General features: G+C 45.4%; 3 protein-coding genes across 3 annotated transcripts; 1 reads left to right on the top strand and 2 right to left on the bottom strand.

Annotated features, from left to right (window-relative positions):
* Nucleotides 1-2,178: 2,178 nt before the first annotated feature.
* FGF22 (fibroblast growth factor 22) lies at nt 2,179-14,094 on the top strand. The gene is made up of 3 exons (XM_066636402.1): nt 2,179-2,356; nt 13,103-13,206; nt 13,900-14,094. The coding sequence occupies exons 1-3, from the start codon at nt 2,179-2,181 to the stop codon at nt 14,092-14,094; spliced, it is 477 nt and encodes a 158-aa protein (XP_066492499.1).
* A 9,870-nt stretch (nt 14,095-23,964) lies between these two features.
* RNF126 (ring finger protein 126) lies at nt 23,965-47,098 on the bottom strand. The gene is made up of 9 exons (XM_066635383.1): nt 46,924-47,098; nt 33,581-33,639; nt 32,219-32,282; nt 31,212-31,456; nt 29,496-29,564; nt 29,322-29,391; nt 27,132-27,225; nt 25,908-26,023; nt 23,965-24,926 (listed from the first exon to the last, which is right to left on the bottom strand). Exons 1-9 carry the CDS (start codon nt 46,996-46,998, stop codon nt 24,768-24,770), a joined length of 951 nt encoding a protein of 316 aa, XP_066491480.1. The 5' UTR covers nt 46,999-47,098; the 3' UTR covers nt 23,965-24,767.
* Nucleotides 47,099-57,600: 10,502 nt separating this feature from the next.
* FSTL3 (follistatin like 3) lies at nt 57,601-67,704 on the bottom strand. Its single transcript, XM_066636080.1, has 4 exons — nt 67,598-67,704; nt 61,117-61,332; nt 60,142-60,369; nt 57,601-58,861 (listed from the first exon to the last, which is right to left on the bottom strand). The coding sequence occupies exons 1-4, from the start codon at nt 67,680-67,682 to the stop codon at nt 58,809-58,811; spliced, it is 582 nt and encodes a 193-aa protein (XP_066492177.1). The 5' UTR covers nt 67,683-67,704; the 3' UTR covers nt 57,601-58,808.
* Between the last annotated feature and the right edge of the window lie 3,245 nt (nt 67,705-70,949).

The following is a 70,949-nucleotide window of genomic DNA, read 5'->3' as shown; positions in this document are numbered from 1 at the left end:
GTAAGCCCCATTGACTATAATGAGACTTACTTCCGTGTATACATGCATGGATTCTTACTCTAACGATCAAAAACTCCTATGAGACCAAAGAATCCACCAACAGCAGAGACTTCCAGGTGTGCCTCTGTCTGGTTTTGTCTCTAATGATCAGCCTGCCCTGAAGAAGTTCTGCTGCATCTTCACACTGGACAATGTATTTACTTCCATATACAGTATGTGTGACACTTTTTGTGCAGAGATGTGGCAGAATGACCCTGCCGTTGGAGGAGTCCACCCTTGCCCCCATTGTGTCCCTGCATCAGGCACAGCTGGACTCACACCTATGCCCCTAGGGCCTAGGCACATTTCTCAGTTTACCTCCTGCTGAACCTCCTGCTCCTCAACTCACGTCCTTTGGGAAAGAAAGTTTCAAAGGCAGACCCTGAGCACTCCTGCTGATGAACTTGTGCTGTAGGTACAGAGGTTCCCAAACTTTTCAGAGGCCCTAGAGGCTGCTGCCTGATTTATGAATGCCAAGGAGTGTAACTATGATGGTGACTGGGCAGCAGTGCTCACCCCCCCTGTAGCACCTTGTTTAACCCTTGATGCACCATGCCTAATCTGCCATGTCAGTTTCGTGAACCACCGTAAATTGTACCATGACCCATTGGTGGGTCCCAGACCCACAGTTTGAGAACCACTGCTGTAGGAGAAGGCCTGGTGCTGTGCTCCATCTCAGCTCCTTGAACGACACCCCTACGGGGCTGAGCATGACCAGCAGATATTGAGCATTTGATTTTTGTTATTTACACTGGCTATGCACTGTTGGAAACAGAACTCTGGGGTGGATGGTCCCTTGATCTCATTCAGCAGGGCTTTTCTTACAGAGCAGGGGTGCCCAAACCCTGGCCCAGGGGCCACTTGCAGCCCTCAGGGGCTCCCAATCAGACCCACGGGGAGACCTCAGTCTCCAATGAGCCTCTGGCCCTCCAAAGACTTGCTGGAGCCCATGCTGGCCCAATGCAACTGCTCTCAGTGTGAGGACGATTGCTCAACCTGTCACCTGAGCTGTGGGACAAGGGCTCCCTCCACTATTTGGTGTTTCATGTCTGTAATGCAGCAGTGGCAGCTGACCTTGCTTTGTGCAAGGCCTTTTATAGGCCTTGAGCTACTGCAAGACCTTCATTCATTCATATAAGTTCCATCTTTAACATTCATTTATGTAAATTTATTCAAATTTTAAATGTAAATTAATTCTTTTTTTCTCGGCCCAGACCCAGTGTCAGAGAGATGATGTGGCCCTCCTGCCAAAATGTTTGGACACCCCTGTTACAGAGAGAAAGGATCTCCTGATTTTTTAAATGCACTATTTTTCACAATCCCTAAGTGCAGTCCTAAACCTGTTCTTTGGAGAATGAATCTCATTGAATTTAGCAGGGCTTATTTCTGAGGAAACATGCAACTGATTATGTTGTACTTTGCTGAACCCTTCCTGTCAGACCCACCCCCTTTCATTCTTAAACCTGGACTCTGACTGCTCCAAAACAGATTTATGAATGAGGGAGGGGAAAAAAACACACCTAGCCCCGCCTTTAGAATTCCACCATTGGTTGTGAGGAAGGCTTAGCTAATCCCTCCCCTTCTTGGTAGCAGGAGAAAAAAAAATCTCAGTGTTGTTTCTTGTCAATGGTACAGTTGCTAAAGTTTAAGTGACGTTGACGCAGCTCTGCAGTAAAACCGGCAAGATCTCTTTGAGTTTTGGTGAAACTTCAAGTAGATCTTAAGGAGGAGGCAACAGAAGAAGCAACAAGAGGCTAGACCTCAAGAAATCCTCCCTGGCTCAGACAGAGGCAAGTGCTGAGACAGTTTTCACTTTGCTGGGATCCCCAACCAACACCTGCAAGATTTCATTGCTGATATTAAGTTTCCACACCATGGACTCACTGACAGAGCATCAATTGCACCCACCAGCAAAAAGAATGATGATGATTTGGGGCTCACCACTGTTAGTCAAAAATATTCTCCAGCTGGTACTTTGAAATATTTGCTTGTCCTCCTCGCCCCATTGGAATCTGGGCAAATTTTCTCTGTCCTACAGCCTGAACTGCTATGGGTTGGTGGAAGCCACTCAGTGGTGTAACTTTTTTGTGTCCTTTGGTATTCTTTATGCTTGGTGGTTTGGCTCAAGAGCACGGAGACATGGTCTTGGAGCTGGACAGCAAGCAGCGGTGGGCTGGGAGCGGCAGGCGCAGCCATACATATCACCACCTGGAGGGTGATGTGCGTTGGAGACAGCTCTATTCTTCAACACAGTTCTTCTTACGTATCAACAGCCATGGCAAAGTAGATGGGACACGGTGGAAAGAGTGTCCAGACAGTGAGTATTAACTGTATTTGACATATAGCAGTGAAGGAGTATAACTGTGAGCACCTTAGTCTTTGGCTCCTACCAGGAAATCTCACCATTGCTTCAACTAGAAGCGTGTTCTTAACTCTCTCTGTCACAAAACTGAAAATGGAATTACCAAGTGAGACAGCCAGTATGGTGCTGTAATTAGAACAGAGGTCCCCAAACCACTCAGTCTTGCTGCCTTGGTGGGCTTGAGATGGTCACGTGATGGTAAATAATGTAGAGCGCAATCCTAACCAACTTTCTAGCACTGACAAAGCTGCAGTAGTGGGGCATGTGCTGCATCCTGCAGTGGGGGGAGTGCAGTCATGGAGTCCTTCTCAAGGTAAGGTAATGTTTGCTCTCTTACCTAGGAGCTGCTTTGCCCTTATGTCAGTGCTGGAAAGTTGGGTTAGGATTGCGGCTGTAGACATTTTGCAGCGTTTGCAGCTATGGGACTCTCTCTCTCTCTCTCTGCTGGGCTGTCAGCAAAAGCAATCCAGCCTAGTAGTCACTTCATCCAGCAGGAAGAAGAAGGTGCATTGGGTGGGTGGGGGAGAAAGAGTGATCTCACCCAATCATAATGTAACTGGATTCAGTGGACTGGTCAACATGGATGGATGGATGTTCTGCAGACCATTGTTTGGGGGGCCCTGGGTTAGGGTGTTGGATTAACTGTGGTTACAAGCAGAGCTGAAGAGTCTAAAGCAGGGGTGCTCAAACTTTCAGCTTTAGGGATGCTGGACCTTTAACAAGTGTATAGAAGAGAGAATTTCAGCAGGTGCAACTTGTCATCCCACAGATGACAAGCTGCACCTGCTGAAATTATCTCTCCTACACAATTTTAAAGGTCCAGGATCCATAAAGTTGAAAGTTTGAGCACCCCTGGTCTAAAGCAATCCTGTTTATGACCAGGAGGTTTTAATATGGCACACCCACTGAGCCCAGATGGAGAGAAGAATATCTGGGCTGTGGTGATGGAGGTAATGGGATGAGTTTTATGAATGTTAGCAGAAATGTTGTGAGACATACAAAAGATGAAATGAGAGCTAATTTGAGGGTTTCTGCAACTAGAGATTGGGGCCACAGAATATTTCATAGCTAAAGCGATTGTTGGCAGGAAAAGAGATTTGAGAAGGAGGGCAGTCCTGGTTGCAGAAGATGTGGTACAGCAGGACGCATTGCCAGAGGATGCACAGCAGAAAAGCCTGGGGCTTTCAACAAGTAGCCTTCCCTGAGAACTGCTGAGCTCCAGCAAAAGAGAGGACAGCACAACCTGAACGAAGCATGCAGAAGAGCAGCCAGAAAACCAGGCTGCTGAGCATGTGAGAAAATGAAGCATCTCAAGTGCACCAAGGAAGGTCAAAGGTCTCCAACATGAGACAGATTGCATAGCAAAAACAAGGCACAGTTAGGAAGCACAAAGTACAGGCAGAATATGAAAAGCCAGGTGAGTGGCTTCAAACCCAGGTGAGTGGAAGGATTCGGAGGCTTTGGAGGAAGCAGCCAGAAATGGATAAGAAAACTAGAGATGAGCTTGTGACAGAAAGGGACAGGTGTTGGGTAAGAATGGACTCAAGGCTGCTGGGATCACTCAAGCACAGATAAGCCCTGTGGAGTTCAGTGAAAGGAGAGCCATGAAGAAGACATTTGGAGCTACAAAGATGGAACTCGGCAGCGGAGGAAAATTCTCTTCCAGCTGAAAAAGGAAAGAGGCGACTGCACTAATGAAGCTCCTGGGCTCACACAGAAGGTCCTTTATCCCAGAAGGGGACAGCAAAATGCTGGAAATGCAGTACCATCAAAGTGTGGAAGCAGTGGCATAGCTAAGGGGGTGCAGGGGGTAGCAATTGCTCTGGGCAACAAGCTTTAGGGGAGCAACCAGCTGAGCTTGACACTAGTGGCCAAAATTGTGAAAACCTTGAAATGTACAAATAACAACATCAAGTTATACCCCATTGGAAAGGTAATTTAATGCAGAATGCAATGAAACAAACCTCACTGGAATATCTGTATTCTATCAAACGTTATGACCAATGAACCAGAAAATGAAAACACAACTGCCTTATGGAACAAAAAGTGGATTTCTTTAACTCAAAACTGATGTATGGGACTGATTGTTTTGAGAGCCAATGAGATGTTATTATGATACAGAATGGGACCAATAAGGTATTAATATGAGTCAGCTCTCATTTCCATGTATCATAACACAGTTATGCCTGTTAACTGGGTAAAGAGGCACTTTTTCAAGTGGTGCTCAAGTGGTGCTTATATTTAGCAGGGGGAGAAGAACCATTCCTCATTATCGCAGCACAGTGTCTCTGTGCACACTTTTTATTTAATTAATTAATTCAATTTGATTTTGTCATGCAGGGGGAGCTACAAAATCTTCTTTGACCCCAGGTAGCAGATTAGATGCCTTAGTTATGCCACTGACTGGGGGAGGTGGCAGAGCAAGCGGGTGGTGAGCTGCTGGGGGGAGGAGGCAGGTTTTCCCCCAGTTTTCACTTTTTATAAAACCCAGGCGTGATGCCACTTTCGGTTGTGACATCACTTCTAGGGCATCATTTTGAATCCAGCACCAGGCTACATGACCAGAAGCTACATCATGGTGTGGAAGGCATTCAGTTGCCCGAGATGGAGATCAAGAAATGTCATCAAGAGAAGGCCATACTTGATACTTGAGTGGCATACTTGAGTGGCTAACTTGGAAGACCTTGGGTAGGAGACTGGCCATATGCAGAAAGAAGTCCTAAAGAAACAGGTCAGCTGTAGAGACTGGGAAGAAGAAATGGAGAACTCCACAAATGTAAAGTCCAGTAACCCAGGGATGGCCCACCTGGAAGTCACCTGAAGCAGTCACCTTAGGTAACATATTGCTAGGAGACCGCTCACCTCTGTTCTCCCACTTGGCTCCACTACTGCTCCTTCTTCTCCCACTCCCCTGATTGGAAAAGGAAGAGAGGGACAGAGCAGAAGTGCAGAGGAAATGAGAGTGGTGGACTAGAATGCTTAATGATCGGCAAGATGGAAGTGACTGAAAAAGTCTAGCTTCTCCTGGAGAGACATGTGTAGAACTGAACCACCTCTTTGTCCAATGACTTGTATCTGAATGGTTGTGACTGTTACAGGCATCCACACTCTCTGAACTGCAACATCCTCTGCTCAGAGCCACAAATAAGCTCAGAGAGTCTTCACAGGATGTGAAAGAAGTAGTAAAGGTACGCTCAGCAAAGCCTGACTCAGGAATGCCTGGTGACACTTCCTGGGGAATTCCTGGGGACGTTCTTGGGGAACGTCTAATGAATAATAATGTGTATATCATCATGTTTTGGAAAATGGCAATATATGGACAAAACATCTGGGGACTTCTATGGCTTAAAGAGGAAGAAGTTTGCAGTGTCTGCTTCTGCAAAGGCATACCATATTAGTTACAGAAAGGCAGGGGCAGGCAGTGTTGTGAGCGGAGCAGGAGGAGAGAAGTGACAATTGGTTGGGGAAGAGAAGCTGAAGGAAGAAACCAGAGTAAGGAAGGAAGGGAGACAGACCACAGAAGACTGGACAAGAGACACAGAGGAAGCCAACTTGGAGGAAGGGAATAATAATTGACTGAAGATGAGATGAGAAGTTGTGGAAAAGGAAGACAAAGGCCACTTTCATGGAAGTAAGTCCCATGGAATACCAAGGAACTTACTTCTGAGTAGGCACACTTAGGATTGTACTGTAAGAGCTGTTGGCTGAGAAGGAGCAGAGATGGAAAGAAAACAGCTAAGACAGAGGATTGAGGACAGAAACTGAACTCCAGCGCAATCCTATGCATGTCTACTCATTATAGTCAATACTACTCATTATAGTCAATACAGCCTACTCCTAGGTAAGTGTAGATAGGATTGCAGCCTTAACTATTGTGAAGGAGGGGTTGAGTTCTTGATTTGAAATTAACAAGAATATTTATTTGCTAAGAAAATAAAATATAGGAACTTTGCGTAAATACTAATTTGTGCCTGATGCTGGAGTGGTTGCAAGCTTGTTCTTTCTCATTCTTTTTATTATAGAACGGTGGTGTTCTTACATAGTTTGACCTACCTCATAGGGCAGCTGTGAGATCAAAAGTGGGGTGAGGGAAGAACCGTGTACACTTCTGGGAGGAAGGGCAAGATAAAACATAATCAGTAAAATCAGCCTTAGGACAAAACTTCTGCTGAGCCACAAATAAGCTCACAGAGTCACATGAGTTCTAAAGGATCCAACACAAATGTTCATCCCAAAGGGAAGGTTAATCTAATTTTGTTTGTTTGTTCAACCTTTATTTGGCATAAATATTTGGTAAATAAAGTCTCTGAACAGATACCATACCGAGAATAGAGACCTAAGCAACACACACACACACACACGTATGTATGTATGTATGTATGTATGTATGTATGTATGTATGTATGTATGTATGTATGTGTAAATGTGTAAATGTGTAAATGTAAATGTATACACAAATACATACATACATAACATTAAACATACATGCATATATTATTTAAAGAACGGAAAACAGCCAATTACAGACTTTGCCAGGATGTGATCTACTCAATGGTTACTTGGGACTCTAATTTAGTTGATATACCTGTATTAATCAGTGCAACCTTACTTGGTTAAGTAGTAGTGAATCAAATTTAATGAGGAAACTGCATTAGACCCAGGAGATATGGGGAGACTGAGTGTGGCTGTTTATTCCATGCTGAATAAATGCAGTCTGTATGACCTCAGAGGTCATCTTATCTTAATTGTTACCTTTCATGGTTCAGAGCAGAGACTTGCATCCCAAAGGGCTTTGCAGACTCTGATTAAGCCCCAAGTGTATTTATTTGAAGCCACCTCATTCTATTGCACTTTTCACAACTTGTTTTCATGGGACATTTCATGATGTCTTGAGAAACTAGAGGAAATCTGTTAAATCTTTATTTAAAAATCAGCAGTTTTCTAGTTCTCATGGATCCTTACAACAGCTGAGTCAGTTTTGAACCCCTGGACCCAACTCCCACATAGCCCGAGCTGTCCTTCTACCTTTCCTTCCAAAGTCAACAAGGTAGGCTGAAATGATCACCATCCTCTCATTCAATTCCTGCTTGTGGTTTTACTTTGCATGTGTGTAGGAGAATGAATGCCATGCCATCCTCCATATCCTCTCCTGCTAGTTGTGGTCAGTGTGGCTGTCACAGGTGAGCTAACCAAGAGCTGGTTGAAGAAGCTTCCTCAATCAGAGCATCTACCTTAGGAAGGCAGCAGGATGATAGATGTTGTTTCTGTTCAGAAATGGCCCTGGCAACATGAGAAAATAGGATCTTTTCAAATCTGGCATGGAACAGAACTAACAGGGGGCACAGCAGATGCAAACATGATCCAGGTTCAAACTGCACCAGCAATTTCACTAGGAGTTCACAGCTTTCTCGCTTATTCATTTTTCAGATTTTTATCCCATTCTTCCTCCAATAAGCTCAGGGTGGTGGATACGGTTCCTTCCCTCCTATATCCTCACAACAACCCTTCGAGGCAGGTTAGACTGAGATATAATGACTGGTCTGTGGTCACTCTTCCCCTATATGTTAAAAGGGGAGGGGGGAAGATAATACAGAATTACCCTAACAATTCTTGGGAGAGGTGACAGACCTTGTTGAGAACTGGGTCAGTTTGCACTATGAATTCCACAGGCCAAAGCGCATGTCAGTCACAAACTCTAGGTGCACTGAAGTACAAGAAAGGCTAAATGGTGGGATGCTTTTGAGTTAGACAACTGAGGTGATTAATAGGAGTCTAGCTAAACGGGGGGGGGGGGGGGGGAAATACAATCTCCAGCGTTGTTATGCAATTATCTATTGCCTTTGTTGTGTAAACAGACACACTAGCTGGCTACACAGGCTACTGTAGATAGGTTGTCTCCTTTCATTAAGAGCCTCTCTGTTGTATAAACAGACACTCTCAGATACTCTGCTGCAGGCTATGGGAGATGCAATTGCCTCATTAAGAGCATCTTTATTGTGCTTTGACCACCATTATATATGTGGTCCATTGTTAAGTGAACTGTTGTTAAGTGGCACATGCCTGTATTAGAACTTGGAGTCAGCCAATAAAATAGATTGGCATGAGATTTGGGGCAGACAAAAGAAAGCACTTCTTCATGCAATACAAAATTGACTTCTGGAACCCACTGCCACAGGATGTGATGATGTCCACCAGCATAAATGGCTTTAAATGGGATTTTGAACACTTCAGAGAGGAAACGGGTCTATCAACAGCCATAATAACTGACTGGAACCTCCATGCTCAGTCCTGCTCTGATCCAGTAGGGTTATTCTTAAATTCATACATTTGCTCATTTGAATAAACAGTTCTTTGAGCAGTTGAAATTCATCACAGAATAAATGCTATGTTTGTTAGGGTTGAAGAATAGTCAATGGTTGCACCAGGCAAATTTAGAAATTGGCAAGTCGTACAAAATTCACCATCCTTCAAAATCTTTTCTTTCTTTCTGCAAGTTTCCAGTCCTTATGACTGTGGAGACAAACTTGAATGATTGATGGTTGACATTTCAGAACAGGGGGCTGAGGCAGGATTTCCAGCAGTCGGGGGAAGGGGGGCTTAGTGATAAGTACTGTAGAAGCTTTCTGTGTTTCCCTTGGTTAAATCCATATGGAAAAGAATGACACAAATAAGACATCAGATCAATGCAAGATGCAAAGAAAGAACCCCAGGGAGAAGAAACCCTTACTTGAATAATAAAGGCTGCAGCACTTGTCTTGATTTGGGTCACCAAGGAAGGAACAAATGGAACTTCCATGCACAGGGCAGTATATCTGTGAATACCAAATGCCAGGGCAAGTAACAAGAGAAGACCATCATCTTCCTTGCTTACATATGCTTTGTTCAGTGGCTGCTGGTGTAATATAAACAGAACATTTGACTATGGATTCTGAGTCTGATTCAACAGTTCTTAATCTGGATCACAAACAGACCAGTTCATTATCAGAACTGAGCCACAGAGAAGCCCATGAGGCATTCAGCCTTGCCTGGTTCAGTTAATTGCAATTGAAGGTGGGGTGGACGCACGCGGCCTCTGCTGGGCTCAGAAGACCCTCTGGAGGCACGCGACGCATGGACTGAACCACTGTGCTACAGCCCCTCCTTTATCATCCCCAAACCATATGGGAGCATTCTGGTGTGCTGTGGGAATACATGAAACCATTAAAAGTCCCAATGAGCCTAAAGCAGGGCTGGCCCACCCATGATGCAAATGATGAGGCTTGCATTGGCAGGTAAGCAGCAGATGCAGGGGGCTCGGTCACTTTGCATCTGCCGCCACCTCCCTCTAGCCCGCTACAGACTGGCTGCATCAGTCTGCTTCCCACTTAAGGAAGGAGCAAGATGAAGGAAGCAGACTACCACTGCTCACAACCAAAAAACCCACAAGGTCAATGGTGATCTGCTTCCCAATCCATTCAACTCTCTCCTCCCTTGCAGCCCTTAAATAAAACAGAATGTGCAGGACACAATGGGAGTTCCCATGATGACCTCCACTTCCTGTTTTGTCAAATTCAGGAACAGGGCCAGCCTTAGGAGATGCAGAGCCCAATTAGAAACAATTTTTGAAGGGGCGGCAGGTTCACGGCCAAGGTCTGAAGAATCTTAGATATGCAGATATGCAAAATAAAATTCATGATAGACTTTATCTCTCTATGATAGAATGGAAAGCAATTAAAATGTGCACTTAAAAAGTGCATGTGAGTTAATGGACCAAATGGATCTAAGCACACTTCAGTATAAAATTGCATACCTGTAAGCCTATAAGTAAACAAACACAATGTGTAGATTACCTTTGAAAAGTAAATACAAGGGGGGCCCATATCCGCGGATCCCATATCTGCGGTTTCTCTTACTGAGGATCAGGTATCCACGATCCCCCATGTGCAAAAATAGCGAAAAATGTCACTTACGGTTTTTTCTGCAAAACCAGAAGCAACATTTTTATGCCTTTAAAAGGCAGTATGAGGGCCAGGGAAGACTTTGGAAGTCCAGAAGTGATGCTTTTCACTATTTTTAGTCATTCTGAGCCCAGCAGAGGCCGCGGGTGGATACGCACAGCCTCTGCTGGGCTTAGAAGACCCTCTGGAAGCATGGGAAGTAGAGCTCCCCTCACCTCCAGAGATGGGGGGAGGTGTCCCCTGTACCCACAGATTCAAGTGTCTGTGGATTCACATATCTGTGGGGGGTTCCAGAATGGATAACCCCACATGGATATGGGGGCATGCTTGTAGTTACAAGGCCAGTTGTTTTAGCAACTGTGAAATGATTTAGTAACAATATGTATTTTTGTTTAGAAAAAAATTTCAAAATGTCAGTTGCAACGTATTGTGTGTATTTGACAAGACTAGAGTAGATTACTCTAGCATGTGGGGCCCCTTCGGTGCAGACCCAATTGGGAGCTCAATTGGCTTAAAGACAGCCTTCGCAAGAAGGGGTGAGATAAATGGCTATGGTTTTTTTTGTTTGTGGGTTTTTTAGGGGGCACATGGCAAGGCCTATGAGAGGAATTTTAGCAATGGGTACAAAGTTTCTTCTGGGCCCCTTTCCAAAGGGTAAGGGGGCAATGGGGACAAGCAGAGCAGGGAGGGGGAAATAGGATGGGGGAGGGTGCTGACAGCCACAGTAGTCTTTGGAGCTCAGGTCTACTAGGCTTCTTGATGCAGAGTCCAGGTCTACCCAACCATGCAGCATTAGCAGCTAGATAAAGTAATATGGAAAACCAAACACCCTCCTAAATCTCTAAAATTTTTGAAATATAGAAAATGCATTGCAGAAAATTAGCATTATTGTATTTAGGCTCACACTAGAATGGATCAAAATGAACTTCTGCAGCAGCTGTAGCCCCACAGCTGGGTCCCTGAGCTTCTATACTCTCCTTCATGGTAATGGAATCCACAAGCCAAAGAGTTACTGTAGTAGCCCAGTTTCCTCCCAGATTTGACACTGTGTTAAGGAGGGTCACGGATGCTTTCCTGGGCCTGATGTGTATGGCTTGCAGCAGCAGTTAACACTGTATGCACATGGTTGTGCCCCAACATTATGTGCTGGCAGTGAGTTCAGGTAAGATAGGAAAATGTCAGGTCCCAGGAACTTTCTGGGCCCCCTCCTTTGGCTCCTGGGCCCCCTTTCTGACCCTGGGCCTGGGTACAAATTATCCCCTTTACCTCCCTCTCCTAGGCCCTGGGGCATGGGGGTGAGAGTAGTGGTGGATCTAGCTAGGTCATTATTGGCTTATAGCATTGACCTACCGAGGAAGATATCCACAGTAACTCGGCCCAATTTTCTGATCTGGCCATGCCTCCTTCCAATAAGTCTTTGCTGAAGAGGGAGGGGATCTGGATTATATATTGCCTCTGAATATGCTCTCTTGGATCAGACCAGAGGTTAATTACATGCTCCTATTTTATAGGTAAAGAATACTGAGGCTGTGAGCCAAGTGATTATCAGAAAGCTAGACAGGGCAGATACTTTTAAAAAAAATGCATTTACTTCATACTTTCTCCCTGCCCCAGCTTTACATTATGTCACAGGAACCTTTGTTTTCCCCCTAAGATAAAGATTGCAGGGAAGACATTTTCATGGATGCTTATCTCTCTAGGCTCAAAAAAAGATCAGAGATGGTTTAAATCAAAGCCATGACCACTCCAAATCATGACCACTCCAAAGCTCAGGGCAGAATGAGGGCATGGTTCCCCCTCCCAATCTCAAAGAGGCAATTAATGTTAGCTCTTCAAAAAAAAAATGTAGAGGGGGAGTGCACATCAGTAGTTAGGAAACAAAATCTTGCAACTTCTATTAATCTTAGTTTTCTAAGGGCCCAATCTTATCCAGCTTTCCAACACCAATGCAGCCCTGAGGAGGCCTCTATAACTGCCCCCCTCACCCCTGGATGTAGCACACGCCCCATTGGCATGGCTGCATCACTGCTAGAAAATTGGATTGGGTCCTAGGTGCCCCCATCCTCCTTTATCCAAATCCATTCAGCACCACACATCCCACAGGTGTTCACTCCTGCATGTCTGACAATACTGCTCTCGCTTTCACCACTGCCCTCCTTCTGGTTTCACTAGGAGATACTCTAAAATTAATTGCAGTATGGGACAAGCCGCAGTTTGCCATAGCCTTAAATTATTTTGCATCTTCCTTTTCCTCCCCCGTGTCACTGATGATAAAACTCTGCAAAACAGCAATCTTGATGTGATCATATGTATTACACTGGGTGCACAATCCTAGGTTAGTCTACTCAGAAGTAAGTTCCATTGTGTTTAATAGGTCTTACTTCCAGGAAAGTGTGCGTAGGATTGCAGCCTAAGATTCTTTTTGTGAAGTGTTTTACTGATGTGAACATGCATATTGCTAAAACAATGCACAAAATGTATTATTATGCGGTCATGTGTAATTACATCAAGATTGCTTTTTTGCAGTGTTTTACAAGTGAACCTAAAGCAGCAGCAAACCACACAAAGCAGCACTCTGCACAACATTCAGAAATGACAAATCAAAACATTGCATTCCTAATGTGTTGCTTCCACTTTGGAAGCAAAGCCAATAATTTAGAAGACCAAAATTTAGAGTGAAATTCAGATGAGAATTTCTGGAGCATCTTTAATAAACATTCATTGGCTTGGATACACTATTCACCATTATTCTCTGTTCTTCTAGGTATTATGGAAATCCGTTCTGTGGGTGTGGGCATTGTTGCAATCCGATCCATCCACAGTGGCTTCTACCTGGCCATGAACAGAAAGGGGAAAATCTACGGAACGGTAACATTGCAACTTCATTCTTTTCACACTAGACAAAGAAGGAGGGCTTGGGATACCCGTGACCGCAACCAAAAGAGGGTTGCTTGTACTGAAGAAAAAAAAACATCCTAGATACATTTGCTTTTCCCAGCCAAATTGCAATTAACCCTGGTGACTTCCAGCCAAATATTTGGCTGCATAACTCAAATCAAAATATGAAATGCGGGCCCTTCTCTCATGGTCTCTGGGACTTTGGTACCAACTTTGGTATCTAACCTATGTCCCCTAGCCTCTAATGCTCCAGAACCGAGTGCCAGGGAAGATGCCTAGGAAAGGGGTTGCACAATTTGGATGCCACCACAGAATAGATTCTTTCCACTTACTACACACCTAATCTATTAATGGGGTGTTGGGGTGAATCCCCAAAGAAAAGCCTTTAAGAAAGATCTTAATTGATGGGCAAGTACATGTGGGAGAAGACATCCATCCCAGGACATTCAGGGCCTTAAAAGGCCAAGACGTCCTACTTCAAATAAGCCTGGATATGAACCAGAAGCCAAGGTAGATCTTTCAGTATTGGAGAGGCACGACTATTCCTACAAGCTCCAGTTAGGAGTCTTGAATTTGGGTTGCCCCATGTGGTTTGCCACTCCAGCTCTTAAGTACAAACCTCAGAAGTGCAACCTCACACTCCTTGTCTTTCTTCTCCCCCAGAAAGTCTACAGCCCCAACTGTAAATTCAAGGAGTGCTTGGAAGAGAACCACTACAACACATACGCCTCGCTTCTCTGGCAACACAGGGGCCGCCCAATGTTCCTCTCCCTCAACGGGCAGGGTGTCCCACGGCGGGGCTCCAAGACAAGCCAACAGCATTCCTCCACTCATTTCCTCCCCTTGCTCATCTCTTGATTCAGTGACTGCTGCCCTCCCTGGACTACTTTATTATATGCATATTTAAAACATTTTTTTTTGTTATTTATTATTTTTGTACCAAGAAAATGGACAGAAAAATGTTGACTTTTCTACCAAGAAAACGGACAGAAAAATATGTTGAGAATAAGAAATAAAGCCAATCTTGGAAAAATGGTGCATGCATTCATGTTCCTGAGACCTATATTGCATCTCAACTTCTAACTTTGACCTGTAATGCCTTCAATGCCTTCAAAGTTTGCCATCAATGTGGCCAATCCAGGAGAGCCTCAGGAGATGCAGAAAGGACTTGACTACCTCCAGGAAATACCCCTTCCCTGGACATGTGCTAAGATCCCAGCCTCTGACCATCTCCTGGAATTGAGTTAAGACTTTAAAAAGTGAAATGATATAAGTTCAAAGAACTTAACATTAAGTCAGGTTGCTTCCAAAATCCTCATCTGAATTTTCCCCTGGATTTCCTGAATTACCTGGTCTTTTCTCCAAAGTGGTCTCAGTGTACAGTATTGGGAATCCTCCACCAGTTTTTTTTTTTAATTTCCATATTTTGTACAGTGCTGTAAATGTGCAGTTCCTTTATGGAGAAAAGGCCCCAAGATGCACAGATATGCAATGATGAAACACTACACAAAAGCAATTGGCCCTATGATTGCATCACAATTCTCTTTGTAAGTAGCTATACCTATGCTGAGGAGCACATGCACACATTAGCAAAACACAGCACAAAAGAATCTTGATGCAATTATGAAACTGATCATGTCAAGGTTGTTTTGGGGGGGGGGGGGTTCACCAATGCACATGTGCATTTTGAAGCAATGACCACTCATACAGTCATCTGAAAATTACTTTCATATGACCACTGCTGAAAAGTATTCAATACTGCTGTGAAGTTTCCTTATTTACTACTAATTGGACATTCTTACAAGAACCCACTGCCTGCCTGTCTGGTCTGCTGCTTTGTTCACATTGAAAAACCATTTGTAAAATCTTCAGCAGTGCGTTTAGTTACACTGTTAAGGGAATTGGGCAGCTCCTGATTACCTGTTGTAATAAACTGGATATGCCTTAAAGGGGGAAACTTATAAGGAGCAGGAAAGGAACACTTAAGAGATATAGACTGAGTGTTGGCAAATGCCATATGGTTCACAAAGGAACCCATTTGGAGCAGTTTACCCATTTGGAGCAGATAGCCAAAAAGAGATGACAGCTCAACTAACGCTGACCTAAGGTGTCCGTGGATGACTCACTTCCCTAGACTGCCCCAGTTTCCCCACTTATAATAAGTAATCTAATGAGTCTGACCTGCTTTGGAACTCCTGCATAATAATTCGCCTACTTAGTGCTTTTAGAATGTTCACATCATCTGAGTAATGCTCACACAACAACCTTGCAGGGCAGGCTGGTTTTAGAATGTAGTGATAACATGGGGCGGAGGCTTGCAGAATGGCAGCTTCCCTGTGGCTCAGTCTACTAAGCATACACTTAAAGCAGGATCTGAAAGAAACCTCCCAGCCCATGCTTCACCAACCCATTAACGACATTGAGCATGAATGATAATGCAGTCATCTAAGTGTGAACCACAAATTGCAGTGTGTTCAGTGCAGTTGAGGTAGGGCAACAGGTCCTTTGTGGGAGCCGGTGCATATATATTTTATCTAAAATACTTAGACCCGTCCACCTTACAATAAAAAATGATCACCCTGGCAGCTTACAACACAATACAAACACAATCCAGCATAGATACAAAGCACCACAGAAAGCTACAACTGTTGCACCTCCCACTCATCCCTTCAACCTCCCACAGCTGCTCCAACAGAAATAGCCAAGAGAACTGTTTGTCTCAGCAGTAAGAAGAAAATGGGATGAGGGAGCAGTAGAAAAATAAAGCAGGAGGCAGCAGTAGCATTGCTCACCGCTCATATGGCAATGCTTGCTATGAGTCAGAATCAGGGGAATGCTAGAGATGGAAGTTATCTTAGAGATCATCTAGTCCAATCCCATGCTCTGTACATGTCACTACACTGCATCCCTGACAGATAGCCATCCAGCCTCTTCTAGAAAACCTCCAATGAAAACCTCCAACTACACAATGCAAACTGTTCCAGTGCTCAGCAGCGCTTATGGTTAAGAAATTCTTCCTTGTGTTCAGCCTAAATCTACTTCCCTATAGGTCTAGGCCCAGGATTGTCAGCTTTTAGTGCTTGCAGCTCTCCAGCCCTCTCCAGAGCTTTTCAAAGCCCTACCTAGAGATGGCAGGAACTGTTCTGCAAGTGAAGTAGGTGCTTGACCAATGTGTTATAATCCACTCCAACTGCACTGAAGGGAAAAGCACTCTCTTGGGACCTAGGCACAAAGTTCCTGGCACCTGCAACTGTGACGGACACTAATAAAAACAGAACCTCCCTCGCCCATGGAGGACCTGGCTCCACCATGGCTCCACCATGGCTAAGCCCAATGTAAGCTATTGCAGAGTAAATAATGCCACAGCCAGAATATAGTTTTCAACAGTGTGGCTCAGGCAGTGGTTCTTCATAAATGTGCCCCATATGGAGGTGTGCAACATTCAGAAGAGAAAACTGAGCCTTTGCTGGTTCAGGGGCATCGCCACTTGGATCCAGGAAATCCTGACTAATATGAAATCCAGTCATGTTCTTTGTGGTCCCTGTGTAGTTGCATGAAGTTCTGCCTGCGCACAGAGCCAACCACGGAAGCTTCTAGAGCAGGGGTGTCAAACTCATTTCATACAGAGGGCTAAAGTTAGCATTCATGGTGACTGCTGAGGGCTGGAAGTGACATCATTAAGCAAATGATGGCCAGAAATCAGCACTTAGTTCTCACTTGGAAATTCATTAGCTGCAAATGACAGAAGGAAAAAAAGTGCAAATCTTGTTATTTCCAAGATATGAAAGAGCCCAATTATCAAGCTGGGAGAGCCCAATTATAACTGGGGCCAAACAAATTACTTAGAGGCCTGTGGGCCTTGTGTTTGTCACCCGTTCTAGAGCTTTGCTGAGCATTCTGCCCATGCTCTCAACTTGGGGAGACCCTGTGCTCATTGTGTGCTTCATGGATAGAAAAAAAATGCCCAAGTATTCATTTCCTTTTGCCCACCACCTCAGCACCAGCAGTACAGGAATCGTTTTCTCTCTCCCCTTACCTTATTCAATGAAAAAAGAAACATTTATTTCAGTTTGTCTTATTCACTTTATTAGTACTTAAAAACACCAACACAAAACAAAAACCAGCAGGTTTATTTCATTGTTCACCACATTGCTGCGCAGCAAGCAGGCAAACTTTTAAAAAGCTAAAAAAACAAAAAAATTTTTACCTCAGATTTTTTTCTGTATATTGTTCCTCTACTGTTGCTATAAGAAGAAAAAACAAAATGGGGAAACATGTTCCTCCTCAGTATTGCTCCAAAGCAATCAGTAAAAATAAAAATGAATAATCACAGAATGAACCATAATTCCAATTGGCAGACTCCTGAAGTTTGTTGAGAGCCAAGACACGGACATGTCTTCTGAACTGAAGCTGCTTACACAGAATTCACTCCGAAAAGGTTTTTGGCACCCAAACTCTCATGGGAATGATGGAGCTAAGGCCTGGGTGCAAGTCTTCTGAAAGTTGCTGCAAAAACAAGCTCAATTCTAAGAGGCAGCATGCCATTTAAATTTTAGTTATTTATGGCAAAAAGCACAAAGTAGTGGCCTGGGCATAAGCTTCCAATGCCAACAGTGACAAAATTGGTTCCATATTATGAGGGCAATGTTCAGATTCATGCAAGAAGCATGAATCCATAACCCAGAGGGAAGCCTCCTGTAGTAGGGCCACTGAAAGAAGCTCCATCCAGGCAAGCTGTCAGTCAGCTTCTACCTCTAAAATATGTCATGACTGAAGTAATTGCTTAAAGTCAACATGCACAGAATTCCCGGAGTGCTTCTGCTCCCTAAACAAACCCAACCTTGCGCACAGGCATGATCGCATCAGGATTCTTTAACTGTGGTGTTCTAGCAATGCACAAGGAGAGCTTATTAGGAAGACACCCACAGAAAAAGAAGCTGAATGCAATCATACATTCACCGCAGTTTTTTTTTTTTTGCACCCCCCCCCCCAATATTTATCTATTTTCACATTTTTATACCATTTTTCCTCCAAGGAGCTCAGGGTGGTGTACATGGTTCCTCCTCTCCTTTTGTCCTCACAACAACCTTGTGAGGTTGGTGAGGCTGAGAGATAGTGACGGGCCCAAGGTCACCCAGGAAGCTTCAAGGCTGAGGGGTTTTGAATCAGGATCATTCAGGTCTAAATCCAATTCTTGCACCACTAGCCAGTATACTATCCTGGCACTTAATATGCACACTGGTAATACAGAGCAGGGAAAGGTGCACAATAATTGAACACTTCTGTCAACAGCACTTGCACCAATCACCCTTTTTTATAAAGTTATCCTAATTAAGCCAGAATTTAGGAGGAGTGGAATGCAGTTTATTTATTTAGCGTATGACATATAATACATGGATTTATATAACAATTAAACTAGATCAAATATCAATGTCCAGTCTGTCCATCCATTCAAGGACAACAAAAGGAACACAATAAGGATATCCACCCTCATTCCTGCCACTCATCCTGTGTTGCTCCAAGTGGTTATGGTAGAAAAACAATTAGAGAAAAATATGAATACTGACCCACTTTACAAGAACCCTGTATAGATTACCAAGATGGATGTGTATATTATGTTCATTCAGAAAGCACTCTATAAATACAACCAATTATAACTTGTTTTGCCTTTGGTGCTGTTTTAAGAACATGCCATTTACAGTTAGACACAAATGACATCTTCCAAACTGACCTCAGGGCAGTCAAATGGTAGATACTTTTTAAGAGTGTCAAGCAACAAGGAGCAAGGTTACAGGGTTACGGTGGTTTTGCCAATACCAGTGACCCACATGCCTTAGCATCCACAGTATGCAATCTTTTAAAAAAATATTATGGAACAGAAAGCACATCACACCCGATTGTGCAAGATAGCATCATTCCAACTGCCTTTCCTACTGCCCTGCAGGACAGAACTGGCCTGTCAACAGTCCACATATTCCAGCTGCTCCTCCTTCATTCTGCCGAACTCTCAGCTTCCTGGTTGCATGACAAGCCATTTAGGTCACTGTCCAGGTTTCTGTAGATGACTCATTGCTTCTGGAATATATTTCCAGCATGATGTAAGAGATCTCAGGGAACGCACCAAAAATAAAAAAAAAATCACGCTTGAGATTTTAAGGGTCAAACTGCACATGAACTCATCTTCTATGTACTGTTTGACCCCGAGATTGGTTGTTTTGTTTTGAAGGCAGTTGCATCTGGAAATGTGAGAGTAAAAAATGAGGATGATGTAGTGGTTTGGAAATTAGACCTGGAAGATCCAGGTTTAAATTCCTGCTCAGCCATGAAGGCTCCTGGGTAACCTTGGGCCAGTTACTCTTAGCCTCACCTACCTCAGAGGGTCATTGTGAGGACAAAAGGGGGGTTAGGAAACAAACACCACCCCCAGCTCCTTGGAGAAAGGGTGGAATAAAAATGTGAAAAATAAATGGAAGCTCCCAGACAGTTCTCAATCCTGCAAAATCCTCACGGCTGCTGTCGCCACTGGATATCAGAGCTTCAGGGTTTGGCTAACTGGCCTACCTGGTTGACCTCCAACTCTTACAGCAACTTCAGGGGTGCACTTATCTCATCTGTACTGTTGTTCAAGGGCAAAAGTTATGTTGCACCTGCACATGCCCTCTTCTGATCTCAGTTGGCTATGAAAAATCACCCACCCCACAAATCACCACACACTGCACATTTTGTGCATGACTTTTGTCCTTTACCCCACTGGGGTAGTGTCAGCTAGGTGGAATACAGAGTCTACCCAACCAGGCCACCTGAACTTCCCAGTACCAGTGATGCAAGTTGGCCAAGAGATTCATGCCACTGCTGCAGCTGGCACCCCATCTACAAATGGCAGCATCCTTCCTGGAAGGTGGATTCATCCATCCACCTTCTAAACTTAACTGTTGACTTCTCAACTCTGGACAACTAGTTGTTTGGCATGTGGTGCAAACAGCCCCCTGTATCCAAACATCTAAACTGGAGCAACAGGAACATGAACAGTTTGTCTCATCACCCCATTCATTCATTGATCCTACTCAAGGCTAAAGGGGTGATCCCTCTCCTCGAATGCTGGCCACCTTCCCGTGCTTGTGACCCCCAAGGTAGATTCTCATAGCTTGAGAGATTAAGGTGGGGACAGGGAACTGATGATCAAATCTAGGGTCTACCATCCACTCTCCCTCATAGAATAGCCTGATCCAAGGAACCCAACTCTCAAACTATTAAACACCCCACTTGCTTTCGAGTTAAGACTGGCAAATGATTAAAAAAACAAACTTCTGCTAGTACACAAGAACCCCGCTGGATCAGGCCAAAGGCCCATCTAGTCCAGTTTCCTATATCTCACAGTGGCCCACCAAATGCTTCAGGGAGCACACAAGACAAGACACAATCTGCATCCTGTTGCCCAACCTTGCAAAAGGCATTCTGAGGTAGCCTACTTCTAAAATGGGGAGTTTGTACCTACCTGTCATGACTTGTAACCTGTAATGGACTTTATAAGAACAGATCCTTTGGCCAAGTGCCTTGTCTACACAGATCATTTCCCTCCAACCCCAATACCAGAAAAGGGCTTTAACTATCTTCCAGCAGTGGGAATTGCTAAAAAGGACTCTGCCAAAGCCCATCTCACAACTTATCAGCTCCCTCCATTTCAAAAGCCAAATATATAGGAAAATGAAAGCACAATGTCAAGATACAACTGAGACGGAGTCCCTTTTCTGTGTCATTCCCTCTGGGGAGGAAGGTGGTACAGAGGCCTTTAAGTGTCGCCTCAGCTGGGTGCACTCCCTTCCTTGCTGAGGCTCTCCAGTTCACTTCTATTCCAATATAGCCCCTAAACCAGGGGTGCTCAATAGGTGGATCGTGATCTACCGGTAGAACGCGAGGCAAAATGAGTAGATCGCGGAGCCCTGTCTCTCCAAACTGTTAATATGTCAGTTTCGTCTAGTGACTAGACAAAACTGACATATTTAGCTGACACTAAACTGACACTGAAACTGACACTTTAGCTGCTCTTCAGGCATGCAGCAACAAAACTGACGAAACCGACTAGACTCCAGCAGGGGCTCCATACATTAAAGGTGGTGTCTGTCAGACGCTTCCTTCCCCCCTGGTAGATCTCTGGGCCTTGCTGGGTTTCAAAGTAGCTCTCGAGCCAAAAAAGTGTGAGCACCCCTGCGGCCTAAACCTATGACCTATGGAGGATTTTTAAAATCAAAACCAAAACTTGGAAAAAACAGAAACTAGAAATGCCATCACTGGGAACTTCCAAAAAAGTGGTGGCTTGTTTTAAACTGAAACTTCTTGCAGGGGGCCAGGCAACCCGGGCATCACAAATGTTTAGTCTTCCAGTGCCTACTCTTGAATTAAAAGCATCTTCAAGGTAACTTGTGATGCCACATCCTTTCAGAAGGAAGAGGCAGCAAATGGAGCCTGGAGCCACCTGCTGGCTGAACTGCAGCAATGTGCATGGCCACAAAGAGCAAGACAGGTGCATTTAGTCCTGTTCATGCTCCCACTTACCTAGTTCTACTCCTCCTCTCTCCTCTCCATATGCATTCTCATTATGATTTCTTCTCTCTAAAGTACACCCTTCAACCCCCCAACTGCTCCTTTCATTCTTGTTTCTGGTACCAGATCTCTCCTTTCTAGGCTGGTTGGACTACTGCAACAGGTTTGACATAGGACTACACTTGAAGGTGTTTCAGAAACATAAGCTATTGTGGAACGCCTGCCTCTTAGCAGACACTGATCAACATTGTCACATCATCAGCACTGAAGAGTCTGCCCAGATATTTCCAGGCCCATTTCAAAGCGTTAATTCTTACCTTTATAGGTTCTTAACATCTTGAGTTCATCAGGGAAACATCAGGGAATGTTTCCCCAGAGAAGCCTACTCAACACACCAGACCTTCAAATGGGGTTCTGCTCCAAATTCCACCACATGTGGAAGCTAAATTAGACTGCATTCAGAGCATGGTTTTCTTGATAGCATATCCCAAACTCTGGAATTCCCTATGAGAGATGCAGCCAGCCCCAGGACACTTACCCCATCCAGCTATCCAAAATACTGGTAGTATGTTGCTTGAGTTCTGCTTTCCCCTACTGTTTCACTGTTTTTAAGATACTCCATTTTTTAAACATGGGTTTTCATTTTGGAATATATATTTTTTAATGGTAAACTGCTTGAATCTCTTTGATAAATGCAGTACATACACTACCAAAAAATAAACTTACAAACAGATCACCACTGCCTTCAGACATTCCTAAAGCTATCTGCTATCTTTCCCCTCTTTTCTTCACAATTCCCTTGGAATTTAACAGTACAATTATCTTTGTGTTCAGTGGAACCTACTTGCAGGTATGTGTGCACATGATTGCAGCTTAAGTTTCTTAATTTGTAAGCATGAGAACAGAGCCTGAATCTCATTCTAGTCAATGGTGAAGCACGACACAAACCTGTAGACTCAGGTCCTCCTGACAAGTGTACAGAAATCCTCTACAACAGTGATCTTCAACCTTTTCATGCCATGAAATAAATGCTCCAATAAAGAAAGTATGAGGCTGGGGACCCACTTTTGATCCCTCCCCCTCCTCCTGGGACCCAACCCATACACACCCTGCCACCTTCCCACCCCCACAGGCCGCAGTGAGGAAGGCTTTTTCAACTATTTTTGCTCATCAAACTAATACATCCCCATGACTTTTATATCAGTGCTGGACAGGCTACTGCAGAGTAACATAGGATGCAATGCAGCAAACTCTAACAATGGAGTAAGGCTCAGCAACAATCCCATGTATGCAAGCAGTGCATAAATACTTATGTGTGTGTGGAATGTTGGCCCTTATGCAACTCTCTGCCCCCCCATATTGCATACTGCCACCTCAACAGTCATACTGCCAACCCAATAGTATGACTTGGCATGATTGGCAGTCATTTTGGTTCCAACTTGCCCCAACCCCACAAACATGACTTTGTGACCCCATTGGGGTCAGAACTCCAAGGCTGAAGACACTGCTCTCTATAACACTGCTTATTTGTTTCACTTCCTCCTCTTGAGCTATTTCACTGGCACAGACAAAAGAGGGTCCTGTGAAAATGAAAGCCCTGATGCTTTGCCAGCAAGAAACCTCTCCTGAAATGCCCCCACCCAAACAACAGTAAGAAAAAGGCTCTCCTACTTCATTAAGGGCCTGTTGTGACAGCAGCAGCCAGTTGGCCAATCAGCTTCTTCCCCCTCATTCTTATTTGCTTGTTTAAAGCATTCCGAGTTCCAAACGGCATGCTGGCCCAGGATACAGATTCCAAAATAACCTCATCTTTTGGCGAGCATCTTGCTAATCAATAACGGGTTTCTAAAAATAAAGGCTTTTGATTATTTGTGTTTTGACCATTGTACATTTGCTTCAACTGCCCCAGATTCAAGCTAAAAGGAAGGCTCCATATTATAAAGGCAAAATGAGTCACCATAAGGTACACTAAGCAAGCATAAGAGTGCCTACACTACAGTTTGCAGTGGTTGTATATAGGAATTCAGTGTTGTGAGCCAAAGAGTGAGGGTGTAGGATTGGCCAACCCTACAATTCAAGTAATTATATCTTTGATGAGGCCACTGAAGTGTTCTTCAGGAACTGGAAATAACCCCACATCATTGTGTGCCCATCCCACACCTTGTGGCACAAACCCACTGCATCACATTGTTGAGCTGAAATGTCCATTTATTTAACAGCAGTAATAATTTAAAATTATAAAAACCCCTTTTTCTCAGCATTAAATTCCCAAAAAGGGCAATGTTAGAACAAAAAAGGAAACAAAACAAAAAAAGGGAAGAAAAAGCTCAACAGGGCCAGGAAGTGGGATCCAAGTCCGTTAAGTCCATTCTCTCTCTCTCTCTCTTTCTCTCTCTTAGCGGCAGCTAGTTAAAAGCTTTGTTTGCCCCTCCCAATGTAGAAAATCCACAGGAGGACAGGGAGGGAAGAAGTGAGGATACTGGTTACATTTCCATTCAAGGCTGAGAAACATGAAAACATAACAGAATCAAGGAGAGAGAGGGGGAAAATGGTCAAAGTAAAAAGTTTTAAAAGTTTTTGAACGTTCCTTCGGAACTGCAACACTATTCCCTCCCCAAGCCCAGAGCCTTTCAGATCCCAACTGCTGGAGCTTTTGTACGGCGCTGTTTTGGCCGATCTTTAAGAGTCCACACAGCAACACAATTTTAAAAATATATGTATGACAGGCCTTCTCCATCCCCACTCTTGAGAATGACAGATCTATCATCCAACATGCCACCCATGGGGGGGGAGAAGAGAGAGAAGAGGACCTTGGTGTCGTTGTGGTTCATAGGAAATCTAACAAGGTTTCCATTCTCCTCCCCAGCCCACTGCTCTGTTTTGGAGACCCCCAGTTGGTGGTGGTGGGAATTGAGGAAGGGGCTATGACTTTAGAAAAAAGGTCGTGAGAGTGGAGACAGCTTTTTGTTGGTTTTGTTTTTTTTTAAGATTCACGAGTTGTTTGCAGAGGTTTCGTTACTTGGTGAACTGGAGGACGAGGATGAGGAGGATGAAGATGAAGAAGCGAAATTCATTGCTGAGAGTCCCGGGGGGTTAGTGGCTGTGTTCTGTCCACTTAAGCTTTTTCGGCACACTGGGCAAGTGTCGTGCTATGAGGTAGAAGCAAAGTAAAAAAAGAAAGAGACACAACAAGGAGAGTCAGCAAGACAGACAATGGAGAAAAGGAAACTAGTAATCTGCAGGTGCACCCCATCACCACAGACAGAATCCCCTTCCCCAATTCATTTCTAGCTCCTTCTTCATAGGAGAGAGCCTGGGCCACATCACTGGTACCAGAAGAGAAATCCAAGCCTGGACTCGGAAGTTAAGGCTGGGCTAGTTTCAGCACTGGACAGCAGAGAGACTGAGAATCTATGTAGCCAAAACCAGAAAGAGCCACCTCTTACCTTCTACTGTAGAACCAGAGAAGGAGGCGGGGATTTTCCCTGTAATTTAGCCTTTCCATACTGTGGGTCACGGCCTACTGGTGGGTCACGAGCCCATGAGATGTGGATTGCGGGCTAGGCCCTCTCACCCACCTTTTTGTTTGAATGGCTCCAAATAGGAGCCATTCCAGAGACTTTAGATGGCCCCAGAGGCTTCTTCCGAGTTACACCGGTGATCCTCTCTACTGGTCTCCGTAGGCCTCAAAATGGCCCACAGAGGCCTCCAAAAGCCACTTCCGAATTTCAAAGACAACTTCCAGTTTACAAACTGGAACTAGCTATTGGGGGCTTCTGCGGGCCATTCTGAGGCCAATGGAGGGCAATAGAGTGGGTCACCAACCTAAAACAACCTGAAGAAGCCTCCTTGGTACCACCAGGAGAGTCGTGACCTACCACGGAGGATGATGAGACACAGTGTTGATAAGATTGGGAACCGCTGCTGTAATTCCATTAGGTCCTGTACAGTTCAGAGCAATGGCACAAAATGATTTTCAGCCTCTCCTGCAACTAGAGGCTAGAAAGAAAAATTGAGCTCCTCTTGTCATTGCTGACAGAGGGGGATGAAACACCTGCCAGGGGAAGCGTAGTGAACAGAACTATGGACTGCTCCCCAGCCCTATCCTAAAATCTTTTTGGAAAGCTAACCTGCTCCAGCCAGGGGACTATACAGCCATCGTGGAACAGATGGTTGCAGGGTAACTGCCTCACACTCTCACCAGCTTCATAATCTTCTTTACATACAGGACACTCCAGCCCAGAACCTGCAGTTTCAAAAGACAAAAGCTACTTATCAAGATGGACTTAAAATTGCCTTCTCTTATTAATGAAGAATAAAAAAGAGATAATCAGTTCTGAGAAATTATGGAAGAGGGAAAACAAAAATCATCAAGCCCTGGGGTGTGTGCACATGCATGCCCAAGTGCACGCACAGGATAGGTTAAACTGTTTGGGCTTTTGTTTACAGTAACCTCCCCATAGCTTCTGATAAGCCAAGGCACACTTTTGGCATTGAGTTAAAACCAGGAAACAGTTTGTTTTCACACACTAAAAGCGGTTTAGAAAGCACACTTTAAAATGTTAGGAATTTACATCCTGCTTAACTTGTACCAGCCAACCCAAAGCTGCTAACAATACAAGATCAAAACCACCACTGATAAATAGCCTCCTATAGTAGAAATGCTTTCAGTAACTGCTAAAAAGCAGGTAAAGGGGGCAGCAGATTCCCTCTGAGAATGGCATTATAGAGTAGTGGGGCCACCAATGAAAGCGTCTGCTCTCTAGTATCTGCCACACAAATTTCACTTAACAGTTGGGAAAGAGAGAGGTTCTCTGAGATTGAGCCAAGGGCTCTGCAGGCTTAAGATGGAGGGAAGAGTACTAGTCCCCATGATCTCAGCCCATGCACACTAAAGCAGCTTCCTCTGAGAGCTGGTGTATCTGCTGTCAGAAGTGACTGAATGATCCAATTACATCCAACCTGGGATGAGACAGAATGACCTGCTTGCTAGTATGGACTAAGCTGAAGAAAGCAAGACCAGAGTACTGAAATCCTACAGAGATGCAGCAGAAAGTCTCTTCTGCAAGCAGGCTTTTCTAATCCATCACTGCACTGAACAATCCCATAACCAGAGGCAGAGGGCAGGATTATCCACTCCAGCAAAGAATGACTGGAAAGAGGGATGAAAAGGAAATCACACAGAAATACAACAGGCAGCCTCTTCCAGGACTGGCTATCTGGGCTCACAGGGGCTACCATTATTTCTGATTGATAAATGAGACAGAGAGAGGTACATTTTCAAAGGTTCCAATGGTGGTGAATTCTTATCAGAGAACAGACTGAAAAAAATAATGAAGACTCAAAGTACTCACCTACATGTTCATCTGTTATATGGATTGTTGGGAGGGCCTGGATCTTCTCCTTGTCAGCAGGAGGTGGCCCAGTGTTTTCAAATTGATTCAGTAGCTAAAAGAGAGAAGGATGTTACAGCAGGGCTGCCCATCTCTGATCAAGCCGTGCAAGTCCAGCAAGGCACAGACAGTCGATGGTTGGAGCGGGAAGACCCAAATTCGAATCCTTGCTCTGCTACAAAGATAACAGGACAACCTCTCAGCAAGGCTGACCTTCACTGACCTTTCCTCAAAGGTGTAGGAATACAATAGGATCACACTTGTGCACCCCACCCCAAATTCATGAGGATGCAAAAGAGATATAGATGCAACTAAAGTATGAGGATTTCTTTTTTGCTGTGAAGTTGAGATGTTAGCATATTGAGAAACTTGATTTTTCTCCATAAATTAGTTGTCTGTAAATTGAGTTGTCTGAGTTACTTTTTATTCTCCTTTTATTCTTAAGGTGACAGTTTGTGGGCTGGTGCATCATGACTACAGGCTACAAGATCCTAATACATACATGTGTGTTGCGTACATCTCCAGAGCATGAGTGTCAAAAGTAGGAAGGCAAGATGTTGGAAACCTCTTGCAGCACATCTTAATTCCCCATTCCCTACTGTAACCAACTCTAAGCAGATGTAACGGAAATAAATCAGATGGCCCCCCAGTCTAGATAAGAAACCATCTTCAGTGTAGGTTTTTAAATCTAGGTAGTGTTGGTTCGGTCATATACTGCATATGAACAACTCCCGTTAGTCAAGCAAGAATCTGATGCCAAGAGAACACCAAGAGGAAGAACACCAAGAGGAACACTGAAGAAAGATGGCTTATCATCCTCCTATAGGACTTGAAATATGTAAAATGTGGTTTACCAACTGCCATTCAACTTTGTCAATATCACATGGAATGGCTTAATATTATTGAGGATGCCACTATGTTGTTTCAACTGGAACTTGTTTTATAACATGGCTGTTGACAATACCCAACGAAGGGGGGGTGTTCTCCAATCGACTCCTCATCCCTCATTCTGACATCTCCCTCAGGTTCACATCTAAATGTAAGTCCCATCGGGCAGGGATCTATCTTTCTACTCTGCCTAAAGCACCAAATACACTGATGGTGTCATTCAGATGAACAGCAGCAGCTACCAGCTGTAGGATGCTGAGAGACGGAGGTGGCAAGAAAGGCCAAGGGAAGCCTAAAAAATACACAAGGTCTGAACAAAAAACTAACCTCCTTTCTTGTTTTTGCTTGCAAGAACAACAGTTGAAGGTGCTGTAGATTCAGAGGTTGTGACAAAGCCTGGCCTCAACTGACTGGAAAAGCCAGCACCTGTCCCCCAGAACTCCTGCCATACAGAACTTTGGAGAGTTCATTGCCCACCTTTATGGCAGCAGACAGTAGACAAAATACAGCCATCCTTAGTCGTTCACAACTCCTCTTTCAGATTGTGTCTCCACAGTCAAGCAGGAAATAAAGGCTACAAACCTCCCCCAGCAACTTGTACACTGCCACAAAACATGGAGGTTCATTCCCATAACTGATGTCACTAGTAGCTATTGACAAACTCTTCAAAAACAGCCCTGTTGGATCAGGCAAAGGTGTATCTAGTTCAGCATCTGGTTTTCCAACATGGCCAAGCACATGCCTTATACAAGGCTACCCTCAGTCGAGTCAGACTTTTGGCCCATCCAACTCAATGTTGTCTACACTCACTGGCAACAGCTCTCCAGGGTCTCACTTGGAAGCTTCTCTCATTGATCTTGAAACAGAAGATGCAGAGGACTGAACCTGGGATTTTCTGCATGCAAAGCAGGTGCTCTACCATTGGGTTATAGCCCCTCCCCTTTAAGAAGCCCACAGCAGGGCTCAAGGGCACTTCCTCCTCCATTGCTGCTCCCCTACTTCTGGAGTTCAAGGGCACATTTCCTCTGAACAGGGTGGCTCCAAAGAACCATCATGACAAATAGACCTCTCCTGCTCCTCCATGAATACCCCTTCACCCCTTTTAAAGCCATCTAAGCCAGGTCCAAATGGAACCGTCACTTGATGCAGAATTTGGTAGTAGAGGCAAAGTCCTGCCAACAGAAGAGAGTGTTCCAGTATGTGCATCTCTAGTTTGCCCACTTCCTGCCCTTCCCACAAACACGCAGAGGCGGTCAGGCCTACCTGAGTTATAATGGCATCCAGGCCGTTGGCACCCCAGGCATAGTCCATGGGATTTGAGTGCAAGACTCCCCTTTAAGAACAGAAACAATAGGGAAGGGAGGAAGAAGGAGGGTTAAGTCTCCACTGGGACCAGTCAGTCTTCAGAAAGAGCCATGTGCTGTCTCTGCAACTCACCAAGGCCCCACTCCGAGGTTTGGTATCGTGGTGGGTGCAATGATCCCATTCACCAGTTGCTGGATAATTCTGCCAAGAAAGCAAAACAATCAATTTCCAGAATAAGAAAGATCACGTAACATAAGATTCCGGCTGAATTAGACTAAAGGTCCACCTAGTCCAGTATCCCATTTCCTACAAGTGGCCAACCAGATGCCTCTGGGAAACACAAGCAAACAAGGCAAGAAGCAACTCTTCTTTCCAGTCATTGCTTCCCTGTAAACAGCAGCACATTTCTTACAATGCTGAATTCTACATTAGGTGCAAATGGGTCTGTAGCCAAAATAGCACCAGTCACAGACAATTAGGTGGTTACTTGAATTAGATAACTCCTCACAGGTATGCAACGTTTCAAAACTATCTCCAAAACACACTTCTAAAGAAGGCAAAAATATATCCAAATCTATCTATTTTGCCTGGAGACTGTAGGGGGTTAAGGAAGCAGAGACGGGATTCCTAGAGATGCTAAACACAGTTTAGTATAGACATTTTCTGCTAAGAATTAGGCACGGCCAGACAGCAAAAAGGTTTTTCCCCACAAGAATTTGTCTAAATCTCTTTGAAAGCCACATGCAAAAGTCTTTAAAATTAGAGACCAGATAAGAGATGAATAACGGGCATGTGTTATATCTGAAAAGGTTACTGGGGCCTATATAGCACATGTACACCTAAGGGTGGGTAAAGCCTCCTACCGACTTTTTTTAAAGAGTCAGCAAGGCAAAACAAATCACTGATTCACACACACCCCTGCTGCGCTTTCTAAGCTAGACTGTACATCCCACGGCCCCAAGGAAACCCCAACTGTCTCTGAGGAGAAATATAGAAAAATATTGCATCCTACTCCGATTCCATAGAGAGGGAAAAGCATCAAAATAATAATTATCATTGTGAACCACCCTATAGTGGCAGAAGGGTGGGATAATATTTCATAAATAAATAAGGCTTATTTATTGACTGGTTGTCAACAGGGCACTTTCAAAATGTTAAGAGAATATAATCAATGCAAATCCATCCAATAAAAATCAAATCAGATCAAATAACCAAAATAAAGATAATCTTTTATCAATTCATTGCTCAGATCAACTCAAAAGGAAAAACGAAGTGTGACTGCCAAAAAGTGATTTCCCCCAATTCATCTGGGAAACGGATTTAAGACTTACCAAGACTGCAGATGGCAAGTACCATCTCAAAAGCATTTCCTCCTTCCCTCACACATGAGGGAATGCCTCCAAGATGATAATTACTATGATCTATATCATTACCTAAAAAATTTAAAGTGGCTTCTTGCTTCAGAAGTATTGCTTTTACGCAGATGCAAATTTAAGCAACTAAGGGCGCAATCCTAACCCCTTAATGTCAGTGCTATCCAGCACTGGTGTAGCAGTGCCAATGGGACAAGCTCTGCATCCTGCAGTTGGGTGTCACTCACGGAGGCCTCCTCAAAGTAAGGGAATGTTTGTTCCCTTACCTCATAGTTGCATTGCCCTTATGTCAGTACTGGAAAGCACTGACATAAGGGGTTAGGATTACGCCCTAAAAATCATAACATGGCTTTAATTAGGCAACCACCAAGTAATTTTAAATATAATGTTATATAATATAAAAGAATGACTGAGCCAGTCAAGAACTCTGAAACAAACTCCAAAGTCCCCCCACAATCCAGAACACAGTCCTCACCCTTCTAGCGTCGGGACCCCCTCGTGCCTGCCAGCAGCACGCCGTGTGGTGAAACGAGCCCGAGGCTGCCTTGAGCCATATCTGTGCCGAGACTGATGCTCCCTCTCTCGCCGGTTCTCGGCATCCCGGTTGTCTTCTGATTGTGCATTGGACCCAAATGCTGGAAACTCAAAGCTGTCGTCAAATATCCCAAAGGCAAACTGGCCATAGCCTTGTGGCAGGCTGAATAAGTGCTGATCCACATTCTAGCATCAAGAGAGAAAAAGGCCCAGAAAGTTGGTGATGAAAGGGGAAGAACGCAAGAATCTGCCTCATGCTGCATCCAGCCCAGTACTGTCTACAGACAGGAAGTTGCTCTCCAAAGTCTCAGGTAGAAAGGGAGAGAGATTTCCCAAGTGCACTACCTGAGATCCTTTAAAACTGCAAATGTCAAGGGTGGAACCCGGGACCTTCCTAATGGAAAGCAAGTGTGCTAACACTGAACTACGGCTCCTACCCCATAAAACCAACATGCCTTAGGATTATGAAACTGCCACTTACCAAGTCAGACCTTGGTAAGTCCTTGGGTTCTTCTAGCTCAGCACTGTCTATGCTGCCTGACAGCAGCTCTCAGGCAGAAAGAGATCTTTCCTAACCAGACTACCCAAGATCTTTCAACTGGGGACAGAACCTGGAACCTGTTGTGAGTTAACTAGAGGATGAGGTCATAGCTCAATAGTAGAGCATTTGCTTCACGTGTGGAAGGTTCTAGTTCAATCCCTAGAATCTCCAGGTAGGGCTGAGAAAAGTCCACTCTCTGAATCCCTGGAGAGCTGCTGCCAGTCAGCTGCTGCAGATACTGTGGACCTCGATGGTTCAAGGACAATGCAGTACAAAACAGCTTCATATGCAGGCTTCAAAACAAATCTCACTGGTAGATGGCTGTATCTGGAAGCCACCTGTAGCAATGCTAGCTGCCCAGCATGGGCCACAGAAGATACCTTCACTGGAATTAAAAAATAGTTCACCTCAAATGGGTGTCTGCTCTGTTCACTGGTGGATGCCGAAGGGTTGGAGCCATTTTCAACATTCCTGGGAGAAGGTGGGGAGGAGGGGACAGGAAAAAAGCAAAGTTGCAGATGAATCACACTGGAAATGAGGCCATTAAAAAGTCACCAGCCTAATCATTTCTGACAAGAACTTCCTCTAAGCAGAAGTTGGTGGTTTTCTCCCCCCACCCTTCTGCTGCTGGCATACGCTTTCAGAGGAGCAAAGAAAACTTATAACTTCAAATCCATTTCCACTTCCAAAGTGGAAGTCACTTTGAATGGTCTTTACCCTATTCAGATTGGCAGAAGCTCTTCTGAGTTCTACTCAGGGTCTTTCCCAGCCCTATCAGGAGATGGTGCCACAGATTGCAACTGGGGTCTTCTCAATGCCAAGTACACATTTACCACTGAGTTAAAGCCTCAGGAGAGGATAAAAAAAAGCCACATGACAATTAATATATTGTTCTCATATACTCTATAAAATGCACTGCATAACGTGCAGTGCATATTTTCTGATCTCTGATAATGTTATGTTATGTCATATCTCTCCCACCAGTCTCTACAGAACCTTGTGCTGGGCAGCCGCTTCCGTTGCCCGTCGCCTCAGCAGGCTCTGCGCCCAGATTTCCAGACAGATGTGGCTGCCCAGCGTAAAGTTCTATAGATGCGGCACGGCGGAATGGTAAGCATAGTTCACAATGGGGATGGATTTTTCTTTGTACAGTGGTCCCACTGTACTGTCCCAGAGACTGCTGACTGATTTACAAATATCAAGGGCTGTGGCTATAATGGTGATTGGGCAGAATGCTTCCCCCCCCCCCGCCGCAGTAGCTTGTTTAACCCTTGAGGCACATATCCTAATCTGCCCTGTCAGTTTCACAAACCACCAAAAATTGGGTCACAATTCACTGGTGGGTCCTGGACCCACAGACTGAGAACTGCAGGGAGGAACGGCACAATGCAAGCGTAAGAGTTATACCCTGCTAACTGAGCAAAGCTGCAGCGTTTAAGAAGTGGGGGTTTCTCATATTTGGGTGGGGACAGCAACCGTCTCTATTCATTCCCAAATGGCATCCTTCCCAGGGACTGTTGCTGGCATCACCCTTGGGCTTTTTTGGATGGTGAGCCTCTTTGTGGCAGAGTACCATCTCCTCATTCCTTTTGTTATGTAAAGCACTTTGAGAAACGGTTGCGAAGAAGGTATACAAGAAGTCTAAATTATAATAATTCCAAGCTGTCCAAACCCTATAAGGTTCTGGTCCTATACCAAACACACACAATGACACCACCATCACACGCACATACTTATGATATTCAGGGTCAAAGAGGAGTAGCAGTTACCTGGGTTCTTCAGGAAGCTCTTCAATAAAACCGGATTCACACCTTGGACAAATGTAGTCCTGCAGGAAGGAAGACGCAATTGAGAAAAAGCTCTCACATACAGCCAACTCTTAGAGAATGAAGACATTGCAGAGTGTTGACAAGAACTTGTTGACCATGGCCAAGGATTTGAAGCCCATTGCTAAACAGGATCATGGATCTACCAAGCCGCTCTTAGCTTATGCCTTTCCTCCGCCTGTCACTTTCCTCCGCCTGTCACTTACATCGAAATTCCAGTTCATCTACACGGAGGAAATGGGTTGGTTGTTTTCTTTTTTTGTAGTTAATGATGAGGACATGAGTACCCCGCTGCATCAAGTCAAGAAGTTCATCCAGTTTAGCACTCTGTTTCCCATAGCAGTTCACCAAATAGCCACAAGTCAAGATATTAAGGCATACACTTCATCAATACAACATTACCAAACTTAAAAAATAGGGAAGCCTGAATTCAGTGAGCAAGAAGCATGCTCTTCACTGCTAGCTAAATGTATTAGCCAAGACTTAAACCCATGTGTGATATGCTATATTTATTACCCCTGCTATACGGGTAAAGAAACACAAGTGGTGCTTATCTTACATTTAGCAGGGGAAGAATAACTGTCCCTCTTCATTCCAGCAGTTTCCTTTCTAGTGGCTGTCTGCTGGTGTTTGTTCTGCACCTTTTAAGACTGCGAACCCTTTTGGGACACAGAGCCATTTAGTTATTTTATTTTCTCTGTAAATTGCTTTGTGAAGTTTTGGTTGAAAAAGTGGTATATAAATAATAATAATAAGTTATATCAGATTACCCACAAAAGGAGAACCAAGAAATAGGAAGTTTAAATCAAAGAAGAACAGTTTACAGTGGTTAATCTCAAATTCATAATTGATCAGCTCTAAACGTGGATTTGCTCAGCTTGGATGTATTCTGAAGTTAGCTTTTTCTGAATGTTTGTTGAGAGAGGTCTTATGTAGCCATTCAATTATGAACAGAACTAAGGAATGTTCACCCACTGCTAATTTAGGAAGGCTTTTCAAGTGAACTACAACTAGTATTGGGCAGGAGGTCTGGTCTGGGCAGGAGGTCTGGTCTAGAGGGTAGAGCCTCCATTTGCCTGAAGATTAACATCCACAAGGTCGCCAGTTCGAGGCCACCGGCACCGTGCGACCTTGAAGCAGCTGGCAAGCTGCAGCTGAGCTGTTCCATCTGCTCGGAGCGTGGGAGGATGGAGGCCAGAATGTTAAACCAGATCGGAGTGCAACAGCTTGAATGTGGTGGTTCTTGAAAGAGAGAACCTTCTTTCAATTTGTAAAAATCCCTGCGTGGATTTAATAAGCCTGCCTGTGTAAACCGCCTTGAATAAAGTCTTGAATAAAGACCAAGAAAGGCGGTATATAAATACTGTATATTATTATTATTATTATTATTGTTGACAGTTTTAAGCTTGGACAAACCCCTAACTGGTATAAAACTGGTATAAAATCTGCAATTCAATAAGCAGATGCTCAGGAGGCTATTCTGAGAGTGGCAAGAAAGCTCTCTTCCCCCCTCCAGTCTTAGAATCATGCAAAAGAGACCATGATCTGTTTTAGCACTCTGAACAAGCCTAAGGAGTCATGGACTGGAATATTCACCCTCCCTACTCATGTATACAAGATAACTTTCCCTTTTGGTTTCCCTTTAAGAATAAATGCAGTTCCACGTTACATATGAACTCAAGGAACTTTGGACTTGATAATTACCCAGAATTAGAACAACCAGAATATAAAGACAGCCAGGATGGTGTAGTGGTTCTGGTGTTAGATTTGGAAGAGACAAGCTCAAATTCCTGCCCAGGCATGAAGCCAGTCACTTTCTCTCATCTTAACCTACCTCACAGGGTTGTTCTGAGAAAAGGAAGGAACCATATGCACCACCCTGAGCTCTCTGGAGAAAGGGCACTTAAAAACAATAATAAAACCATGGTCCTAGCTTGTTCCAACTCAAGAATTTGTACATAATGGGGGAAGGGGGAAGAGAGCATTCTGGACTTGATAATTCTCCTGTCTCCTCCATTTACTTTGACTCCAGGTACAAACTGCTTCTCTCAGCAGTGAAATCAAAGTGAAAGCTAAAGCTGTGATATTTCAGATTTCTAGAGACTTACCGTAGATACTAGGTGAGAAATTTCTACCAATAAATCAAGTATAGATTGACCTTGTCTTATCTGCAGGTCACTCAGATAAGGGAGTCAGGGCTGTTCAGGTCTGTCTTGGCAGTCAGGAGAAGCTGAAAAAGTGCCTGTGGAGAGTCTGTGAAATGTCCGAGGAACATTTAAGTGACTGCAGACAGCTTACAAACAGGCAGCTTTTTGACATTTGTCAGAGCTCCATTGTAGAGTCTTCTGAGCATGCTCCTTAGAGGTACTCCCAGGAGCGCCTCTTAAAACAACAGTGAACAGTATAAAAAGTTGTCTGGCAGCAACTGGCTGTTGTGCTGTGGTAAGCTGTTCATGTTGCTTTACATTGGTGCTGCAATTCAATGCAATGTTCAGTTCTGTTGCTTTAAGGGGAGGAATGGCACATAGTACTACGTAAGCACCTTATTAATGTCTTCAGAAACAGCAGTGTGGCTCAGATTCTTTCCCCCCTTTCAATCAGTCTCCACGGCAAACTGCTGCTCTGCCTCACAAGCACCATTCCCCAAGTTTTACCCCCTCTCAACTTATTCAAGGGTCATGGAACATTGCAAGATTTTTGGCTGAAAACCTGCCTTGCCTTATCTGTGAGATTGACTTATAAGTGAGTATCTATGGTATTTGAAAGGGATGAATGGCCGTTTGAGTTCTTAATCAGAAGCATCTGACTAGCTCAGATTCGAACCCTGCATTACTCCTCTCAATTTTTCAGAATTCCAGGAAGCAAGGTTATTTGTCCCTACTTAAGGAGTCTCATCTCAGTAAAAGCAAGAACAAGAACCAAAAAATTGTGTTGCCAGGTAAGGTCAAGCAGTTCCACTTTCTGTTGCCATCAACCACAGCCCAAATAACTGTTTCTGAGCTTCCAGAGGCATGATAGCCATCTCCTGTTTCCCCCTCAGGAATCTGGTACTCAGAAGAACACTGCCTTTAAACATGGAGGTTGGCCAACAGCTTTTAATAGTTTTCTTCCAAGAATTATCTAACCCTTTTTAAAAGCCACATCACCTAGGCCAGTGGTTCCCAAACTTTTTTGACTGGGGGCTCCCTTGACCTACTAGGCCACTGGCCACGCATCCCCAATAAGGCTACAGTCCTATATGTTATATAGGGTGGTAGGTTTTTTGTGAGGATTCTGTGGCTCCCCTGACTGGTTTTTGCGACTCCCCACAGAGGTATAGCTCACAGTTTGAGAACCTTTGAGCTAGGCCAGCCATTTCCGACCACTGTGCCATGGCACACTGGTGTGCCGTGAATGGTCCCCAGGTGTGCCACAGGAATTTGGGAGAGGGTCATTTATTAATAGGGCCATTGGGGAATGTGAGCACAGTGTGAGGAGGGCCATTGACAGCACAGGGAGGTATTTTTGCTGCCCAAAAATAGACAGGGAAAAGTCAGGTGCAGCAGCAGGTCACAGATGAGCCAAGCATACTCTTCCATTGCCTGCATGGTGCAGTGCACAGCTATGTGCTCCTTCTAACCAAGACAGCAGGCCTTCTTCCTACATAAGGGCAGTTTCAGAAAGCATTGTGTGACCAAGGGTTTTCCTCAGCAGTAGGTTCAAGGACCAACAAAACAGCTTTAGCAGGTGGCCCAAGAGCTCATATTATGAGTGGGCAAAAATATCTCTCCATATGTGAGCTATGTAACTATCCACAATTTTATGAGCCCCTAATCTGCCTTTTATCTTGCCAATGAATGATCAAAAACACATGAGAAAGAGAAAACAAAAACAATTGGAAAGAGTAATCCCTGTGCTATGCAAGTGGAAGGTTGCTCAGGAAGTCCAACAATGTCACATTCCATTTCAAAAGGGGAACTTCAGAGAGGATATTTAAAAGGAAACTAAAGAGGGACAGTCAAGAAGGTTGAGTCTCTCCAGGATGCTTGGGAGGTTACTGAAAAGTATTGTAATAGAAACTCAGTGAGAACATATGCTGCAGGTTAAAGAAACGGCAGTGAACAAGTCCAAGAGAATGCTAGCATGGTTAGTGAGCAGAACCAAAGCAGCTTTAGTAGGCAAGGTGGTTTCTTTCACAGGGTGGGGATTTGAATGACGAAAAGGAGTGCATGCTGATAAACACAAAACATAAGCTGACAAGTTCAGCAAGACAAAAAATTAAAAAAACAGAATGCGGGGAAAAACACTGAACAAACAGATTCCAAGAATTTTTCATGCATCAGATGCAAGCTGCCAGCCAGGGACATGGTACGAATGCTAGATGACAAGACGTGCAGAGGCATTTCTGAAGAGAGAGCAGAGAGGCCGAGTCCATTCTAAATATTCTACAGAACAGGTTGGAACAATACCTTTCAGATTCAGAATTGCCTAGAAAACCCCATCTTGCTGCAAGATGGACGCTTGGCCTGATTCAGCAGGGTCCTGAACTAGTTAGGAACATATGGCATTCCTCTACCAAAGTCCATCCAGCTCAGTAGCCTACACTGACTGGAAGGAGCAGGGATCTTTCCCAGTCCAACCTGGAAATGCTGCTTAGTTGGTCTAAAGGGCAATCAGACAGATCCATGGTTAAATCTGCCAGTGACTACTCATCATGATGGTACATGGAGCATCCAGGTTTAGAGATGTAGAAGTTTACTTCTGTATGTCTGTTACTGGAGAAGTTATTGCTCTTGGACCTTGCATGTGGACATCCTGGAAGTGTATGGCTGGCCACTGTTGGAAACTGGATACTGGACTTGGATGGCAGTGACACCAGGTGGAATATTTTCTAAGATGTCATTTTCTCACGGAAAGTTTTCTGTTCCTCAAAAGTGCACTTCTGAGACAGAGTGGTATTGCCCATCTCTTCACACCCTGCTGGGGTGGGAGCATTCAGAAAATGCTTTTTAAATTTGCTATACAGTATTTAAATTGCATCCTTCCTCCAAGGAGCTCAGGGGTAGCTTATACGGGTTCGTCTCATCTTTGCTTTTATGACATATCACCAAGTCAGGCTGAGAGATGCAGGTGCACTCCCATCCAAGGTCAGCCAGTGAGCTTCACTGGCAGCAGGGTTAGAATCTGGATCTCTCCATGTTCGCAGCCAACACTCTAATCACTGCACTATGCTGCTTAATAAAATAGTGAGAAATTGTCTAGAGAGCCTTGTGGCAGAAAGAACTATCCTTTACTGAAAGATTTTTGCTTCAGGACTTCCTATTCAGATAGCCCTTGATCTGAACTGGAACTGCGACTGAGCAGAAAGTGCTTCTTGCAGACTGTGAAACTGAAACTGAAGGTGCCCTCAGTGGATGTTAAACTCTATGACAGTAGATAAGCAAGTAGGAGGCATACTGTCCCCACCTTTTGTGGCACACAAAAGTTAGCATGCTGACATTATTCTGTGCGTTCCATTTTTCCCCTTAAAAATGTAAAGAAGGTAAAGGAAGTGTCTGCTACTGAACTGTAATGTCTTAACACATTTACAAGTTCTCCAGTAAAAATAAAACATCTAAATAAAGCTTTGGATACAAGGTTTGAGGCACATTAAGACACTTGATTGGATCTTCCTACAGATCATTCACAAATCAATAATTACATTTAGAGCCTGCCCTCCTTCAAGGAGCTCAGGGCAGAGCACATGGGAGACTCCCCTCTTCTATCCTAATAACCACCCTGTGAGGTAGATGAGGCTGTGAGCATATGATTGGCGCAAGATCAAACAGTGAGCTTCACAGCTCTGTGGATATTTGAACCCAGGTCTTTCTGGGTGCAGTCCAGTACTTTTAACCACTACACCACAGAGACTTTTTATCTCAGTTCAACTAAGAACATAAGAAGAGCCCAAGCTACATCAGGCCTAGGGCCTATCTAGTCCAGTTTCCTGTATCTCCTTCCAGTTATTTGATTTTTCTCTGTAAGCCGCTTTGTGAACTTTTAGTTGAAAAGCGGTATATAAATACTGTTAATAATAATAATAATCTCACAGCAGCCCACAAGATGCTTCATGGAGCACACAGACAAGATACTTGCATCTCACTACACTTCCCTGAATCTGGCATTCTGTTTATCCTTGTACCCAGCACTGAAGACACCAGAGTGTGGCTTGGGTTTAATTTGGGCCACCTTATTAAACATAAGTGACCAATTTTTAAAATACAAAACCTACTGAACACACCATCACTCCCTCATCAATCTAGGGTAGGCAAAAAAATGCCACCCACAGTCAATCCAGATGACAAAAAATTCCTACCCAGTCCTCATGATGAGCAACCAGCTAATCTCAGACTGTACATCCTATCATGGTTTGTAACCTGTGATAGAGCTTTCCTTCAGAAATTTGTCAAATCCCCTTTTTGAGGCATCCAGGCCAGATGCCACCACCATGTCCTGTGGCAAGGAGTTCCACAGACTAATGACACGCTAGATAAAGAAATAATTTCTTTTGTATGTTCTAACTATGCCAACACTCAATTTTAGTGAATGCCCTCTGGTTCTGGTGTTGTGCAAGAGGGAAAAGAGCACCTCTGTATCCATTCTACCCATCCCCTGCATAATTTTGTACGTCTCAATCATGTCTCCCCGCAGCGATCTTTTTTTCTAGACTGAAGAGCCTCAAACACTGTAGCCTTTCCTCATAAGGGAGTTGCCCCAGCCCAGTAATCACTTTGGTCACTCTCTTCTGTACCTTATCCATTTCCACTATGTCTTTTTTGGGATATGGTGACCAGAACTGAACACAAAACTCCAGATATGGCCTCATCATTGATCTGTACGATGGCATTTAATATTGGCCGTTTTGTTCTCACTCCCCTTTTTAACAATCCTGAGCATGGAATTGGCTGTCTTTACTGCCACTGCAGTCGACACTTTCATTGGGCTGTCCTCCGCACCCCATGATCTCTCTCTCTCCTGAGCTGTCAGCTCAGAACTCATTACCCTACATGTGAAGTTTTGATTTTTTGCATATAAATTACTTTACACTTACACTGAAACACTGCCATTTTGCTGCCCGTTTTCCCAGTCTGGAGAGATCCTTCTGGAGCTCTTCACAAACTCGCTGGTCTTCACCACCCAGAAAAGTTTAGTGTCATCCACAAACTTGGCCACCTCACTGCTTATTCCTGTCTCCAGGTCATTTATAAACAAGTTGAAAAGCAGGGACCCAGGACAGATCCCTGGGGCACACTGCTTTTCACCTCTCTCCAAAATTGCCCATTGACACCCATTCTCTGTTTCCTGGTCCTCAGCCAATTCTTAATCCAAAAGAGGACCTGCCCTCTTATACTGAACTTGTTATTCAATAATTAAATATTTCTATTCAAGTACCTTTGGTTATTGGAAAAAACTTTTTGCCAAGTAATCAGGCTCAAATTATCACTTCGCCTTATCTCCGGGTCAATCAGAGGGCAAAGCCTTTCAATGCTGAAAAGTCAACAAGTTTCTCAAGCAGCAGGCAGGCACCAGGCAGGCAGGGCAGAGATCTGAAAGTTTCTACTGAAAGGGGGAAATTCCAGCCAAAGTTAACCTTTTAATCTCCTTCCTTCTGCTGCAGCCTGCTTCTGGTTCTGCTTGGCAAATGCTTGCAAAGCAGGTCTGTTTTTGGAAACACCAGGATGGGACCCTCCTTCCCAGGCTACAATTCAGTGCACCATTACTTAAGAATAACACCCATGGAAAGCAGTGGGTCTACTTCAGAGTAAAAAGGGCTGCACATATATGCAGCTGCATCTCTCTGCTGCAAATTGAATTGCACACTCCCAGTTATGTGTTATATGCTGTATGTAGAGCTTCTGGCTTAACACACCAGACACCTTAAAGGTGGATTTGATTCATGGTTCAACCTTTTTCACTGGTATATCCCTTGGCAGACCATTTCCATAAATTGTACCCTTCCTGTTAGCAAAATGCTTGTAATTGGTAAGACAAGCCCTCATCTCCTCCATATGAAAGCCCAGACTTCATGTATTCATCACATATTTTCTCTTTTCATCTGTTTGAAGAACAGAAGACTCTGCCTTTGCACTGCTTTGCACCAGAAGCGTGCTGAGAAATTCTGGGTGATTGATCACTTTCCATATTATGTTTCAGCTTTTTTACTGTGCTGGTTCTCAATCACTGGTTCATACATGAATTGATGACCAAAAACTAGCTATTGGTGGGGCTTTCACAGCCAACTAACTACCCTCCTTCCTGTCTTGCTGGCCCTGCAAAGCATTCTGGAGCACGGCCTGCCTTTTTCTGCCATTATTCCATTCTTTTTCAAGTACCCCTAAAGGTCCTATTGAGTGTCCCTGGGAGTACATGAATACCAGGTTGGGAACCACAGGTATGCAGTTTACAGTGCACTTACTCTGATAGTGTTTACAAAAAGGTGGTGAAGACCAAAATTTTAAAAAGAATAAAAATGTATCTTATGATCCTTTACTGTGTTTTTAATAAATTAGTGACTACAGTTCTTAGGTAACAATTAGTGGCAGGTTATTTTTCAGGATCTGGCCCCAGGTAAAATCAGACAAAACTACAGTCAGACACCCCCCTAACTTTAACCCCCCGACTTATCTGAGGGTCATAGAAAATTCCATGATTGTTGGCTCAAAACTTGCCCTCGGCTTATCTGTGGGGTCGACTTATAGGCAAGCAGGATGACTAATTTGTTGTTGGCATCCTTCAGTCTCAGAAGACTATGGTGTCACGCTCTGAATGGTGGTTCTGGAACAGAGTGTCCTCTCCAGTGCGTGAAGCCTGGGTAAAGTAGGTGTGGAGGATAGGCTGTTACCCATGCAGCAAATCCCCCCTCTCCACATCGCTGAAATGGTCCAATGGAGAGGCCAATACGGTTGGTTCCAAGTGACTGCGGTGAAAAACTTGGGGTGTGTTTGACATATTTAGCAGAAAAGGCTGAACTAACAGGCTCAGAACCCCAATAAATTAAGGGCAGCAGAAGATTTTCAGATACAAAATTGCCTAGAAAACCCATCTTGTTGCAAGATGGACCCCTGGCCTGATTCACAGCAGGGCTGCTCTTACGCTCATAGCTAGCTATATTCTCTGTGGAAGAGACTGTGCTGCACTGGCAGTGACTGAATGGTCCCATCGTGCCTGATGCAGACAGAGAACAAGTTTACCCACAACTAGCAGGGGTCAACTGGAAGAAGATAACATGCTCTTGCAACATGCTGGGGCACGCTAGCTGGGATCTTCTGGAATAGCTTGTCATACTCCCATAATAAGTGATGCTGAATTGGGACAGGGAGGAAATCTATACTCAGACAATGCTGCTTTGAAAGTTCCTCAAAAGTGGAACACACAGAGTTGGGAGAGCAGATTCCAAAGTCTAGGAGAAGGGGAAGAGTTCTGCCTTCAAGTTCAGATTCACCAGATCCACGTTCTTAGGTCTGTTGCCCACAGGCTCTGCTGCATAAAAGCAGTCCAATATCCTGTTGTCCACAGGAAACTCACAAATGGGACACCAAAGCAATAAGCCTCACATGCTGCTCATCCCTGGAATATGGTAAGCAGAGGTAGTCTGTCTCTGCACAAGAAGATTCCATTTAATAATTGTGGTTTATAGCCCTTGACAGACTTATTGTCCATCAGCTGGTCTAATACTCTTTGAAAGCCACCTAAGCAGGGTCTCCTTTTGCTACTCCTGGACTATCCTCTCTCAGAGAAGTAAACACAGCCTCCCATCCTCTGGCTGCTTAAAACCTGTACATTTGAACAGGATTTAAGTAACCTATACCTGGCACTGGTTGCAGCCTAAAACCTTCAGCCCAAGAAGCAGCTGCATTCCCTGGCTCTAGTCAAGGCTACCCCAAACGTTAAGGATTCAGTTAGTTTGTGCCAGTGAAACCACAAAAAGCAATACTAGCTTAAACACATTTTTCACTAGCTTTCAAGGTTAGTAATTCAAGATTGTCCTGAACAAGAACAATCCCAATGCTTTTTCCCCCCACTTCCAAAGCTAGTCACCTGAATTACTCCCCATAGGCTACTAGGCTAGTGACTATTTGAACACATGATGTTGCCTTCCACTGAGTATTTCCTGCACTCACTGAATGGTTCTTCAGGGTTTCAGACAGAGTTTTTCCCTGAACCTGGGACCTTCTGCCTGCAAAACATATGCTCAACCATTAACCAACATTCCTGCCCTCATTTACACTGAACAATGGCCCCTCCCCAATGTCCACTAGCCCCACTTAAGATCTGAGATAGATTTCCCCAAAAGCTCTCAGAAGGATTTCCCCCAAAAGATAGATTGTTACAAAGTCTGATGCTGGTTCTTCACCCTCCCATAAAGACTATAAGATGAAACAGCAATTTCCCTGACTTGGCAAAACTTCCACCTGAACATGGAAATTTTGAGTGTGATGGCCGGAGTGGGAAGCTCTTGGTAAGATCAAGTGTAATCTCCAACACAAACTGAAGTATTAAACAAAGAGACACATCAAATTGAGAAAGAGTGACAGGAACATGAATAATTTTTCAGGGGCTTCAAGGGAAGACAGACGGACATAACCACAGGCACAGCAGAATGGACTTTGAGCTAACCACCACATCTACGAGGCAAAAGGGCTGATATTAGCAGTCAGGGTTAAGCTATTATAGACAGAAAAGTACCAGGGAAATTCCCTTCCCAAAGAGATGCAGAACCTGTGACTGAACAGATTGTCGAAGCAGCATAAGGCCTACATACTTGGGAAAACATTAGTAGTTGGCAACCTTCAGTCTCGACTTATTGCACTGAGTTTTCTTTTAGGTTGTAATTAAAGGCTGTCAATTTTTGTTTAACTGGAAGATCAACCAACTACTGCCAGTTATTTGACAGAGGGCCAATTTTAATACTTAGCTGGGACAAAGGGGTTATGACTAAGCGCTGTGAAACAGAGGTGGGCAAAAAGTGGAGCCCTTGACAGCTTCTGGTGGACCACCCTGTGGCCACTGAGATTCTTCTAAGAATGCCAGACTAGTTGAACCTTGATTCAGCTCAACTAGACACTCCCACACTCTTAAGAATGAATACAGGCTTGAGATTACTTAGTTAAACCTTAATGGTTAACAGATTCCAAGCAAGCACTTTTGCTTTATAAATTTAATGCACATTGGTGGGTCAGCAGGATTCAAGCAAAACAATAAGCACCTCAACTCAATGGCATACAGAGTGAAACCAAGGCAAGACCTTCACTGATTGGGAAGTAAAGAGACCACCTGGATATGGATATGGATAGGAACAGCAGGGTAAAGACCATCATGGACTGCATGGCCTCAAATAACCTAGCTCTGTTCTCCCTTAGAGGAAAGGGAAATAATTGCAAGGCAACTCCCAGGAAGGCTTAGCATAATGACAGCAAAGCACCATGGTGAGGCTTGATTGTCAGCTTTGTATGCAGAAGCCCAAATGTACAATCCACTCATACATAAAACCTGCTGGGCAAATGGGAGCAAGCTTCTTTCCCTGAATGTAGCCTGTCTTACAGGGCTGTTGTGAGGCTAAACCGCCACACCAAGCACCAAGAAGGAATAGCAGGATGACTAATTTGTTGTTGGCATCCTTCAGTCTCAGAAGACTATGGTGTCACGCTCTGAATGGTGGTTCTGGAACAGAGTGTCCTCTCCAGTGCGTGAAGCCTGGGTAAAGTAGGTGTGGAGGATAGGCTGTTACCCATGCAGCAAATCCCCCCTCTCCACATCGCTGAAATGGTCCAATGGAGAGGCCAATACGGTTGGTTCCAGCGGCGTCGCAGGAGTTGCCAGAACGTGACTGTGTTCAGCCATGAACTGCCTCAGGGACTCCGGCTCTGGATTTTGCCTCGAGGTTGACTCCTGAAGCCTTTTCCATAATTGGATGTAGCCACAAGGCAGTGGAGGTTTGGGATCAGAGTTTTTTCTTCTCTCAGATGAGCTGCCTTCCCAGGCTGACGAGTCCCATCTACCCGGTGGCTGTTTAGTCGCCTCTTACGACAAGTACAGCCAAACTGAGGGCCTATTCTTATCCCCAGCCCCCAGGATGACTAAACTACAGCACAAATCACACCATGAAGAATTAACCCAAGGATCTTTCTTGAAGGCAGCTGGAGAAGACATCTACCTTTGCCATTTAGTTCATGGCAACGCTAGAGTGGGGGCATCTTACCAAGCTCAAATTTGGAACGCGCAATTCACTGCAAAAAGCTTCAGATCTGCCATCTCCAAGACATGCCAGCTCAACAAATAGAAAGTATTTACAACCAGAAAGGACAACTAAGGCCTCAAATGAGCTGCTTTGCTTATCCATGCTTGGCTCACCTCCATTCCTTGGCACATTCAAAAGGCTTTCAGCTAGATAGCGAAGGACCTGCCACAGCACTCAAAGATCCTTCCATCATGTGCCTCACACCACTCATTCCATCTCTTCACTGCTCCCAATCTGCAGTCCCCATGCAGAAGGGTTAGCCTGAGGCCCACACTGACTAGCCCAGTCTCATGGCTGAAAGGGGTTTAATTTTGGTCTCCCCAGTCCAAGCCTGCTGCTCTCACCACTACACCAGTGAGTTTCACTTGCAGAGAGCTGGAGAGCAGGCTGTGCTCTGCTCCCCCTTCCTTCCTGCAGGAGTGACCTCTGCTCTCACCTGTTCCTTTCCCTTTCACCTACCACTCCCCAATTTCCCTGCTTCTCATTTCCTACCACTGTCTCAGGTCTTTCCCTCTGACCCCCTCCCTTTTGCCCTTCCAGACACTCCAGGGCTCCACACCCACCACTTCACCTGAGCACCTTCCACCCACTCGCCCTCCTTACTAACCCCTGCCCCCGCCTGTTCCTCCACTGCCTGGTGTCCTGCTCCTCTCCCTTCACCAGCAGGGTTGGCGGCTGAGTCACAGACAGGGCTTGGGAGACCAGGCTCCTTCCCCACCCCGCAGGGCTGCTGCAGGGGACACAGTGGGGGCCCCCAGGCCCGCTCCCTCAGCCAGACCAGCCTCCCAAGGCTGTCACGGGGACGGGGGCACTGACCAGGCTTCCCATCAGCAGCACGTCTGCCTCGCAGGGCCGCCCCAGGCCCGCTGCCTCAGCCTGGCCTACCTCGCAAGGTTGTTGTGAGGACGGGAGTGGAGGAGGGGCAGGAGCCAGCAGGCGGCTCCCCCGCGAGGCTGAAGCAGAGCCGCCCCCACGCCCCGCCCCGAGGGCCTCCATTACACCGTCGGCAGCCCCTCCCCGCGCCCCTCACCGGCAACCGCGGGGCGATCTCGGCCGAGCAGCAGTGGCAGAAGTACCGTCCTGGCTGTGGGGAAGCTTCGGCCATCTTGTTTCCTCCTCCTCCTCCTCCGACCCCCCTCCGGGGAGTAGCTCTGCGCCTCGCGTCACACGCGCTGCGCCGTCGCCCCGCCCCTCCAGGCAACGCGGCCTGACGGGGGCGGGCCGAGAAGGGGGAAGACCCCGCCTGCCCCTGGCTGGACGGCGGCTCGGAGGAGACAAAAGCAGCAAAGAGCGCTGAGTACAGCGCAGCCCTGAGAGGACCAAGTCTCTGCATGGCTACTCAGAAGTAAGTGCCATGCATAGGATTGGGCCCTGAGGCTGCCATCCTAGCCACGCTTTCCTGGGAATAAGCCTATGGACTACAATGGGAAACGAGACTACGGTAGCTGAGAGGAGCCGAAAAGCATCAGGCGACCGCAAAACTGTTCCCCGCGCGAATGAGTGCGACGGCGGCCCGGAGAGGGCAAACTTGTTGAGATGCTGAAGGCGGGGCTTGCGGGGGCGGGGCCTGCTAAGCCTTTCTGTGACGCTAGGAGAGGAAAGAAAGGCAGGGAGACATGCGGGATCATAGATAGAGTCCTAGAGAGGCGCCGTGAGTGGGAGGCGGGACTTCCTGGTGACTTTGGACAGGTGTGTGTGAGCCTTACAGAGGAGAGGAGGGGCGGTGGCGTAGCTAGAGGGGGCAAAGCTCTCAGTCCTGCAGGTAGCCTCAAGGAGCGTGAAAGGGGCCCCTTTGGAGCTGGTCCAGGTGGGGGGAGCAAAACAGAGCCCTGCAGAGGGGAGGAGGGAGAGGGGCCCCTCGCACTCTGCGGTGAGGCTCCTTCAGGACTGAGCATGAACTGGAGGTTGTCCATGACTTTGTGTACCTTGGCTCAACGATCTCCGACACTCTTTCTCTCGATACCGAGCTAAACAAGCGCATCGGTAAAGCAGCTACCACGTTTTCCAGACTCACAAAGAGAGTCTGGTCCAACAAGAAGCTGACGGAACATACCAAGATCCAGGTCTACAGAGCTTGCGTCCTGAGTACACTTCTGTACTGCAGCGAGTCATGGACTCTTCGCTCACAACAGGAGAGGAAACTGAGCGCTTTCCACATGCGCTGCCTCCGACGCATCCTCGGCATCACCTGGCAGGACAAAGTTCCAAACAACACAGTCCTGGGACGTGCTGGAATCCCTAGCATGTATTCACTGCTGAAACAGAGACGCCTGCGTTGGCTTGGTCATGTCGTGAGAATGGATGATGGCCGGATCCCAAAGGATCTCCTCTATGGAGAACTCGTGCAAGGAAAGCACCCTACAGGTAGACCACAGCTGCGATACAAGGACATCTGCAAGAGGGATCTGAAGGCCTTAGGGATGGACCTCAACAAGTGGGAAACCCTGGCCTCTGAGCGGCCCGCTTGGAGGCAGGCTGTGCAGCATGGCCTTTCCCAGTTTGAAGAGACACTTGGCCAACAGTCTGAGGCTAAGAGGCAAAGAAGGAAGGCCCATAGCCAGGGCGACAGACCAGGGACAGACTGCACTTGCTCCCGGTGTGGAAGGGATTGTCACTCCCGGATTGGCCTTTTCAGCCACACTAGACGCTGTGCCAGAACCACCTTTCAGAGCGCGATACCATAGTCTTTCGAGACTGAAGGTTGCCAATACAATACAATACAAGATATTCATACTGTGTAGCCCAGTGCTTCTCAACCTTTGTTCTACCAGCTCCATGCACTGGATGGGGAGCTCCGTGCAGTGCAGGTGAGGGAGAGCCCCCCCACCGGAGTCCTTCGAAAAGCACCTCTGCCATGGGAGGCACCCAAGCACCCACAGCCCACCCACTCTGCAGGTGAGGCAGGGCCTCCCCACTGGCGTCCTTCAAAAAGCACCGCTGCCGTGAGAGGCACCCAGCTGTGCCAGATCCCTCAGCTACAGCTCTGTACCATGTTCAGTGTCATCAGAAACAAAACTGTTTGCTCATACATGGGCTTTGGGAGCTTGATTGAGTACCTGAATTCAGGATGTGAAACTTCCCCCCATATTAAGTGCCTGTAAAGGCAGATTTAAATAAATTTATTTCACCCTTTCAAAAGCATTTTGTCCATCAAGAATGATTACACAGGCCTACAAAATTGAGGGTCAATAAAGGTTTTCCCGAACTTTATGGTGGTTTGATATGAATTTGGGGTGCCGATTCCAAAAATGGCATCCGTTTTGCCCCATCACGTCTAGTTTTGGAGACACAGCATAGCCTCATTAGTGAATGGTTCAAGCAGCTTCCTCATGAGGAAGCCATGGTGTAGGCTTGAGGAAGCTGCTTGAATTTTTCACTAAAGAGGCTATGCCGTGTCTCCAAAACTAGACGTGATAGGGCAAAATGGATGCCATTTTTGGAATCGGCACCCCAAATATACCCAGGAATTGGTGTAACATTTAAGGAAGCAAAATGTGTGTTGGCCTGTGTAATTACTCCCTATGAATCTGTTTGCTGGAGTTCTCTATTATCCTAATCAGACATTTTATATTAGTAGACATCTTTCTTCCAGGTATAAAGCCTTTCAAATCCTTGAGTTTATACAACAGTATAGCTCTGCTTAACCCATTTGCTAAAATTGTCGAATTTTACAGTCTTGGTTCATCAGAGCTATTCGGTGTTATGACTTCTGATTGCACATTTCCCCTCTGGTTTAGGTATTAATTCAAGAGTAGCATCTTTCCACATCTTTGGTATACAAGCTATTGTCATACACTCTCTTATGGTGAAGTGAAGGGGTCCCAAGATGGTATCTAATTTTTGTTTGAGCTGGTAAACTGTGTGGTCCTGATAGTTTATTGCTTTTAAATCTCTTTTAATTTCCATCATTTATGTCCATGTTGTGGGGTGGGATGAGAGATCATAAGTTACAACAGCCCTGTAATGTAGTCCACTGCATTTATCTCTGCATTTGCAGGGCTTTCAATAGGCTGAAGCTTGCAACGAAATTGTTTTCTCCCTACATTGCAGATGAGGTTTGTGGGATGGGGTGAGAAAGCAGCTTATGGCAACCTTCACCTTCTGCCTGTGGGCTTCTTGGAGACATCTGGTGGATGCTGTGGGAAGCGGAACACAAGACGCTGTGGACCTTAGATATGATGATTCTGCAGGGCTCTTAGGTTTCTTCTCCAGGAGAGGGCGCTTCAAGTCAACACTGTAGTATTTTTCTCAACCCTCCCACCACCACACCACACAATGCACTGGAAGCCTTAGAAGCCTTTTTTGGTCCATCTTCCTTTGGAGTAAGTCCTGCTCCCCCAAACCTGCTATACCCCCAACTCCACCCATCTTCTTTTCCTTTTTTAAATTTCTTTTGCTCCTCCACTCACAGTATTCCAGAAATATATATGTTGCTTGAACCATTCACTAAAGAGGCTATATATTTTGCTACTATATATCCCTGCATTACAATCTCTGCGCATGAACTGGAGGTTGTCCATGACTTTGTGTACCTTGGCTCAACTATCTCCGACACGCTTTCCCTTAATACCGAGCTAAACAAGCGCATCGGTAAAGCAGCTACCACGTTTTCCAGACTCACCAAGAGAGTCTGGTCCAACAAGAAGCTGACGGAACATACCAATATCCAGGTCTACAGAGCTTGCGTCCTGAGTACACTTCTGTACTGCAGCGAGTCATGGACTCTTCGCTCACAACAGGAGAGGAAACTGAACGCTTTCCACATGCACTGCCTCCGATGCATCCTTGGCATCACCTGGCAGGACAAAGTTCCAAACAACATAGTCCTGGAACGAGCTGGAATCCCTAGCATGTATGCAGTGCTGAAACAGAGATGCCTGCATTGGCTCGGTCATGTTGTGAGAATGGATGATGGCCGGATCCCAAAGGATCTCCTCTATGGTGAACTCGTGCAAGGAAAGCGCCCTACAGGTAGACCACAGCTGCAATACAAGGACATCTGCAAGAGGGATCTGAAGGCCTTAGGAGTGGACCTCAACAGGTGGGAAACCCTGGCCTCTGAGCGGCCCGCTTGGAGGCAGGCTGTGCAGCATGGCCTTTCCCAGTTTGAAGAGACACTTGGCCAACAGTCTGAGGCTAAGAGGCAAAGAAGGAAAGCCCATAGCCAGGGAGACAGACCAGGGACAGACTGCACTTGCTCCCAGTGTGGAAGGGACTGTCACTCCCGAATTGGCCTTTTCAGCCACACTAGACGCAGTTCCAGAACCACCATTCAGAACACGATACCATAGTCTTTCGAGACTGAAGGTTGCCAACAGAAATATATGGTTGGTGGCATGGCTCCATGCCACTGGCCACAGTTGCAAGCGTGCCATAAGGCACATTTGTGGGGCTCTCCGCCAGGCTCCCACTGGTGCTACCCCAGTGCCGGCCAGTGCTGGGCTAGCGCCAGGCGGTGGCCCAAGTTTTGTGGCTCTGCAGTCTCCCAGACTGCCAGGCTGCGGAATGGGAAGCGGGGGTGTGGACAGGGGCATGGGGGAGGAGTTCTGGGGAGGGGAGAGGCCGGTCTGGGTGGGCTGGAGGCGTGCCCGGAGGAAGATCCACAGAGCTGAGCTATGCAGGATCCAGGGTGCTCATGGAGGGCTGCGTGCCCTACAAGCGCCTTTACTAAAAGGCGCGTGCCACAAGCGCCTTTACTAAAGTGAGTAGCCCCATTGCAGGGCTGCTTACCTTACTCAGGGGAAGGGGATGAATGTCCCCTTCTCCCGAGAAGCCTCCGGCGCAGGATTTGGCAGCAGCCCTTTTCGGTGCCACCGAGCCTGGGCGCTCCGGGCAGCTCAGGATTGGGCTGCCCGGTACCAATTCTGATTTATTTCATTTTTAGCTCACTTTTATCTCCTATAGAGGTCAAGGCAATGTACATGGTTCTCCACCTCCTCCCCTTCTTCCCCCCCAAAAATTATCCTCAAAAGAACTTAAGAAGTAGTTTAGCCTAAGACAGGGGTGTCAAACCCGTTTCATTACGAGGGCCAAACAGCATTCATGATGCCTGCTAAGGGCTGGAGGTGATGTCATTAGGCAGGAAGTGATGTCATTAAGCAGGTCATAACCAAAAATAAGCACTTTTTTCTCACTTAGAAACTCATTAACTACAAATGACAGAAGAGAACATATGCAAATCTGGATCATATTTCAAGATATGGGAGAGCCCAATTTTCATGTGGGCTGCCCTTTCAGCAGTAACACCTCAGCACTACTCAGCAGATGAGAGCTTGAAGACCGGATGAAAAGCTTCCGCAGGTCGCATCTGGCACCTGGGCCTTATGTTTGACACCCCTGGCCTAAGAGATAGTGATTCATCCAGGGTCTTCTAGTGAGCTTCATGGCTGTGAGGAATTTGAACCTGAGACTCTCTGGTCCTCAAACATCACACCACTAGATACAAACAGGCTGGCTGTCTATTTTTACAAAAGTATCATCTCCTTGACTATGACATTGTTGCATGTTGCCAAGCATTAAGAAGTTTCTAGGTGTGTACTGTTTAGGTTTTGTTTATTTGGGAGGAGAGAGAGTAATGGAGGTTTATGGAGTTTTGGTAAGTTATTTGTTTGATCAACAAATACAGGTGGGGCCTCGCTATCCTCAGGGGATCCGTGCTTGGACCCCTTGCAGAGACCAAAAATAATGGATAAGCAAATCCACAATTTTCTGTTCCATAAGCCCTCTGAAGGGGACCGGAGCAGCTCAGGTCCTCTCTGGAGGGCTTTCTGAAGCCTGCAGAGGTTACACACATCCACCTGCAGGCTTCAGAATGAGTCTGGTGGGGAGGCCATTCTCCGGTGGGAATGGTTTCATGGGCTTCCCCAGGCCTCAGAATACCTTAAAAGATATTAAAACATCACTTCCTGTTTCCTGAGTCTGGCCCAATGTGGGTCCAGGGGACCCGCATTGAGCCAGATCCACAGATGTAAAATCCTTGGACAAACAGGCTCCAACTGTATATGAGTGCTCCTAGAAGGTGGCACATCTGCTTCCCCACATCAGATGCTGCAGAGAAAGGCAGGCTCAGCTCAACCAAAGTGATGCCCCAATTTATGCCTTCCCATCCTTTCTGTGTGTGCCCCAAACTCTGCTCTCTTTACCTCCACTGTTCACCCAGTTGCTTCATCAAAACAGGTAGGTAGGAAAAAGCTGGGAGCAGGAGAGGAAGTCCTCCTGTCGAGACTATTTTAAAGAAATGACCAGGCAAGTAATCACTGGAGGTGGTGCTAGCAGAATGATTCTGTTTTGCTTGTTCTCCTGGAAAGCAAACAATTGCAACTAGGTCTCAGAAGCTCCCTACTTCTACCTCCAGCCCTACCACTGATTTTTGCTCATGGCAGTAGAGCTGGAGGAATAGGGGGGCTATCACTACCCCGATCTTTCAGGAGAGTGAGAAAGAAGAGGATCAGAGCAGTAGGGTGAGCCAGCTGGGTGGGTGGTGGACAGGTGTAGGATGTGGGACACCCTTCACCAGCTTGTCAAGTCCCCCAGTTCACTGCCCAAAGCAGCCACCAATGGGCTATCCTGCACCCACAAAGTGCTTCCATTTCACAAGTCTCAATCTCCTTTTGACTCTATTATGTTTTGAACTGCAAAAGCTGTTGTTTCTTCTCTCATTCACACACAGACATTTAATCAGCTCCTCTTAGAAGGGGGTCTGCCCCCTGCCCCCAGCTCTGCTGGCTTTCTCCCTTCCAGAATATTCTCCTGATTATGAGCTAAGGCTAGCCCATCCATCAGGCAGAAGGAACTGAAAGTGGATTAGGTGGGTTGAGGGCTGCTACCATTTGCCCCTCTCCAGTTCCTCCCATGCTCATTGGATTTGGAAAGGAAGAGGGAAATGGAATGGAAAAGGAAGAGAAGAGTGAGTGAGTGGTTGGTGAATGTGTCATTTGGGAGATGCTATAGCTAGCCCGTCACTCATCTACAATTTTTCTTCCACTCTTTCCTCCTGTTTCAATTCCGGCAAGTGCAGGGTGCTGGGAAACAAGATCAGCTCCTTGTTCCTGCTTGCACACTACCAGATAAGGTGGGTGGCATTTGGCATTTTGTCTCAGAGTCTGGAAGAAGCCAATACTGTAATTAGCTTCATTGAGAAAACACCAAGAAACCATCCTAGGACTTTAACAAGCATTCTTCTTAACAAGAGAGACTGCCAAAGAGAGGCTGGCCAGCAGCTGTAACACCATTAAAGCTCTTTCCTAGAATAATTCATAAATTCCTCTTTTTTGAGGCTGGCTTTCATTACTGTATGTTCATTTTGCAGTTTTAATGTAGATTTTACTGGACGGTGTTCAGTGTTGCAAGCTACTCTGGGAGCAGGTTGGCTGAAAAACAGGATTAAAATTTAAAGGGAGAAAAACAGATTATCCAAAAGGAAAAATGCTTTCTGGACAAAATGTTTCATGTAGAGATTAGTTGCAGAGGACTAGAAACTTTGCAGATGGTAAATGCCTACTGAATTCTAATTCTAATGAAGGCTGCAACCCTATAGATGCTTACTTGGGAGTAGGTCCCATTGAATGCCATGGATCTTACTTCTGGGTAAACATGCATAAAATTGGGCTGTAAGCATGATATGCAGAAAATTCAGTTACTTCTGTATCTTACCTGGTACTACCAGGCTGCCTTTGCAGAGACTATCCTGCTGCTTGAAACAAAAAAAGTCATTGATGGAAGAGATTCCCCCCCCCCCCCCCCACACACACAGCCAGGACGGCCTTCAGTCTACCAAGCCTTTTGAGAAACAGCTAAGACGCTGGGTTTATTTTCTGAACCGAACTCCCAGAGCTGGGAGCTGCTTTGTTGATGTAAACTCCAGAGCAGCAGATGTGTGTCTATGTAACAAGCATGCTGTAGAAGTGTTTCCCCTGTGCTGTTCTCTGATGCGCAATGCTTCAGATTCATGTGGTGCTGTTGAAAACAATTCTTTTCCAGATCAGTGGTTCAAGATTATAAAAGCCAAGGAACCTTGTGAGCAAGGGTGTGAAAATATTTGCTTGAAGAGCTGTTAAGTGGTAGGTGCACTAAGTGACCCAGTGAGAAGAGAACTGAATGACCCAGTGAGATGAGAGATCCTGTTCATGTCAATACATTCTGATCTCACTTCTCTCCTCAACCCCCAGGTTGGCTCGTCCATGGAGCAGACTGAGGCTCCAATCCTATCCACACTTTCCTGGGAGTAAACCCCACTGAACACAATGCAACTTAGTTCTGAGTAGGCATACATAGGATTGGGCTGTGAGACAGTTGCTTCAAGGCATTGGTTTGGCAGCGGGACTGCCACACACTGCCTCTCTTCCACCACCATTCCAGCTGCTCTTGCTCTTTCTCCTATGCTTGCTGGATTTGAAAGGGCTGAGGGAAATAGAGTGGAAGAGAAGGAGAGGCAAATGGTGGGCTAGACTAGAGCATCTCCTAGGAGAAGGTCTAGGCCATAATTCTCTTCTCCACTCATTCTGTTCTGTTCCATTCCCTTCTTCTTTTTCAAATTCAGCAAACAGGTGAAGGAGTGGTAGCCAAGCCACTGTGTAGGGACTTTGTTTGCTTGAAGATCCTGGCTGCTGCTATCGCCATTAAGTGCTGGGGCCTAGGGACAAGAGTTGATGTACTGCTGAAATCTGCACTTAAAGCAGTGTTGCTATTAATAAGATTGAGGTTCTGTTCTTTTATTGATTGGAAATGCTGATCTGTGTTGCAGTGTGTTTCACTACTCCCAATTTCAAATTTAAGTAGAAGAAAAGCTAAAATTTATTGTAGGATTCAGTTTGCCCAGCTTTCAGGATAATGTGCATCTTTTCCAGTGCACATGTGTCCATTTCTAAAACATTGCAAAAGTAATCTGGAGGTGAATTTTACCACTTTTTGACGTGGTTGCATCAAGAAGCTTTTGGTACTGTGTATTCTCCAGGTACCTGAGATTCTTGGGGGAATGTAGGTAGCTAGCAATAGGGACTGTATTTCTAGCCAGACATGTTTAGGGACTTAGGCCGCAATCCTAACCAACTTTCCAGCACTGACTTAAGGGCAATGCAATTCCGAGGCAAGGAAACAAACATTGCCTTACCTTGAAGAGGCCTCCAACTGCAGGATGAAACAGATGCCCCAGTGGCACAGCTATGCCAGTGCTGGAAAGTTGGTTAGGACTGTGCCCTTAGTTTTGTTTTGTTTGCTCTTTTCCCTCGAAGTCAGCCTGCAAACTGGATGCAGGGGGTTTGTGTGCTTTGCGCTTGAGTCACATCACAGCTCCCACTGCTGGACCAACTATGATAGAGTTGGCAGACTGCATCACCGGCGGATTTTGAGGATTCCAAGGGGATGGCAGATTTGGGATGCACTTCACTTTGAGTCTACCACTACCTACCCTCTAGCCTGCATCTGCTGCAAGCTGCAATGATCTACTTTCAGTTCACCCAAGCTAGGAGCACCCCCTCCCTGTGTGGTTTCGTTATAGCCAGAAAAGCAGGATTTCCAGCTTTATTTACAGAGACAGTGTACACTGTTCCTTTAAATATAACTGGAAGTCTTCCAATTCCAGGAAGGACACAACTACAAGAGAAGCATGCTAAAGAGGCAGAGGCAACCAAGGCAATGTTAGCTTGGAGCAGTGCTCCAGATCATGCCTCCCCTGCTAGCTCCCTCTGCTGGCTGTTAATAGTTATGGTGGTTCTCAAACTCCTGCCCTGCAACCCACCTTCAGCTTGGAGCTTGGCAACCTGGATGTTTAGGTGATGATGTGATGGCATTTCTGGGTTGCTGGGCTTTCACATTTTTTTTTTAACATGAAAAGCCTCTGTATGGAGATCTTCTCGCTGACAAGCATGTTTTTGTCAGAAAGAATATGGACGTGATGAGGCCTGGAGTGGGCCAAAGACTGTCATGCAAGTAAAAAAAGCAAAAGCTTGGCAACCCAGGAGTTTTGGCAGAGCAGCAGGTGGCGATACATAACCCATCAAAAACCAGATCACGACCCATAGTTTGAGAAATGCGGAATTATTGTATCCAATATGGTCAAGCTCTTCCTTTGTGTCTATCCAGCCAAGTTCAGACTGCTTGTTGTACTTTTTCCTAACCCCCCCGCCCCTTTATCCCATTTTCTTTTTGGATTTTTCATAAATTAGTTATGGTTTGACACTTTTCATCTCTGTTCATGGGCTGTCACATTGGATTGCTCGCAGGTGCTACTGTGGTTGTGATTTTAAGTAAAAACCCCAGGGTACTGTGTTCTCTTGGGAGCAATGTTTTCCTCAAATGCCTGCCCTCGGCTTGATTGCTGTAGCCTTGGGTGGTGGCAGTAGATATAGCTACCAGATCCCCCTATTTAGCTGCTGACCCAATAAAAAGGGAAAGCAAAGAGCAGGAAGAGATGCATAAACTCTTCCTACTAGACCATATTTCCCTTGGTCAACCTGCCCTCTTCAAATATCTTCTCTAACAGTTCTGCTTTTGTTTCTGACTTTCATTTGCAAATTCTGCAACCTTTGAGAATAAAAATGGGTACGGTAAATTTTGTGCAAAGATGAGTAAGCTTTTGTGATTATGGTCTTGGTGCATGTTGTGGAAAATAGCTCTAGACTCACCTGACAATAACAGAAGAATGTAAAGAATCAGGACACAGGCATACAAAAATAGAAAATAGGCTTTTTTTAACCATATGAAGAGAGAGAGAGAGAGAGAGAGAGAGAGAGAGAGAGGCAATGCTTTCCAAAAACCACACTGTTGGAGAAAATATGCTATTTACGCAAGACAAAAGGCGCCCAGTGGCAACATGGATGATGGATTTTCAAAAGTATATATAAAATAAGCTCAAAGCTGGCTATCATCTGTGACAACAAATCTCCACCCCCACCTATTTGCAGAACTGCTGCAATGCAAGGGAATGTTTGTGAATATTTCAACCTCTGAGTGGGGAAGTATCTGTAATTGTTAACATTCTATTACAACAATACAACCTTTGCAAGAGATGTGTTTGATTTGACTGGGGAAAAGGCTTACATCAGCCTAGGAATAAGAGAGATCATATGCTGTTAGGAGGAAAAAGTGGAGATGGAGGCAGGCAGGCAGGTTCAGGGCTGAGCAGTGAGGTCTAGGGGGCTAAAGGAGGTAAATAGCGGCTATGGGCTGACAAGCAGTGTCATGAGGAATGATATCAGGAACCAGGTGCACATTGAGTCTTGAACTGGCTGACTGAGGGATGGCAAGTGGGGATTCAGGCTGTGTACCAGCACCTAGCTCTGGGCTATACATATGCATTAGGAAGAGAAAGGGGTCACGGAGGTATGGGATGAATCTTGGCAGCTCCAGTGTGCGCCAGGATCCTATTGCCCCCCTTTTCCAGGGTGCCCTTTTCTCTCCTTGTACCTACACCAGCAAAATGGCTGGCATACGTACAAGGTGACCCATAGGCAACAAGTATTTTGACTTACCTCCTACTGGCTGCCTGGTCGCCTCCCCCACCCTGGGATGCAGAGCATACTCCCATTGGTGTGGTTGCATCAGCACTAGTAGTGGGGCATAGGACAGGGTGGAAAAGAACACTGGAGCTTGAGGGACTTCTAGTGAACCAAGAAATTTAGCTGGGATGCATGTGGAGGCTGAATTTCATATATTGGTTTGAGGTCACCAGCCAGACCTCCTCCTTTGTCTATGTCTCATAAAGCAGATCTTTGTCTTCTCTCTGGGAGGGAAATTCTACATTGAAAACATGAAAAGATTTGGACGGATATGTCTGGGTTACATCAGCCAACATCTATATCTATTTACATAAATAAGGATTTTCTTTTGGTCTTAATAAATATAAGGTATATACGGTCTGTACAATATTACAGATAATGCCCCTGCATGTTGGGAGTCAGACAAATCAAAACTATGTATTCATACGTAGTTTTCCTCAGCTTCATCTGTGTCCAGGGGGTACTTATTCAGAGCTAGGAAGGAAAACAAAATGGATAAATACATGTATTCATGTAAACACGCAATACCATCAATGTACATGGCATAAGCAAAGAAGACAGATTCCTACCACCAAGGAATTAACCATCTAAGGCTGAATATCTTAGCAAGCTTGATAAAACACTGCAAAAAAGCAATTGTCATCTCATTTTCATCTCATTGCATGTATGGTCGTAGCAAGATTCTTTTCACGCTGTTTTACTGATACACATATGCAATGCCTAAGCATTGATAAAATGTTACACAAGAATCTTGACGCAATCATACATATAAACTCATGAAGTTTGCTTTTGTACAGTTTTATCATTGTACATCAGCACATCCTTAAGGGAGAAAGTCACAAATGGAATGATGGAACGGAAAGGCTTGGCAAACTGTGCATGTGCAACATACTGTAAAAGATTTGGGAACAAAACAAAACAATGGAGGATTCCTTAAAGCAGTAGTTCCACTACGGAAACTCTGGCACTCCAAAATCTGGGGAGAAATTTGGCTGGGATTATGTCATTTACCGTAATACTTTATCTCATGACATTGTGTCGTAAAGTCATAATGCTGGATGACTTTTTTTCTACTGTTTGATGAGTGTGCACACACACGGCAAGTAATGCATGCTTCAGTTCTGGAATTAATCTGAGAAATTATCCTTGTTGAACCAGAATTAAGGAATGGGACACAGCACCGGGCAACATTCTAAAACCACAGAAGAGCAGAATGGAGGATTTCCACTCATCCTGAATTCCACTCATCCACTCATTCCATCATAGCTTTCCCATTGACCTCTTTTCATTGTTTTTCAGTGAGAATGTAATTCAGGAGAAGTGGAACGCAGCACTGAGTGAAATTTTGAAACAGTAAAGGGAGAAATCCACTCCTCTCTACATAAGCTCACCCAGCAAGTTCATGGCTGAGCTTTGGGCTGAAAACTCCCAGCTAGAAGCATATATTGCTTACTACACTCCTTCCTTTCCCTTGTGTTGATTCTGGATTGTGAGCCTCTTGGGGCAAGGACCTGTCTTCTCATGTTTTGCAAAGTGTCATGCAAATAGTGCTATAGAAAATAATAATATAATAGTATACTACTATTATATAATAATAATAATAATAATAATAATAATAATAATAGTATACTACTAAGTTTAAAGACTTTTTAAATTCCATTTTGAACCCCACAAGTCCTTTCCTCCCACAAGATAAAACTACTGCTTGCTCCCCTCATCCCAACCTAAGTGCCACCTGAAGCAGCAAAGTGTACCTGTGCAGCTTCCATAATGCCGTACTCCAATGGATCGTCCCAAGAAGCAGGTGGCTCGCCGTAGGTGGCAGGTGGAAGGGTAGGTAATGTTGTTGTTGCCACAGATCATGTGGTCTAGGTTGGTGGGGTCAGGGCAAGGGGCAGATCTGCACATCACACAGTGGGCACTTCCTGTCTGGTCCACCACACATGTATGGGTGCCGGGGCACACAACGCTGGAGCACGATTCTGGAGGAGGAAGTCACAAAGTAAAAATCAAGATCAGCCAACATTTGAGCAGGGCAGGGAGAAGAAGAACCTGGAGGTCAGTTTAGGTATCCTGATTAACTATTGTTTTTAGGCCCATTCTCTATAAGAACATAGAAGACCTGGATCCAACCAAAGGTCCAAACAGTGTACTGTTTTTCATAAGTGGCCAGCCACATGCCTACAGAAAGCCCACAAGCAGAACATGAAGGCCATGGCTCTTCCTGGTTGTTTGTTCTAACACCTGTTACTCAGAACCTCCTCTGAACATGAAGGTTCTGTTTCACAATAATTGCTAATAAGAACATAAGAGTCCTGGTAGGTCAGATCTAAGGTCCATCATCCATTTCAGGATAGACCAACATCTATTTCATACCGTGGACAACTCACTCCCTCTAGAAAGTTTACTATCAAGGCTCATCTTATGAAGGTCTATCAATGGCTACTAGCCACGTGGTATCTCCATGGAGGTCTAATTCTGATTACTAAATGCTGGGGTCAAACAACAGTGGGAGACAATTTTTTCCTTCATGCCTTGCTTGTGGGCTTCCTGGAGGCATCTGATTGGAAACAAAACGCTGGTCTAAATGAACTTTTGCTCTGATCTTCTTATACTCTGATGTTTTCATCAATTCTGTCCATAATGGGGAAAGAGAAGTTTGGCAGCTTCCATTTAGATCACAAACCACCTCTTTGAGGACTAGGGGCCTCAAAGAAGGATCTGCTTACTTTTGCATCGACCTTGGTACATCACTTCCAGGTCTGGGTGCCCTCGGCACTTGGTTGTCAACAGCTCACATTCATCCCGGTAGGTGACACCATCTGAACCACACACTTGCAATTTCCTGGAGAGGTTGGAGCAATCTGGGGCACAGGTGCAATGAGGGCGCCCATATTTCATCTTGCAGACTTTGCCAGGGCCACAGTCCACTCCTTCACAAGATTCTGGAAAGGAGAAGCAAAGGAAGGTTTTTAACCTGGGCAAGTTACATCTTGGGTTCACTGCAACCTGATTCCAGTGATGTCTCCAATATCCTCATCCAAATGTTTCCCTGCACATGATGTTGGAGTTTAGAATTATCTGCCCATGTTTCCCAAATGGAACTGATTTGTTTGGTACTGTCCATTGTTCTTTTTTTCCTTTTTTAAATTTCTAAATTTTGTATGGAGCACTGCCTCTTCTTTGCATTGACAATGGACATATGTGTACTGATCAAACTCTACAAAGTAATGTGGATGTGATTGCGTGCATGATGTAATGAGGCTTGGTTTTGAGGAGGGTTTTACTGATGCACATGTACAGTTGTGCATCACTAGATGCACAACTTTTCAGCCACACTAGACGCTGTGCCAGAGCCACCTTTCAGAGCGCGATACCATAGTCTTTCGAGACTGAAGGTTGCCAATACAATACATGTACAGTTGTGTGCATTGATAAAACACCACCACGAAAAAACACTTTAATGTGATGACAGGATTTCTGTGTGTGTGTTTTACCAATGTACAGGGGCACATTCCTCCTCAAAGAGAATCTAGATGCAATCATATACCCGGTGCCCCCCCATGTCCATGGATCCAGTATCCGCAGTTTCACCAATCTGCAGATCACAGAAGAAGAACAGAAGAATGGGAGGTGCAAGCAACCAGCCTGCAGGCTAGAGGAATAAGACGAACAGAACGCTAAAAGGAAGCAGGAACTGTCCTGCTTCCTGTTAACGTTCTGTTAGTCTCCTCCCTCTAGCGTGCAGGCTGGTTGCTTGGAAGAATGTTCCTTGGTTAAGCAAGAACACCCGTGCTTCAATCGCTTCTAATGGAAAATGAAGGTAATGGACATGGGGGAGGGGCAAATGGGACTGCTATTTATATAGGGTTCCTCCATATCCATGGTTTCCATACTCATAAGGGGAAAGCGGAATGGAACTCCCATAGATATGGGGGGATGCCTGTAATCAGATCACTGCACTGCTCCTTCACTCTCCCTCCACCAACCCAGCAGAGGATTGGGCTTGTGTCTGCAATGTAGCTGGTAGATATCAATTTATTTTAATCACAATACCCTGCATAATGTTATTCCAGGGAATTGTGTGGGGGGGGGGAGCACCAGAGCAGGCCACAATCTTTTTGTGGTAACTGCCATTTATTTCTTCCAGTGTCCTAAATCAGGGGTGCCCAAACCGCAGCCCTGGGGCCACTTGCGGCCCTCAGGGAGCCCCCAGTCTCCAATGAGCCTCTGGCCCTCTGGAGCTTCATTGGAGCCCACACTGGCCCAACGCAACTGCTCTCAAAGTGAGGGCGACTGTTTGACCTCTCACATGAGCTGTGGGATGAGGGCTCCCTCCACTGTTTGTTGTTTCACGTCTGTGATGCAGTAGCAGCGGCAAAGGAAAGGCCAGCCTTGCTTTGTGCCAGGCCTTTTATAGGCCTTGAGCTATTGCAAGACCTTCATTCATTCATATAAGTTCATCTTCACTATATTCATTTATGTAAACTTATGTAAATTTATTCAAATTTTAAATGTAAATTAATTCTTCCCCCCCCAGCCCCCGACACAGTGTCAGAGAGATGATGTGGCCCTCCTACCAAAAACTTTGGACACCCCTGTCCTAAATTGATGCACTGTGGAGGGGATGGCAGCTGCCCAGAGGAGACTTGCCTCTCCTTTTCAACTTTTGAAATGTTTTTGAAAGAATGAAAAAAGAAAACCTGTCATTCTGTAAATTGGGGGCTCATCTGCATAGGAATGGCCCAGCAGAGATAATTTGCTTTGTTTGCACTTAAACATGGAGCTGGACCTGATCCAGCCAGTCAGGTTCAGGGCCCCAGAGAAGTTGGTTATAAGGGGCTAGAGGTTCAGAGCATTCACAAAATCTCCCTGAGAAGTTTCACTTGTCTTATAGAAGTCACTGTAAGTCCATTGTCATTGGACTTACTCTGGAAATTCTCAGCCATTTTGCCCAAGATTTGTTCTGAATTCCCCCTTTGTGTGAAATTTTGCTCCCAACTGCTATGTATGTGCAGACCCCTCTCCCCCAAGAAATGTCACTCCTCGCAATGAAACAAGCTTATCCACAACATGATTCCACACCCTTATTCTGAAATGATACACATAATGCTGCTCCATTGTGAATGTACCTGGGTATATTTTTACCGCTCAACAATATGTGGACACTGCGCCTTACAAGGCCAGTGTCTTTCAGCAGAAGGTTTTGTAGACGACAATCTGGGCTGTGTAAACAACTGTAAATAGGTCGAGGCTAATAATGATTGTACAGGGGTATATAAATGCTAATGTGCAAAAAGCCCGCCAGTCCAGTCCGTTGCATCACCTGAGGACCTTTCCACGTATTTCTCCTACTTGGATTGACCCAGTCTTACATATCCTTCCAAAAAATGATAAACATTTAAATTTTTTTTTTAATTGAGGAGGGGAAAGGCAAGGTTACAGGAATGGACATGAAGGACAGTGGTGTGTCTGCATGCACCAGCAATGGGCAAAAAAAGGGGCTTTGCTGGAAGGAAGTGGGAGGAGAGAACGACTTGTTTCTAGAGATTCCACAGAAAGCCTTTATCAAACAATAGATGTCCCTGTTTCGCATCAAGCTTCCGTGACTTGAGAACAAGATCAGGCAACAAGTCAGCAGAAGAGCTGTCTGGAGGAAAAAAAGCTCCTTTTGGCTGGAGGGAAGGGAGGGAGGGAAGGAGACAGACGGCTGCATTGTGTTGGTGAGTGACCCTGAAGCGAAAACTGTCTGGCGGGGTTCATAGCGGGTGGGATGAGGTGCATGCAACACATTTCCCCGAAGCAGAAGAGATGTGGGTGGGCCTTCCTTGCCGTCTGGGAGAATTTGTGCCGGAAACAAGGATACGGATGCCATATCACTGGGGAAATGGAATGCTGGCCTTTGACACTGTCAGATGCAGAGTGTCAGTGTCAGGTTTAGCAGTCAACTGTCTCAGCCCAGCATTTGTTTTTTGACAGGAAAGAAACCTCTGCCCCTCCTCGGCATCTGGTATTCAGACTTGCAATGTGAAGGCGACTTTCACTGATGACAGTGAATGGCTGACAAGAGATCCGAACTCAGCAAACCTGGTGAAAAACCCTCAAAGGGCCAAACATGCTGTTATGATGACTGTGTCGTGAAGACGGATCCCAGCTCAGAAATGTCACTTGTGTAACAAAATGCTGCTGGGGAAGTAGGGTATAACCTAGTTTGGGACTGTGGCACACGGGAAGGGAGTTCATGATTTTCCCCGTGTTGTTTTCCTGGGGGGAAAAATCATCTTCCAAATTGTGATTTGTTCCAAAGTTGTTCTTCCCTGCAAACAGCTGTTTTAGGGCAAAAAGTAGTTTGAAGAAGGTGCAGAGGATAAAGGTTTACCTCCTCTCCCCACGTGGCATGATCCCTCTCTGGATCAGGGCCCCTATAGCTCTTCTTTGTTGAAGAAAGATGCTTCCCGTCCAAAGCACATCTTTTACAGCCCAATCCTATGGCTCTTTGTGTTGGTGGAACAGCATTTTGCCAGTGCTAGTTGCCGTAAAGCACACTCTGGCAGCGCACTGAGTGCTGCCAAAGCAACAGCAGGGAGGCTGGAGCCTTCCCACATATGATGCCAGACTGCGGGCCATCTGTCAGAGCAGGTAAGCCAGCAGGAGAGGTGGGCTGCGAATTGCAAAAAACTGGGCAGAATGGGGAGGAGATGGGGTGGGGTAGAGGGTGGATTGGGCCCAGGAAGGGGGCAGGTTAGGCAGCGGTGGCACATGCTGAATCTTAACTCCCTTCTCAGGCCTGATTCACTGGCGAACAGTACAGCAGGCGCAGGTCTGAGTTGACCTCAGACCTGTGCAACTGGGGCAGCAACTGGGGCTTATCCTGGGTCAATGGAACAAATGTTTCCTTACCACAGTTGTTCCCAAAGTATGAGCTCAAAGTTGCTCACACAACCTGCTGTACTTTAAAATCACAATTAAAAAATAAAAATTTTTTCATGGGTGGTCTTGTGCTAACCAGCCCTCTCAGCTTCAGTGTTCCTCCCCTTGTAAAAGAGGCACATGACTCTGTTGCCTTTGAGCAGGTTTTTGTGCAGCTCTGCTGGCTGGATTTAGAGTATAGAGTGTGAGCCTTTGATCTGTAGTAACTCAGGTGTGGATTTGTTCTGGTACGCATGGGTTTATCCCAGTGTGTAACTCATGGATGGGGTACATAGGTAATTCATAGGTTATCCATCCATCATTCATCATACATGTCATCCACTCATCATTTTGGATCTCATTCTGCCCCTAGCCGCCATTGTGAAGCTCCAGTTGGTGGCCCTTGATGGTCTAGTAAAACACCACAGTAAAACGCCAAACACCCTCCATACCTGAAGTGTATTCACCTCTGGTCTAAGGTGCACATCCACTAGTAGCACACTGGGCCAGGCTGCCTCCATGTTGCCCTAGTTGGACTGAATTCATTCAGCACTCCCACCCCACCCCCTCTACAGTAACACATTGCTTCATTCACACTGGGCAAGCTGATGTTTGTTCTTGATCATTTAATTGAGGACCTGCTTCAGAGGAACTCCAGGGTTCCCCAGAACGACTTGCAAAATGGAGCAAGAAACTGTTGAGGAGTGTACCAGGAGTGTTGAGGAGGATTTGTTTTAATGCCATTATGCCATCTGTTTTCCTCTTTAAAGCCCCTCATTCAGTTTGTCCTTGACTCATTAAAATCACATTCATTTCATGGCTCACTCATTACTGCTTCATTCCTGATCCAATCTCTCATTCATTTTCATTCCCCATTGATTCCAACAGGAGATCCAGCTGCAGTTCTGCTGCTGCCTGTCACGTCTGCACTCTCCGTCCACTTGACGTGACATTTTTCAGATGTGCCGGGTTCCAAGAAAGACCCAGCATGCCCAAAGATGCCCCGGTACAGGACCAAAGAGGAATCTTCCTCTGAAGCACTTGGAATGAGTGAGCACTGAAACGAGTAAACAATGATACACATGCAGTGCACAATTAATCTATGGAACTTGCTGCCACAAGATGTGATGGCCACTAACTTAGGCAGTTTTAAAAGGGGTTTAGTAAAACTCGTGGAGAGGTTTGTCAGTCATGACGGCTACATGGAAATTCCACATCTAGAGGAACTATATACAAAAGGACCTTTCATTCTTATGAATGTATGATGCTGAGAATTGGTTTGTGACTCTCCAGTGAATTGTGTTTCGTTGATTGTAATGGATTAAATGACTGGGATCCTTTCGTTTTCATTTCTCATGGCTTCCAAAGCAAATTATGGCTCAATCCTATGCACATTCAATGAGAGTGAGAGAGTGATAGATAGATAGATAGATAGATAGATAGATAGATAGATAGATAGATAGATAGATAGATAGATAGATAGATAGGATTAGACTCTATCTATCTATCTATCTATCTATCTATCTATCTATCTATCTATCTATCTATCTATCTATCTATCCCCCCCGAGCATGCAGAGCGCACCTCCTTAGCATGGTGGGAATAGGACTGGGCTACGTGTTCCATCAAACTCAGTGGGGCTTACTTCTGAGTAGACATGCCTAAGATTAGACTGGAATGCCCTTATTCCGGTTCGAAACAACCGGAAGTACCCAAGAACTGATGACAGGCTGATATACTGATGAGCTGACCCTCGGTGGCAGAGAGGAGTTGCCGTCAAGTGGAGCGTGGGAGGCGAAGGGCCAGAGAGAGGCCAGACCGGGAAGGAATCCAGCTGGAACGAAGAGTTCTATGAAAGACTAGAACTATTCGATTGTAAAATTCCCTACGGGGGTTTAGAACAGCCTATGTAAATCCCCTCGGATTAAAATCTGAGGAGAAATCTGACGACCAAAGAAAGGCGGTATATATAAATAAATAAATAAATTCTGTATAAAACCTGTATAAATAAATAAATAAATTCATTACTATGAGATTAATGCTGCAATCCTGTACACATTTACCTGAGTGTAAGTCCCTCTGACTTTAATGGGGCTTACTTCTGAATAGATATGCATCAGATTTCGCAGTGAACAACTCAAAAGCAAGCTCTGAATTAAAGTCAGTCCACTGTTCTCTCTGTATCCTGGCTCTCAGGACTTCATATGAAAATCTCTTTTCATGCAACCCAACATTATGCACACTGTTGTGTCATAGGACACGTTGAAGCCCTGTGTTTCATGAGTGCGTAGAAGTCTCTACCTTTGCACGGGTGGCAGGTCACCAGGCCCAGGATCCTGAGAAGGCTGATCTTGTTGTCTGGGTGTGAGGAATTGGACCAGGCCATGTCTGCATTCCCGTTGGCACAACACTCCTCCCAGCTGACACCTGTCTGGAGGATCATGGTGCATTTGGCCTCCCGCCCTTGCTGCAGCCAGCAGATGCCCCCTGTTGGAGAAAAAAGTTGCTGTATATGAAAACCCTCAACCATACAAAGGGTAATTTAAACAAGAACAATTTCATGGAATGTATAGAAACGTAAATATCTTTCAAGAAGACATGAAGGGCTGGTGAGTTACAAATAAAATGTGCAGAAATGCATTTAGTAGTGAGCAAAAAAAAACAACTTTTGTAGTATTTTGGACAATAAACTCAAAGAAAATTATCTGAAAGCTCTAATTCGAAAATTATTATAAGGAGGAGGGTAGTTGTCAACTGTACATATCAGTATTATTTTATCATGTTGCTTACTGAGCAGTTATAATATGAAACACACGTGATTGCAGGAGGAGGTTTCTCTACTCCCTGCTTTTTCAATACCGAATGGACCACTCCTATCCCTCACTATCTTATGTGATGCAGCCACAGTGCCAGAGCACACACTACATGGGGAGGGGGGAATGGCCTGGGAGAGGCAAGTAAAAATATTTTCACTTACCTCTCTGAAGGTTGCCTTGCTGTCAATTGCTATTTTGCTAGCTTAACTCAAAGGAGAGGCATGGGAAAACGGGGATAGTATCCCAGTGTGTGCTGCTACCACTAGGATCCACCCCCACCTGCACCCTGTTCTCCCTGCTCCCTGCCCTGAGCCTCCCCTAAACCACCCACAACCCATCCCTGTGGGCACTTTACCTGCTCCAGTGATTGGCACACAGAGCCACTGGCTGTTTGCGCTGAAGGCTCCTTTATAGCACCACAGAACTTATGGCAGCCCAAGCTCCATCATTGTAACTGTGGATTGGGCCATAAAGAATTGGACATAAGGATTGGGCCATAAGGAATATATGCCACTTGGATAGAGGGTTTAAAAAAAAAATCTTATTGTAATTCAGTGTATAATTAACAGCCAACTTTACTTTTCTCCCACCCCTGCTGCCAATGCAGCAAAATGCATTGCTGCAAAATGGCCACTGCTGCATTCTGGGGGGAGGGGAGGTCCCCTCTGAGTAAGAGAACATTTGTTCCCTCACCCATAGTGCTGAGAGGTCTACAAAGAACTGCGCTAGCAAATTCATGGGCAAAGATCCTCATGAATCTGTGCCATGGGATCAAATCTGAGAAGGAGGCTAGGATTTGGTGGTTGCTGCTGCCACAGAACCTGCCCCCTCCCAGACTTGATCTGCCCATCCCTGTCCCCCCTCCATTCTGCCCTCCCCCACCCTTGTTACCACCTAGTTCTGCCCTCTCTGTTGCTGTTCCACCTCCCCCACTCCATCCCACTCCCCCTACCAACTTACCTGCCTCAGTGGGTCCAGGTAGATCTGCTGTTGTACATGAGAAAGCTCCAGCCTTCCCACCAGCACTTCCCACCAGCACTCCGTCAGCATGCGCTTCCGTGTACTGCCAGAGTGATACTTATGACTGCCCTAAGGCAGTCAGCACTAGTAGAATGCTTGTTCAGTAGGATTGGGCTGCCCCTGACATACTTCATTGCCACCACAAGATGAGGATGCGCTACCTCTGGATTTTCAGCACTGAGTGAGGGGATTGGACTAAATGGCTTATCAAGCCCACTCCAACTCTAGCCTTTCTCCACTTACCCCAAATGCTGTATTCAAAGACTGCTGTAGCATGTCTTTCACCATTTTTCAGAGGATATCTGTTTTCCATAGTGTGTCACTTGCCTCTAATGAAGTTGACAGCAGACTACTGAAGCAATGAAGCAATCAAGACACACTCACATGTTTAGGGTTCATGAAGGGAGCAAGACAGACTGGCGAGCTTCAGGGAGAGAGCACTCACACAAGGGAGTTGCACTCACACACACAGCCAGCCTCCTCACCTTCTTTTATTCACCTCCCTCTCAGCCCAGTACAAAGTTCATTAGGTACACACTGTTCCTCAGCTACATTCTAGCCTAGTCAGTCGGGGAACAATGCAAGTTCCTCAAGGGATCTGGCACTTTGTGGATTCAGCCTGTTTACTCAGTCTGCTTCTGAACTCAGGCATCACCCAGAGCGGAGCTCGGGCATCACCTAGTCTGCTCCCTGACTCAGACCTCACCCAGTCTGCCCTGTGACCCAGGCGTCACCCCGGAGTGTGCCCCGAGGGGGTGAGTGTGCTCACTGGCCTTTGTCACAAGGGTAAGCACAAAGGGTAAGGTCTGGGTAAGGTCCGGTATTCCCCTGATTATTTCCTTCATCCTCCCTTTTTTTGTTTTAGTTTTTTTGGGGGAAGGTAGTACCCTGTAGTACTCAATTCTTGTGTACTTGTGTATTAGTACTTGGGTAGCAAGTCTAAGCCTTGTGAAAGAGGCTGAGTGAAAGAGTACCAGGCTGATGTTTTGGGGTCAGCAAACGCATTGTCAGACACAGTGAGGGGATACATTGACACAAGGAGGGGGTACATTGAATAAAACAACAGATAATGATTAGAATAACTATCCCAAAAATCCCATACCCAAAAGTCTGTCTAAGCCATGCAAAGTTTGGTAGCCATCCTGTAAGCCAATTCCAAAATCCACTAAAGTTTACATCTTGTTGTATTTGTGCAATTGTCTAGAGTTGTCCACCACCAGTGCTGGGATTACTACTAGGAAGGCTGCCAGTGAAACATACTCAGATTTGCTTAACAATTTTACATTTGAATCACAATCATTGTGGAGTGTTAGAGTGTCAGCGACTTCAGATCTCCCCAGGTTAAGGGATGAGCCTCCTGCCGGGGTCTTTTGACTGGCCATCTGTTCCTTTGTTTCAGCAAAAGTTTATGCTGAAACAAATTGGTGAGTCTTAAAAGTGCTACAAGATCCAGTTGCTTTTATTCTTCTGAGTTTAAAAAAAACAACACCCTCCTGCAATCAACCAGTGATCTACAGTTTCAAAATAGGTCCCATTCGTTGCAGGGTATGCAGTGACTGACAGTATGCTGTGTGGTACTTGGGTGTTCATGTGTGCACATTGACATGGCTATGTGCTAGAGATGAGATCTCTCCCTGAGATTTAACATGCACTGACACTGTGGAGGGTGCTGGGCCCTGACAAATGAGAATGCGAGCCCTGCACACCAACACACTCATAACAAGGCCTCTCCCCCTCAAAGGAACATAAGAACAGTCCCACTGGATCAGGTCATAGGCCCATCTAGTCCAGCTTCCTTTATCTCACAGCGGCCCACA

Source organism: Tiliqua scincoides, chromosome 8 (assembly GCF_035046505.1).
Source record: "Tiliqua scincoides isolate rTilSci1 chromosome 8, rTilSci1.hap2, whole genome shotgun sequence".
In the NCBI taxonomy this organism is placed as follows: Eukaryota; Metazoa; Chordata; class Lepidosauria; order Squamata; family Scincidae; genus Tiliqua; species Tiliqua scincoides.
Note: the sequence above shows the minus strand (reverse complement) of the source record. Positions and strands in the feature narration are given on the sequence as shown.

Coding starts and splice junctions, on each gene's coding strand:
- FSTL3 (XM_066636080.1), bottom strand. CDS start 67,682: ATGGCCTGGTCCAATTCCTCACACCCAGACAACAAGATCAGCCTTCTC. Junction 61,333..67,597: donor GACCTGCCACCCGTGCAAAG/GTAGAGACTTCT, acceptor TCTCCTTTCCAG/AATCTTGTGAAGGAGTGGAC. Junction 60,370..61,116: donor GTACCAAGGTCGATGCAAAA/GTAAGCAGATCC, acceptor TTCCTCCTCCAG/AATCGTGCTCCAGCGTTGTG.
- RNF126 (XM_066635383.1), bottom strand. CDS start 46,998: ATGGCCGAAGCTTCCCCACAGCCAGGACGGTACTTCTGCCACTGCTGC. Junction 29,565..31,211: donor GGGGTCCCGACGCTAGAAGG/GTGAGGACTGTG, acceptor CTTTCTTGGCAG/AATTATCCAGCAACTGGTGA. Junction 27,226..29,321: donor TGGATGCCATTATAACTCAG/GTAGGCCTGACC, acceptor TCTCTCTTTTAG/CTACTGAATCAATTTGAAAA.
- FGF22 (XM_066636402.1), top strand. CDS start 2,179: ATGGTCTTGGAGCTGGACAGCAAGCAGCGGTGGGCTGGGAGCGGCAGG. Junction 2,357..13,102: donor GTGGAAAGAGTGTCCAGACA/GTGAGTATTAAC, acceptor CTGTTCTTCTAG/GTATTATGGAAATCCGTTCT. Junction 13,207..13,899: donor AGGGGAAAATCTACGGAACG/GTAACATTGCAA, acceptor CTTCTCCCCCAG/AAAGTCTACAGCCCCAACTG.